General features: G+C 35.6%; 1 protein-coding gene across 1 annotated transcript; it reads left to right on the plus strand.

The window, feature by feature from the left end:
- The first annotated feature begins 24,854 nt into the window (after positions 1-24,854).
- On the plus strand, positions 24,855-52,440 carry LOC131411200 (disintegrin and metalloproteinase domain-containing protein 20-like). The gene is made up of 3 exons (XM_058549824.1): positions 24,855-26,971; positions 27,466-27,625; positions 52,255-52,440. Exons 1-3 carry the CDS (start codon positions 24,855-24,857, stop codon positions 52,438-52,440), a joined length of 2,463 nt encoding a protein of 820 aa, XP_058405807.1.
- The last annotated feature ends 19,649 nt before the right edge of the window (positions 52,441-72,089 follow it).

Genomic DNA, 72,089 nt, shown 5'->3' on the forward strand with positions numbered 1-72,089 from the left:
TCCTTCATTGCTGCTGGAAATGAAAAATGAGGAAAGGCTATGCATTGTGGGGGCAGGGAATATATAGGAAATCTCTGTACCTTCAGCTCATTTGTACAGTGATCCTTGAAATGCTCAAAAAACCAAGTCGATTACAAAAAGTAGTTCATCACCCTAGATGTATTTTTAGAGTTAGAGGGTGGACTGAAGTAGCTTGTGTCCATTATGGGTGTCATTAATATCTTCCTTCTCTCTGCACAAATGCCTTTTTCTCATTAGGAGATGGAATTTATTCTTCCTCCTTCTCACCACCTTCCCATCCCGACTTAGATCTGACCTGGTCTTACACTTCCTTGACTAACAGAATTTGGCAAAAGTGCTGTACTGGCACTTCTGAAGCTAAGTCCTATGAAGCCTTTCAGTTTCTGCCTGGGCCTCCTAGAAAGTTTGCGATCAGAACACTCTAGTGTAAGGATAAGTCCATGCTTCAGAGGTAATATGTAGGCTCTCTAATAAACAGACTCTGCCAAGCTCGGCCTTCTGTCCATCTCTGCGAAGTCTACCAGACATATAAATGAGAGGAACACAGACCCTCATGACCAGCCAAACCATCAGCTGAATGCCACCAGGAGAACTTTGGTTGATATCACACGGAGCAAAAACATTGCCCAACCATGTCCTGCTGAAACCTGACCTACATATTTCTGAAATTATAGGAAATATATTTTGTTTTAAACCACTAAATTAGCATAATTTGTTAAACAGCAATAAGCAACATGAACAAATTGTGTCCAGTTATCTTTTCTGTGGGCAAACTTCTCTTTACTTACCCATCCTGAGACAGAGGAGTCTCCAGATCTATTCTAATAGACAAAACATTTCAAGAAGGGAACCTCACTAGCATAACTCTGAAGAAATCAATGTGAATTGCATGTCTTTAACAGAAGAAAATGCAAAGACCTATGTTGGAAAATGCTTCTGACTAGTAGCTAATCTTGGGATTTTGAACCATCTTACTGCTGCCTAAAAAAAAAATCAAAACAATACAAAAAAACCTCACAGTTAATTTTGGGTTCAGAGAGGAGGTGGGATGTCTCCCTTTATTTTCGGCCAAGAATCTCCCTAAGACTCACTCCACAATATCTACGTCAAACACTTGACTGGATTCTTCTTTCAGTCTTTGATGTATTCCTTGACATACATCTGGAGATTTCACTTAGATACTGATAATAAAATGTACCATTTTCACACGTACCTTGGCATTCCCAGAATACTTGTTCACTATCCTTAATTCCTCCTATTTCTCCTAATTCCTCCAGTGCCAAAAGTTTCTTATCCAAAAGTAATTTTGGTTTTGATTTTGGTTTGAACATTGACAATTTTCTTCATTTGTGACATTGGTGTGGATTCTGATTTTTAATTTTGTGGTACATTCGTTTAGAGATTTCTGTTCAATAGCAGATGATCTATTCTCTTTCAAGTGGCAGATGAGTGTGAATTTGGATTTTTCTTGTTGTTTATTTATATAATTCTTTAGAATTTATATATTTGCTGATATTTGTGACTACATGCTACAGAATTCATTAGTACCTTGGCTTTCCTATCATAGATAGAGTATCTATGTTTGCATTGTGTTGCATGAAAGTGTGATTTCTACTTTTTTTTGGTGAGGAAGACGGGCCCTGAACTAACATCCATTGCCAATCCTCCTCTTTTTGCTGAGGAACTTTTGCCCTGAGCTATCATCTGTGCCCATCTTCCTCTATTTTGTATGTGGGATGCTGCCACAGCATGGCTTGATGAGTGGTGTGTACGTCTGCACCTGGGATCTGAACCTGTGAACCCCAGGCTGCCAAAGCGGAGCACGTGAACTTAATGACTACGCCACCAGGCCAGCCCCAAGTGTGATTTTTTTTTAACCGAAACTTCTGTGTTTTCACACCTCCGAAATCTTCATCCTTTTCTATCTCTACTCATTATGTGCCACATAGTTAACAATATCTACAAAAACAAATTCCTATAACAAAGATGATATTTATACATGGCCATTCATAAAATGGCCCACTGTGGGAAGTTTTGAATCTAGTACAGTGATATTCTTAAGTAGTGCTTTAGAAAAATAGAAAACTGAATCTCTAGCGCAGAATGGTCACCTTTTTGGGGGGGAGAGGGGGAGGTTAGCATGCAAAACAAAAAGCACATAGCATTATTATCCTTTCAAGATTCTTTAAATAAGACTAATGATGGCAGAGAAAGAAAAAGTGCTTCTTCAAAAGTACAACAGTTATTGATTATTGTGTAAGATATTACTCCAAATCTAGTGGCTTAAAACAAGACCATTTTATCATCTCAGAGTTTCAGTGAATTAGGCATCTGTGCACAGCTTAAATAGGTCTTTTACTCAGGGTCTCACAAAGCTGTAATCAAGATGTTGGTCAGGGTGTGTTCTCATCTGGGGGCTCCACTGGGAATGAATCTACTTCCAAGCTCATTCACATTGTTGGCACAATTCATTTATTGGGGCTATATGTCTAAAAGTTCTGGCTTATTACTGTCTGTCAGCTGAGGGTCTTTCTCAGCTCCCTGCCAACTGGAAAAATAACTGTCCTGCTGGACTGACAAGGAAATTCACAGAACATTTTCATTCACCAGTGATGATCCTCTGAAAGATCCAATGATGTTAATTATATTGTTATTTTATTCATTACCTAATTGACATTCTTCATAAAAACCATTATTTCTGTTTCAACTGTAAACCTTGCAGCTTTATGACAATGTGCCCAAGATTTGATAAAAATTGTCAGTTCGGGAAATGTAAACTATTTAAAAAAAAAAATTTGCATAACTTTTCTACTTCTGGAGGGAATTAATATATCCAACTACAGATTTTCTTAAATTTGCATGGAAGTAACTGTTTGACTAGTTTATAAAAACTAATAAGCAGTATATAAGTAAATTATATAAAGGAAACTCAAGTTTTCTAGAAAAGATGTCCAACTTATGCTTTAAATATGCTGCTCCTGTAACTCAGGGGGAGAATTGGCTTAGCTCTCATAATATTCACGGCCTGGATTACTTGATTATACAATAAGAATGAAAAGAATTAATGGGAAATGTACTACTTATAAGCAATATAAGAATTTAATATTTCATATCTAATTGTAGTTGAAAAAATAGAACAATATTCCTAAAGAAGATTATTATTGGCACAATTGGATCTGTTAAGTAATAACACAGTGTTCACTCTCTCATTTTATCAGTAGGTAGAAATAAAGTTAACATAATCTACCTAATGAAAATCTTTTTTCTTAGTTTATTTTCTCTTTAAATTCTAATAAATTTGCTTATTTTTTATTCACATATAGGTTTTTTTTTTTCTGGAAACAACAGTTAATATGAGATCTATCCTCTTAAATTTTTAACTGCGCAATACAATATTGTCAACTACAGGCCCAGTGTTGTATAGCATTCTCTATAACTTATTCATCTTACATAACTATGACCATGTGCCCACGGAACAGCAACTCTCTATTTCCCCCGCCCCTAACCCCTGATAACCACCATTCTGCTCTCTGTTTGTATGAGTTTGACTATTTTAGATATCTCACAAAAGTGGAATCAGGCAGGTTTGTTCTTCTGTGACTGCCTTATTTTACTTAGCACAATGTCCACCAGGTTCATCCATATTGTCATGCAGGGCAGGATTTCCTCTTTTTAAACGTTAAATAATATGCTATTGTATATATATACCACACTTTTTTAATCCATTCATTTGTTGATGGACATTTAAGTTGTTCCCATATCTTAGGTATTGTGGATAATGGTGCAATGAACATGTGAGTGAAGATACGCTTGAGATACTGATTTCAGTTCTTTGGAGATATACCCAGAAGTGGAATTGCTAGAGCATATGGCAGATCTATTTTTAATGTTTTGAGAACATCCATACTCTTTCTCTAGCAGCTGCACTAATTTATAATCCCACCAACAGTGTACTAGGGTTCCCTTTTCTCCACATCCTCACTAACACTTGGTATTTTTTTATGGTAGCCTAACTAACAGGTAGGAGGTGATATCTCACACTGTTTTTGATTCGCATTTCCCTGATGATTAGTGATGTTGAGCATCTTTTCATATATCTTTTGGTCATTTGTAGGTCTTCTCTGGAGAAATGTCTATTCAAGTCTATTGCCCACTTTTTATTCAGATTATTTGTTTCTTTGCTGTTGAGTTGTAAGAATTCCTTATATGCTTTGGATATTATCCCTCATCAGATATACGGTTTGCAAACATTTTCACCCATTCTACATGTTGCCTTTTCATTTTGTTGATTCTTTCCTTTGCTGTGCAGGTTTTTGTTTTTTGGTGTAGTCCCACTTATCTACTTTCTAAGTGTTAATGTCTTCATCTCCTTCAGTAAATTTATTCCTAAGTATGTTATTCTTTTTGACAATATTGTACTTGTGAATGTTTTTTAATTTCTTAATTTCCTTGTCAGGTAGTTCATTGTATATAGAAATGCCATTAAGTTTGCATGCTGATTTCATATCCTACAACTTTATTGACTGTGTTTATTAGTTCTAATAGTATTTTTTATGGAGTCTTTAGGGTTGCTTACATATAAGTTCATGTCATCTGCAAACAGAGATAATTTTATGTCATCTTTTCAGACGTGGATGCTTTTCTTTCCTTTTCTTGCATAATTGCTTTAGGTAGGGCTTCCAGTACTATGTTGATTAGAAGTAGTGAGAGTGTGCATTCTTGCCTTGGTCCTAATCCTAGAGGAAAACTTTCATTCTTCACTCTTGAGTGTGGTGTTAGTTGTTGGCTTCTCATACATGGCCTTTATTTGTTGGAGTAAATTCTTTCTCTACCTAGTTTGTTGAGAGTTTTTATCATGAAAGGTTGTTTAATTTTGTCAAAAAATTTTTCTAGGGGTCAGCCCAGTGGCATAATGGTTAAGTTCTGCTCGCTCCACTTCAGCGGCCTGGTGTTGGTGGGTTTGGATCCCAGGAGTGGACCTACACCACTCATCAAGCCATGCTGTGGCAGCAACCCACATACAAAATATAGGAAGATTGCACAGATGTTAGCTCAGGGCCAATATTCCTCACCAAAAAAAAAAAAAAAAAAAAAAAAATTAGTAAATTCTTTCTATACCCAGTTTGTTGAGAGTTTTTATCATGAAAGCCTGTTTAGTTTTGCCAAAAAAAAATTTTCTGCATCTATTAACGACAATCATGTGATTTTTATCTTTCATTCTACTAATTTGGTTTATCACAGTAATTGATTTGCAGATGCTGAACCATCCTTGTAGCCCACAGTCAAATCCCACATGGTCACGGTTTATGATCCCTTTAATGTTCTGTTGGGTTCAGTTTGCTAGTGTTTGAGATTTTTGCATCTATATTCATCAGAGATACTGGCCTGTAGTTTTCTTTTTTTATAGTGTCATTGTCTGGCTTTGGTATCACGTTAATACTGGCCTCATAAAATGAGTTTGGAAGTATCCTTCTTCTCTAAATTTTGAAAAACTTTGAGAAGGATTAGTGTTAATTCCTTAAATGTTTAGTGGAATTCACCAGTGAAGCCATCTGGTCCTACTCTTTTCTTTGTTGGGAGGTTTTTGTTTACTGAATCTATCTTCTTATTTATTATGGTTCTGCTCATATTTTCTATTTCTTCATGATTCAGTTTTGGTAGGTTTATGTTTCTAGGAATCTATCCTTTTCTTCTTGGTTATCCAATTTGCTGGTATAATTATTTTTGGTACTCATTTATGTTCCATTTTTATTTCTGTGTTATCAGTTGTAATGTCTCCTCTTTATTTCTGATTTCATTTATTTGAGTTTCCTCTCTTTTCTTCTTAGTTTGTTCAGCAAAAGATTTGTCAGTTTGGTCATCTTTTAAAGAAAGCAGCTCTAGTTTCATTGATTTTCCTGTTATTTTTCTACCTCTATTACATTTATTTCTACTCTAATCATTATTATTCACTTCCTTCTGGTAACTTTGGGCTTAGTTTGTTCATCTTTCTAGTTCCTTAAGGTGTAAAGTAGTTTGTTTTTTTGAGATCCTTCTTTTTGGAAAAGGTTTTGTGGCCATTTAAGAAGAAAGTATATTCAACTACTGTTGGATAGAATGTTCTTTATATGTCTCTTAAGTTCATTTGGTCTATAGTGTTGTTCAACATGTTTTTTTTTAAATTCATATTCTTTACATTATTGAAAATGGGATATTGAAGCCTCTTGCCATTATTATATTGCTGTCTATTCTCTTTCTTCAGATCTGTGAATATTTGCATTATATATTTAGGTGCTCTGATGTTGAGTGTGTATACAATTATAATTATTATATCTTCCTGATGAATTGACACTTTTATCATTATATAATGACTTTCTTTCTCTCTTGTGACAGTTTTTCACTTAAAGACTGCTTTGTCTGATATAAGGATAGCTACCACTGCTCTTTTTTGGTTACCATTTGCATGGAGTACCTTTTCCCACCCCGTCAATTTCAGCTTATGTGTGTCCTTAAATCTAAAGTGAGGCTGTGGTAGACACACTTGGATCTTGTTTTTTGATTCATTCAACCACTTAATGTTTTTTGGCTGGGGGGATTCATCCATTTATATTTTAAGTAATTATTAATAAGTAAGACTTTTTTCCTTTATCTTAGGAAACTTGGGATACAAAAAAATTATATGTTTGGTATTCTCCATATTTTATGTACTCAAAACTCTTCTCTTGATAGGACAGTATCAAGATGGCGGTGTAGGCAGACTCTGAACTCACCTCCTCCCATGGACACAACAAATTTAAAACTACTCTTGGAACAATTACCCCTAAGAGAGAACTGAAAACTGGATAAAAAGAACCCCTACAACAAGGGACAGTGCTGACTGAGGTGAAAGAGGCAGAAATTCCTTTCTGGAGAGAAAAAAGCCACCTTCTAGCCATGAAGCTTCACAGCCAACTGGGAGCAAACTTAAGGTATGAAGCCTTCCCTGGAGGAGTGGAGGATCTGAATGGGGGAGTGTTACCACAATAAAAAGCTTTTGGACTCAGCACAACTGAGACAAGTGTCATAATACCTGGCTTTGATGGCTATTAACTACAATGGGGAATACCCCCAGAAAAGCTATCAGACATAAGAGGAACAAAAAAAAAAAAAGCCTGCTCTTAAAGGGCCCAGGCACAAATTCACCCATTTCAGAAAGCAACCCAAAATCAGCTGAAAGAAAGGTGCACAGTCCTTTAGTGAAAACAGACTCACCTGATAGGCTCTGAGTGCATCTCAGTGAGAGGTGAGACCTCTCCAGAGACTGAGACATTTGCGGCAGCCATTATTGTGACCTAGTACAGGTGTGCTGACACAGACTCTGGCAAACACCATTGGAGTCCTTCTCCTGGCCTGTTTGCCAAGGGGTCTGCCCTATCCACTAGAGCACTGATTTAATCCAGCTCAGCTAGGGCAGGCAGCCGTTCCTAGGGACTGGCCCCACCCAACAGCAAGCCTTTGGGCAACCTGTGGGCCCTCATCAGTGGGGTGCCTGGAAACTCTGAAACCAAGCAATGGGGTCCACCTCTGCAGCACAGGGCATACACGAGGCGTGGGCCTGCATTGGTGGAGTGTGTGGGGCCCCTGCAGTGGGGTGACTGAGTCCACTTCAGTGGGTCGGGGCACACACATGGGGCGGGACTGTGTTGACAGGGTGTGTCAACACCGTGCAGGCAGTGGGGCCTGTCAGCTACAGCAGACTTCTGCTTCTCAAACAGCCACATAGGGGATTGGCCCCACCTTCAGAAGCCTGAAACAATTGGGAGCTCCCATGCCTGGGGCTGGCCCCATTCAGCTGCAATGACAGAGCCAACAACAGCCTTGCAGGCCAGAGGCCTGCAGCAATTATAAGCCCCTGAGCCTAGCAACCAGCCACGCTGGGGACCTACTCACTTCAAAGAAAAACTGCAACAGACATGTGCTATTAGACCTTGCAGCCAACTATGCTGGGGCTCCCCCCACTCAATAAAGTGACTGAAATGATGAAAGCAGCACATGCAGCTGAGCATTGCAACCAGCCAGTCAGGGGGAGAGCATAGCCCTCTCGGGCACCTGCAGCAAGAGCCAACCTCCCATAACATAAGGACACATGTAGCCCACACAGGAGACATTCCTGGAACTTCTGGAACTGGTGATGAGAGGAAAGCACACTGCTGGTCTCATAAGGCATCTTTTACATACAGCGACCTCTCCAAGACCAGAAGACATAGCTGACCTACCTAATAGATAGATATAAGCACAGAGAAAGAGGCAAATGAGGAGACAAAGGAATACGTTCCAAGTAAGGGAACAGGACAAAAGCCCCCAAAAAGAACTAAACAAAACAGAAATAAACAATCTACCTGACAAGTTTGTTCAAAGAAAGAGTCATAAGGATGCTCACTGATCTTGGGAGAAGAATGGATGAACTCAGTGAGAACTTCAACAAAGAATTGGAAAATATCAAAAAAAGACCAATCTAGAAATGAGGAATACAACACTGGAAATGAAAAATTCACTAGAGGGACTCAAAAGCAGAGTAGATGAGACAGAAGAATAGATCAGTGAGCTAGATGAAAGACTAGAGGAAATCACCCAAGCCGAACAGAGAGAAGAAAAAAGAATTAAAAAGAACAATGACAGTCTAAGGGACCTCTGGGACAATATTGAGCACACTAACATCCATATTATAGGTGTCCCTGAAGGAGAAGAGAAAGACAAAGGGGCAGAGAATATATCTGGAGAAATAATGGCTGAAAAGTTTCCTAGCCTAAGGAAGGAAACAGACATCCAGGTACAGGAGGCACAGAGAGAACCAAACAAGATAAACCCAAAGAGGCCCACACCAAGACACATTATAATTAAAATGTCAAGAAGTAAGGATGAAGAGAGAATCCTAAAAGCAGCAAGACAAAGGCAACAAGTTACATACAAAGGAAACCCCATAAGGCTATCAGCTGACTTCTCAGCAGAAACTTTACATGCTAGAATGGAGTGACACACTATATTTAAAGTGCTGAGAGGAAAAAACCTACAGCCAAGAATACTCTGGCTGTATAGATTATATCTGTAGATAACCTGGTATGGTTATCATTCAGAATGGAAGGAGAAATAGATAAAGAGTTTCCCAGACAAGCAAAAACTAAAGGAGTTTACCACCAAGAAATCAGCCTTATAAGAAACGATAAAGGGACTTAAGTGGAAAAGACAAGACCACATTTAAGAATAAGAAAATTATCCAAAAAAAAAAGCAATAAAATCACTGGTAAAGTCAAATAAAGAATAAACATACCAGATCAACCACCTATGAGGCTAATATGAAGGTCAAAAGACAAAAATACTAAAATTATATATTTTCATTATAACAGGGTTACGGATACTCACCCTGAAAAAAAGAGGTTTGATATGATATCAGAAACATAAAATGTGGGAGGAGGGGAGTAAAAGAGTAGAACTTTTGGCAAGAGGTCAAACTAAAGAGACAATCAAATTACTATAGGTTGCTGTATATGTAGGTTATTATATATGAAACTCATGGTAATCACAAACCAGAAACCTAGAATAAATACACAAAAAATTAAGAGAAAGGAACCTAAACATAATACTCAAGAAAGCCATCAAACCACAAAGGAAGAGAGCCAGAGAAGAAGAAAGGAACAGAGAAGAACTACTAAAACACCCAGAAAAAAAGTAACAAAATGGCAATAAGTACATTCTTATCAATAGCTACTTTAAATATCAATGGACTAAATGCTTCAATCAAAAGGCATAGGATGGCTAACTGGATAAAAAAACAAGACCCATATATATCCTGCATATAAGAGACACACTTCAGACCTAAAGACACTCACAAACTGAAAGTGAGGGGATGGAAAAAGAAACTCCAAGCAAATGGCAATGAAAAGAAAGCTGGGATAGCAATACTTATCTTAGACAAAATAGACTTTAAAACAAAAACTATAACAAGAGACAAAGAAGGGCATTACATAATGATCAAGGGAACAATCCAACAAGAGGATATAACACTTGTAAATATCTATGCACCCAATATAGGAGCACCTAAATATATAAAGCAATTATTAACAGACATAAAAGGAGAAATAGACAGCAACACAAAAATAGTAGGAGACTTTAACACTCCACTTCCACCAACAGATTTATAAACCAAACAGAAGATCAATAAGGAAACATTGGCCTTAAATAACACATTAGACCAGCTGGACTTAGTAGATATATACAGAACACTCCATCCAAAAACTGCAGAATACACATTCTTTTCAAACGCACATGGAACATTCTCCAGGATAGATCACATATTAGGCCACAAAACAAGTCTCAATAAATTTAAGAAGACTGAAATAATACCAAGCATTGTTTCTGACCACAACAATATGAAACTAGAAGTCAACTACAGGAAGAAAATTGGAAAAGCCACAAATATGTGGAGATTAATCAAAATGCTACTGAACAACGATTGGCCCAAAGAAGAAATCAATGGAGAAATCAAAAAATACCTGGAGACAAATGAAAATGAAAATACAACATGCCAAAATTTATGGGATACAGCAAAAGCAGTTCTAAGAGGGAAGTTTGTAGCAATAGAGGCCTATCTCAAGAAACAAGGAATATCCCAAATAAACAATCTAACAATGCATCTAAAGGAACTGGAAAAAGAAGAACAAAGCCCAAAATCAGTAGAAGGAAGGAAATAATAAAAATCAGAGTAGAAATGAATGAAATAGAGACTATATTAAAAAAAATAGAAAAAATAGGTGAAACTAAGAGCTGCTTCTTTGAAAAGATAAACAAAATTGACAAGCCATTAGCTAGACTCATCAAGAAAAAAAGAGAGAAGGCTCAAATAAATAAAATCAGAAATGAAAGAGGAGAAATTACAATGGACACCTCAGAAATACAAATGATTATAAGAGAATACTGTGAAAAGGTATACGCCAACCAATCAGATAATCTAGAAGGAATGGATAAATTCTTAGAATTATACAACCTTCCAAAACTGAATCAAGAAGAAATAGACAATTTGAATAGACTAATCACCAGTAAGGAGATTGAAACAGTAATCAGAACCCCACACCCGCCCAAAAAAAGTCCAGGACCAGACAGCTTCCCTGGTAAATTCTACCAAACGTTCAAAGAAGACTTAATACCTATGCTTCTCAAACTCTTCCAAAAAATTGAAGAGGAGGGGAAGCTTCTTAACTAACATTATCCTGATATCAAAATCAGACAAGGACAACACAAAAACAGACAATTACAGGCCAATATCACTGATGAACTTCGATGTAAAAATCCTCAACAAAATACTGGCAAATTGAGTACAACAATATATTAAAAAGATCATATACCATGATCAAGTGGGGATTTATGCCAGAAATTGTTCAACGTCTGCAAATCAATCAATGTGATAAACCACATTAACAAAATGAAGAATAAAAAACCCATGATCATCTCAATAGATGCAGAGAAAGCATTTGACAAGATACGGCATCCATTTATGATAAAAACTCTGAATAAAATGGGTATAGAAGGAAAGTACCTCAACATAATAAAAGCCATATATGACAAACCCACAGCTAATACCATTCTCAAAGGAGAAAAACTGAAAGCTATCCATCTAAGAACAGCAACCAGACAAGGATGCCGACTTTCACCACTCTTATTTCACATAGTATTGGAAGTCCTAGTCAGAGCAATCAAGCAAGAAAAGGAAACAAAAGGGATCCAAACTGGAAAGGAAGAAGTGAAACTGTCATTATTGGAAGATGACATGATTTTATATATAGAAAACCCTAAAGAATCCTCCAAAAAACTTTTAGAAATAATAAATGAATATGGTAAAGTTGCGGGATACAAAATCAACATACGAAAATCAGTGGCACTTCTATACACTAACAATGAAGTAGCAGAAAGAGAAATTAAGAATACAATCCCATTTAGAATCACACCAAAAAGGATAAAATACTGAGGAATAAACTTTACAAAAGAGGTGAAAGATCTGTACACTGAAAACTATAAAACATTGTTGAAAGAAATAGAAGACACAAAGAAATGGAAAGATAGTCCGTGCACTTCAACTGGAAGAATTAACATAGTTAAGATGTCCATGGTTCCTAAAGCAATCTACAGATTCAATGCAATCCCTATCTAAGTTCCAGCAACATTTTTCACAGAAATAGAACAAAGAATCCTGAAATTTATATGGACAACAGAAGACCCCAAATAGCCAAAGGAGTCCTGAAAAGAAAGAACAAAGCTGGAGGTATCACACTCCCTGACTTCAAAATATACTACAAAGCTATAGTAATCAAAACAGCATGGTACTCGCACAAAAACAGACACAGATCAATGGAACAGAATCAAGAGCCCAGAAATAAACCCACACATCTATGGACAGCTAATTTTCGAAAAGGGAGCCAAGAACATACAATGGAGAAAGGAAAGTCTCTTTAATAAATGGTTTTGGGAAAACTGGACAACCACATGCAAAAGAATGAAAGTAGACCATTTTCTTACACCATACACAAAAATTAACTCAAAATGGATTAAAGACTTGAATGTAAGACCTGAAACCATCAAACTTCTAGAAGAAAACATAGTCAGTAGACTCTTCAATATCGGTATTAAGCAGCATATTTTCATGTACTGTGTCTCACCTGGCAAGGAAAACAACATAAAAAATAAACAAATGGGTCTGCATCAAACTAAAAAGCTTCTGCACAGCAAAGGAAACCATTGACAAAATGAAAAGACAACCTAACAACTGGGAGAAGATATCTGCAAACCATATATCTGATAAGGGGTTAATATCAAAATATATAAAGAACACATACATCTCAACAACAAAAACACTAACAATCCAATTAAAAAACGGGCAAAACACCTGAACAGACATTTCTCCAAAGAAGATATACAGATGGCCAACAGGCACATGAAAATGTGTTCAACATCACTAATTATCAGGGAAATGCAAATCAAAACCACAATGAGATATCACCTCATGCCCATCAGGCTATAATTAACAAGATAGGAAATAATAAGTACTGGAGAGGATGTGGAGAAAAAGTAACTCTCATACACCCCTGGTGGGAATGCAAACTGGTGTAGCCACTATGCAAAACAGTAGAGAGATTCCTCAAAAAATTAAGAATTGAGCTACCATATGATTCAGCTTTTCCACTGCTGAGTATTTATCCAAAGAATGTGAAAACATGAACGCATAAAGATATATGCACCCTTATGTTCACTGCAGCATTATTCACAATATCCAAGACTTGGAAGCAACCTAGGTGCCCATCAAGGGAAGAACGGATAAGAAAGATGTAGTATATATACACAATGGAATACTACTCAGCCATAAAAAGGATGAAATCTGGCCATTTTGTGATGATATGGATGGACATTAAGGGTATTATGCTAAGCAAAATAAGTCAGAGAGAGAAAGTCAAATACCATATGATCTCACTCATGTGTAGAAGATAAAAACAAAAACAAACACACTCGTAGAGACAGAGATTGGATTGGTGGTTACCAGAGGGTAAGGGGGGAGGGAGGAGAGTGAAAGGCGTAATTGGGCACGTGTGTATGGTGATGGGTTGTAATTAGTCTTTGGGTGGTGAACATGATGTGATCTATATAGAAATCGAAATATAATGATGTACACCTGAAATTTATATAATGTTATACACCAATGTTATCACAATAAAATAAAAAGCAAAACAAAACTCTTCTCTTGGTCTCTGGATGCTGAATGAGCTTTTTACTTTCCTAAGCAAATATTACCCCTGACTTTGGACATTTATAACATGCTGGTCTCTTTTAACTATTTGTGCCTAAAATACAATGTTAAGTTTTAAAGAGGTTTATTCAAAATTAAGGAATCATTATAAGATCATTGCCTTTCTGACACTACTCTTGACCTAATAGTTAAATTTAAACATCTTTTTCTTTTTGCCAATTATAACTGAGTGATGAATAGCAGCCAATCCTTTTCAGCTTGCCACTTAACTCTCTAAAGAATTCTGCTTTCTACATAACTGTTAAATTGTGTAACATTTAATAGCATAGCACGTCACTTTTACTGTACTTTTTAATAAAGGTAAATCTCACGATTGTCTGGTAGTACTAAAATACAATGCATGCCTTTCTTCTAATCTGGCTGATATTCAACACTGAAGATAACTCTGTCAAGATAGTATTTGATTTATGACTAGTATCACAAACATAATCAAGGTATACTTTTTAAGGAGAGGCAGTATCTCCTAGACACTTTGTTATAAAATATTCTGTTAATCACAATTGATTGATTCTACTCATCTTTGAAACAGTTATCCAAAGCAACTCAATTATTTAGATTAAAGTCTATACTAAAGAATATGCCCTATCTGACTATTATAAAAACTAAAAAGTTCTTACTAACTTAAACAGAATTAATGTTATAAGGACAGTTGTTCACTACAATTTCCTAATAGAAAGGATTTACCTTTAAAATACATCAAGCTGACCTCACAAATTAAAATGATATCAGCTCTCTCAATCTCTCTCATATACTCATTATTCTTCCAACAATCTTATGACCTCTCTTTATGCAACAAAGAAAAACACAAGTGACTGAATAAACCACCTCAAACATTACAAGCATAATGTGGGGAAATTTCTGCCCCAAAGTGTTTGGATACCCAATATTGTCTTGTGTACACTTTTGAAACCCAGGTGAAATCAGGTAGAACAAGCTTCTGAATCTCTACTACAATAGACATTTTCACAATAACAAATGAACTTTAATCAGTTGCTTCAAGGATTTAAAAATGCTTTAATTTTTATTTTGTTGCCACTTTAATTAAGACTTTCCATTGTCAAAGGCTAAAGTTTTAAATCTTAGTCATTGTGTTTTTTCCACCTGGAGAATGTATTTAATACTCTCCGGAGATTAAAAAAAAAAACAAACCTCATTATATAGTCAAAATATTTAAGGGAGCATGTAAAATACTCTCATTAAATAGACACTTAAGGTCTTCTTTACTTCACATAGTTCTAGGAGGAGCAAAAAAGAACCTAGCAGTGTTTTAAACTCAACACCATCCAAGATTTCAAAAATTCTAACTCATTCTCGGCCTAGAGGTCTATTTTTATCTCTAATAAAAAATAATCCAATACTTCAAAATATCCATAATGCTTGCTGTATGAAATTCTTACAGAGACCCAAATTCTTGGCTTGACACCTCCTATGACAGATGCTATCTTGGTACATTATGATCATGTCAGATAATTTCAGAAAATTAGTACATTATTTCTAGCCATACATCCAAGGGAAGAAGTTTCATGCCCAAAAGGGACATACATTACTGGATACAACTCTATACTATATGTAAGTATGAAACAGTTAAATATATTGGAAATGATGCTGAAAAATGTCAGGCATAGAACTAGGTCAAAAATTATTATTCCAAATATTCTTAATCATGAATATTGTTTTAAACTCCAGGACATACACTAATTGATTCATGCTTCTTCATGTAATTATACTTTCAATCATAAAACAGGGACATCCTGTCCCACTGGAGAGCTGATGCAGTAGCACACTAAAATGTGTCCAGCACCAGATGACTTTGAGTAGACTGCTTCATCCTAAAACTACAGATCAAAGAAAATGCTGCCTGATGTAGACCAGCTGCAAGCAAAATCTTGCTCTTTTATTTCATCTTGCCTCTTTGTTGACCATTCTCTTCTCAGTAAAACCTGTTATGGACTGGATGTCTATTTTCTCCCCCAAATTCATAGGTTGAAGCTCCAACCCCCAATATAACAGTATTAGCAGGTGGAGCTTTGGGAGGTAATTACATTTAGATAAGGTCATGACGGAGGAGCTCCCACCTTGTGATTAGTGACTTTATAAGATGAGAAAGAGATATCAGAGCTTTCTCTCTCCACCACGTAAGGCTACAACCAGAAGGTGGCCTTCCTCCTGCAAGCCAGGAAGAGGTTCCTCACCAAGAATCAAATCAACTGGCAACTTGATCTTCGACTTCCCAGGCTCCAGAATTATGAGAAGTAAATGTTGTTTGTTGAACTGACTCCTTCTATGTAATATGTTATAGCAGCCCAAGCTGACTAAGACAAAATGCTTTTTATTTCCTAACTTGCCATCCTCTAATAATTGCAATGTTTGTAATTTTATTCTATGTGTTGAGTTTATTATCTAGCCTCAAAACATTCTAAAGTATCATTAATTTGAAACCTCTACATGCTTAAGTAGACACTAAGCCCCAGAAATTACTGGATGACAAGTATTTCCCAGCACCTCAAAGAAACCCCAAAGACATCAGAAATAAAGGGTCAATAATGGGACCAATAATAGAAATCAGGGCTCAATTATGTTCTCATGACACTGTATACAACCATTTAATAATTGTTTAACCTCTCCCTCAATTTTCTTCTCCACAATCAGACCAATTAAATGCATATAATTGATTTCTACTGATAACCACATCCAAACATTTTTATCTTCTCAATGCAAACATTTCACTTCTTAAATAATCAAATGGCCTTCCTGGCTTTATCAAACGTAAAGGTATTTTGTAAATGGATAAGAATTTTTTCCAAGAACTTAAAATATCCCCATCAGTTGCCCATATTTCATGCAAGTGAAACATATTAACTTTGATTTTACCTCTGTATTTGAGCATCTTACCTTGGCCCAAAGTTCCTAAACTATGATGTATGATGATAATTTCTGTGACTAAAGTCCAAATAAATGGAACAATTTCAAATGTATAGAGACTCAACAAACAAATATAATCTCGGTGGCTAAAACAGTCCTAAATGACAGAACAGTTCTCAACTATTTACTCGTCACTCACGAAAAAATCCATACATTAACTGTCTTTGTCTGTTCTAGTTGCTATAACAAAATACAACAGACTAGGTGGCTTATAAACAGCAGAATTTATTGGTCCCAGTTCTGGAGGCTGTCATTCAGAGATCAGCAAGCCAGCATGAGAGAGAGAGGGCCCTCTTCCGTGTCAAATATTTCTCTTGTATCCTGGCATGGCAGAAGGGGCTAGGGAGCTCATTGGATCTCCTTTACTAGAGCACTAAGCCTATTCACGAGGGCTACACCCTCCTGACTGAATCACCTCCCAAGGCCCCACTTACTAATACCAGTGCCTTGGGGGTTAGGATTTCAACATATGCATTTCGGGGGACACAAACATTCAGACAATAGCAATAAATAGTACATCTTTTATGCCTGAGTAAAACTTGAATAAAGATGAAATAATCGATTATGAAAAGAAAGATACAGTTAATTGAAGTTGACCAAACAAATCTTTTGGTCTTATTATTCTAGTTAAGACTGGAGCAAATAGAAAATTTGATGATCCAAAATTTTCTCATAATACATATTAACATTCTCTTACATTTATCTGTCCTTCCTTGTCTAATATCTAGGTAATTAAAAGACACTATCCAGCCATTAAATTAAACCTAAGAGAGTGTGATAAGTTGAATTGTATCCCCTAAATTTCATATGTTGAAGTCATAACTTCCAGTAACCTCAGAAAGTGATCGAATTTGGAAATAGGATTGTTGCAGATGTAATTAGTTAAGGTAAGGTTTACTGGAGCAAGGTGAGCTTCTAATCCAATATGACTGGTGTCTTAATAAGTAGACATATTTTGGACGTGGGGAGAACACCATGTGACGACTGGAATTATGCTGCCACAAGCCAAGGAACTACTCACTGCTAGGAGAGAAGCCTGGAAGAGATCCTTCCTTAGTGCCCTCAGAGGGAGTATGGCCCTGCGGATCTATGATATTGGACTTGCACCCTCCAGAATTTTCAGACAAAAATTTCTAAGTGATTCATTTTGTGGTACTTGATTACAGCATCCCTAGAAAATTAATAGAGAGATTGAAAACCGTCATGGTCAAATTTGGTCCTTTAAGAACCAGTTGTGATGAAAGTTGGAGAGAAAGTGAAAAAGTCCCATGAAGGAAGAGGTGCAGATCTGGAATGGACTTCCTAAGGTGGAGGGGCATTAGAAAGACACTGGCAGATGTCAAACCAGCAGACATTACCAACCTATTCTCTGTCCCACAGGATAATCTCTCAAAGATTATATCAAACTATACTTGCTTCCGTGGTTCACCCCATTCAACTTGCAAATGCAGTCTTCCCAGGTTGGCGTTTGTGAACCGCCAGGTAGTCAATTTACTTATTAAATTTATGCCAGCGCTATTTTTTTTTTTTTTGATGCTAAAGTTATTCAATTTGGAGAACTGTCCTTGATTCTGACAGCATGTCTTTTAAGGTTAAAATTCTTTCTTTTTTGAAAGGAAGATGATTGTACATCTTAAATTGTTTTCTAGGGCTCTGTTTGGCACAATAAAAATGCCATATAAATTTCCAACTTCGTTGAACTTTTGTTAGCATATGAAATTTAAAAGCCTGAAGTAATCTAAAACAAGCTGTTACTGACAACGGGCCAGTAACCAAGTAAGAACCAATAAGTGGTGTCAGATATCTGCTATGGCCAAGCAGGGAAGCTTCCAAACTAGCCTTCAGATAGGAATCCCTTGAATTGAGAACACTCAATTCAGCATTATATGCTAATTAGCTTTCCTATCTTAAAACTTGTTACCTCAAGTAGCTCAAAATAAACACATTAATTTTGTCTCCAAAATCTTGCATTTACTATTAGTTGGCTCAACAAAAGTGATGTTGAGTATCTTTCCATGAATCTGTTGGTCATTTGGATGTGTTTTTTTGAAAAAAAGTCTCTTTTGTTTCTCTGCCCATTTTTTAATTAGATTTTCTTGTTTTTTTCTTATTGAGTTCCATAAGTTCTTTATAAAGTTTGGAAGTAACCCCTTATCTGATATATCATTTGCAAAAATGTTCTCCCATTGTGTAGGTTGTCTTTTCATTTTGTTGATTGTTGCTTTTGCTGTGCAGATGCTTTTAAATTTGACATAATCCCTATTGTTAATTTTGGTGTGTGTTGTTTGTGCTTTCACTGTCATAGCCAAAAAAATTATTGCCAATACAAACGTCGATGAGCTTCTTCTTTGTTTTCTTCTAGGAGGTTTATGGTATCAGGTATTAAGTTTAAGTTAAAGTTAAGTCTTTGATCCATTTTGGTTAACTTTTGTGAGTGGGTATAAGATAGGGGTTCAATTGTATTTTTCTGAATTTGTTTATCCAGTTTTCCCAGCACTATTCATTAAAGAGAATATCTTTTCCCCATTTGTTGTTCCTGGTTCCCTTGTTGAATATTAGTTGACCATATAGGTGGGGGTTTAATCTTGGGCTCGTTATCCTGTTTCTTTGGTCTATGTGTTATTTTTATGCCAGTACTATACTGTTTTAATTACAGTAGCTTTGTAATATATTTTGAAATCAAGAAGTGTGAGGCCTCCAGCTTTGTTGTTCTTGCTCAGGATTGCTTTAGTTATTCTGGGTCTTTTGTGGTTCCATAAAAATTTTAGCTCTATTTTTTCTATTTCTGGCAAGAATGTCATTGGAATTTTGATAGTGATTACATTAAATCTATAGAGGGCTTTGAATAGTTTGGACAAGTTAACAAAATTAATTCTTCTGATTCATGAACATAGGATGTCTTTCCATTTGTTTATGTCTTCTCTGATTTCAACTTGTAGTTTTTGTTGTGCAGATCTTTCACTTCCTTGGTTAAATTTATTATAGGTTTTTTATTGTTTTTGATGATATTGTGGATGGGATAGTTTTCCTTAACTCTTTTTCAATTAATTTATTATAGCGTATATAAATGACATTGATTCTGTAATTTGATTTTATATCCTGCAAATTTATGGATTGTTGATTAGTTCCACCAGTTCTTTTGGTTGAGCGTTTGAGATTTCCTATATACGAAAATCATATCCTCTGCAAATAACAACAAATTTACTTCTCTCTTTCTAAAATGGATGTCTTTTATTTCTTTGTCTTGCCTAATTGCTCTAGCTAGGACTTCCAGTACTATACTGAATAAGAGTGGTGAGTAGGCATTCTTGTCTTCTTCCTGATCTTAGAGGAAAAGCTTTCAATTTTTCACCAATCAGAATGCTAGCTGTGGGGCTGTCGTATATGGCCTTTATTATGTGAGGTATGTTCCTTCTATAGCCAATCTGTTGAGGGTTTCCATCATAAAAAGATACTGTATTTTGTAAAATGCTTTTTCTCCATGTTTGAAGATGATCATGTAACTTTTCTCTTTCATTCTATCAATGTGGTGTATCACATTTATTGATTTGCTTATGCTGAATCATACTTGTATCGCAGGAATAAATCCCACTTGGTCCTGGTGTATAATCCTTTCAACGAGTTCCTGAATTTGGTTTGCTGATATTTTAAGAATTTTTTCATCTATATTCATCAAAGATGTTGGTCTAGAGTTTTCTTTTCTCATAGTGTCCTTTCTTATCTGGCCTTGGTATTAGTGTAATGCTGGCCATGTAGTATGAGTTTAAAGTGTTCCCTCCTCTTCGGCTTTTTCAAAAATTTTGAGTAGGATTGGGGTTAAACCTTCTTTAAATGTTTGGTAGAATTTGCCACTGAAGCCATCTGGTTCTGGGGTTTTCTGTGTTGGAAGGTTTTCGATAACTTATTCAATCTCTTTACTCTTTATTGGTCTGTTCAGATTTTCTATTTCTTCCTGATTGAGTCTTGGTAGATTGTGTGTAGCTTGTAATTTATCCATTTCCTCTAACGGTTATATAATTTGTCGGCATATAATTGTTCATAGTATTCTTTTATGATCCCATGTATTTCTATAGTATCTGTTATAATGTCTCCTCTATCATTCTAATTTTATCTATTTGTCTTCTTTTTTTCTTAGTCTAGCTAAGGATTTGTCAATTTTTCTTATCTTTATGAAAAACCAGCTCTTAGTTTTGTTGATCCTTTCTGTTGATTTTCTGGTCTCTATTTCACTTATTTCTGCTCTGATCTTTATTATTTACTTCCTTCTGTAAATTTTGGTCTTAATTTGCTCTTCTTTTTCTAGTTCTTTGAAGCATAAAATTGGGTTGTTTATTTGAGAGCTATCTAATTTCTTAATGTGTGCATTTATTGCTAAAAACTTCCCTCTTAGAACTGATTTTGAAGCATCCTATAGATTTTGCTCTGTTGTGTTTCCATTTTCACTGTTTTGAGATTTTTTAAAATTTCTCTTTTGGTTTCTTCTTTGATTCATTGGTTGTTCTGAAGTGTGTTGTTCAGTTTCCACATATTTGTAGATTTTCCAACTTTCCTCTTGGTGTTAACTTCTAGTTTGACACTGTCATGGTCAGAACAGATAGTTGGTATGACTTCAACCTTCTTGAATTTGCTAAGACTTGTTTTCTGCCCTATCATAGGATCTATCCTGGAGAGTGTTGCGTGTACACTTGAGGCAAATGTTATTCTGCTGCTATTGGATGGAATGTTCTATGTCTGTTAAGTCCATTTGGTCTAAAGAGGGTTCAATTCCAATGTTTCTTTGTAAATTTTCTGTCTAAATGATCTACCCATTTTTGAAAGTGGGGTATTTAAGTCGCCTACTCTTACTGTGTTGTTGTCTATTTCTCCCTTTAGATCTGTTAGTATTTGCTTAATATATTTAGGTACTCTGATATTGGGTTTACTCACATTGAAGAGTAATTAGAGATAAAGTTTGAGGGAGATAGTGGAGCCAGAGTGAGGAGGACCTCTAGCCAGTTTCTATGGTCTTTAGAATTGGGAGTGTCTTGTTGCTAAGCAGTGAAATCTAGAACATAATCAAATGAGAGATGAAAGGGAGGGGATTTTTACTTCTGTCATATAAGGTTTCAAATAAAAATCTTTGTTCATAGACATCAGTGGTATAAACTATCTATAAATATGGCTATAGCTAGAAAGGACCATGGAAACCACTAATTCTACTGCTGGTAAGTCATTTAAGAATTTAGCTATAAAGAAGAGAGGTACTAATATTTGTGCATACATGAATATACACACACAAACATACACACAAACACATGATTCTCTGCCAATTTTTCATATCGTGAGGAGGGTCTATAACCTTTATTATGTCCTAATCTGCTCTATTTTACTTGGTTGAGAGCCATCAAATTGTGTTTTTAATGAGTTGTAACTCATAGTTTGGAAAAAACTAAATAAGGCTATAAATGAGAGTGAAAGGGGGTGGTATTTAGGGTAAGGGGTTGATAATTTGATGAGGCTGTGGGAAGATGAAAAAGAAATTATAAAAGATGATGTAAGACAGTCTACTTTGAAGTTTCTGTACTATTATGGCACTATACCACATTATTCATGAAAATGTTATATTCTTGAGTCAATGCATAAAATAATGTTACCGGAACAAATGTAGTCTGGCTCACATATTCTTGGATTTTGTTTTTATATTACCTGCTTGCAAGCTGAAGTCTTAGGAATAAATTCTGACCAATTTATATTGGTTAAGTTCACTCTCAACAGCACTATATTATTCATAATAATTCTTTTCCATCACAATTCATAAGCCATGATAATTATCCAATATATATCGAGATACATGGAGAATAAATAAGTATGTTTTGATTTTACACAGAATTTAGAGGTGTTCTCTTCTAAGATTGCATTTAGGGAGCTTAAACTTCTTATGTGTGCTTGGCATTTTGTGAAATATCCCTCCCTTTTAGTACTAGAAAAGTACCCAAGTACCCTAGGAACTCGAGTCACTTTAATGATGAGGATCATGTTCAGAGAAATTAGTAAATTAGATGCTCATTACTTTGAGGTTTGTGCAGGATTGACTTGGGAGTTGGTGTACGAGTAAGAAAGAAAGGTAAATAGTGGTTTACTGAGATGGCTACCAGTTTAGTGGTCTGGAAGTGGCTTATGGAGTCAAAGCAAATTGCAATCAGACATCTGGTCTACATGGCATACAGCGATTCTGAGAATGGAAATCTTTCCCTCTGCTGGGCTTCACATTGATGACTAGTAGGTTTAATAGAATAAAGTAGGAATAAGGAGCTTTCCATGAAGAAATGTGAGTAGAGAGGAGCAAAAGCTGTTGCTTTTCATGAAAGGAAGTTTCCATAAATGACAGCAAAATGATTCCGGAGAAAATAGGTCAAGGAACTTAGAATCAAGATAGAAAGGAATTAAGTAGAAATGGGTAGAGGGTCTAGGAGGTAATGCGTCCTTAATCAGGCATCTTTCATTTTTATATTACCAACTATAGGAAGTGGATTTGATCAGTCTGTACTAGATCCCTTAGAGCAGACTTCACTTTTCTATTTTTTCAACTAGGACAAGGCTTCTTGGTGTCATTACTTTAGGCATTCTTGTTACTTTAATGATCTGATGAAGACTGGATATTCTTACTAGAGAAATAAAAATAAGCACTGTACATGTAAAATTCTGAATGCAATTTTACATATTCCTAATGTGTATCTTTGTCCCAACCACTCTGTCCAAATTTGAGCTCCAGACCATTAAATTATCTAGACCTGTATGTTCATTTATGTTTCCCAAGTGTGTAGGGGAGTGTCTGCAAATATGTTTTCATTAATACCTTATTCAAAGAAGAAAGCAGCAAATTAGTATTGGCATTGTGCTAGTACCAAGTTTCATTTTAACAAATATGTGATAATACATTTGTGTTATTGAGATAATTTTTGTTTCTATTTTTCATACAAAATATATACATGCATTTTTAATTATGAAATAAATACACTTTAAGGTTGAACTCAGGAACTGGTTACCTTGCATTTTATAAATGTGGGGATTTGATGCCTTTGCCACTGTAAGACAATATTCCCTTCCCCAAAGCTTTCCTTTCTCCTTTTAGGATTCATTGATTTCCTTTGAATTTCTGAAGAAACTTTATTTTGCATTCAGTATACTCTCATCTCCAACCGTTTCTTTCCCAGTTTGTTTGATTTCCTTCCATTTTATATGGCCAGAAGTTTGAAAAGTATTGTCCTAATTGAGAGTGAAATCAAATATAAACACTTTGGATAACATCCATCTATCAACCCAATATACTTCCCCTTCCAATATCATCATTGTCTATTGTTAGGGAGCTGAGGTGCCATTACAGTAGATACTGACATTTGTGAAAGACAATTGACACGATGACTTTTGCAGTTTCACAGTTTTAGATGAAAAGAGGAATCAGAAAAGAGATAGGACAAGCAATATTTGTTACATGGAAGTATACATTACTGACAATGAGAAAAAAATATACAGAAATAATTTTTATATCTCTCCTGAGTAATGTGACTAAATAATTTATCATTTGAAGGTGAAACGAAGACCCATATATTGATATCTACACCAAGTCCACATGTACAAATCAAGATTCCTTCATTAAAACATGATATATGTTCACATTTCCGTTAAGCCCCCTTTTTTTAAAATATGTGTTGTGGAAATGTTCACACATATTCACATATTTAGAGAACAGTATAATGAATCACTACGTGTCCTTCATCTAGGTTCAATACATGTCATCCTATGGTCAATCACCATTCTTGTGTACACCCACAGTCTCACTCTGCATCACCATTATTTAAGAACAAACGCAATGCAGTATACTGTCATGTCTTGAGCCAAACACTAACCCATTTGAGCCCGTACCCTTCTATTCTTCCTCTATCTTGACCTGCTCATAACCCCCACCTCTGTCCCTGCCCTTCTTTATATGTTTTCCTTTAGTGTTTCTGCTCTGATGGTGTGACTCTGCCAGAGGACAGCACTTTAACAACACTGCATATAGCCATCTCAGAGGGAGGAGACCGAACAGTGATGCTTCCTGCTCTGTCCTCTTTGGCTCTCATCAATGGCTGAATATGGTGGCTCCATGATGGCTGACAGTGAGGCCCTGGTGCATGCGAGGATCACTCTCCTGCTGCTCTGGCTGAGGGTGTTTCTGTTCCTTTCTGCATGGTCCCAGGTTGGGCTCTCCCAACGCCATGGTCCCCCAGAAGTGGTAATCCCCTTGAAGGTAACAGGCACTAGTGTTGGCAGGAATCCTTTAGGCTGGCTCTCTTACAGCCTACATTTTGGGGGCCACAGACACATTGTCCACATGAAGGTCACGAAGCATTTTCTGTCCAGACACCTCCCAGTGTTCACCTATACAGACCAGGGTGCTCTCCTTGAGGACCAGCCTTTTGTCCAGAATGACTGCTACTACCATGGTTATGTGGAGGGGGACCCAGAATCCCTGGTTTCCCTCAATACCTGTTTTGGAGGCTTTCAAGGAATATTACAGACAAATGACATTGTTTATAAAATCAAGCCCCAAAGGCTTTCTACCACATTTGAACATCTAGTATATATGATGGGCAGTGAGGAAACAGAATCCCCACCCATAAGATGTGGATTAACAAATGAAGAAATAGCACGACAACTGAAGTTTCAAGAGAGTGATAATTCCACTTTAATGCAAACAACGTATGAAGGCTGGTGGATCCACAGGCGGTATCTTGAATATGTATCGGTGATAGACAACAGCCAATATACTCATCGCCGAAGGAATGTCTCGCTTGTGCAGCAGGACGTATGTACTATAGTCCATCAGATGGATAGCATTTATGACCAACTGGGAATGGATGTGATCTTAGTTGGAATAGATATCTGGACTAATGAAGACCACATTGCACTAAGTGATGTACGTAGCACTCTGGATACTTTTTGTCCTTGGAAGAGCGAGAACTTGAATACACGCTTGCCCCATGATGCTACACAACTTTTCTCAAGGGCTGCACATGGTGGTACTGGCTTCTCCCACGTGGAAACAATATGCTCTGGTACTCTTGATTGTGGAGTCGTGGCTTTCAAAACTGATGATATACAGTATTTTGCAACGATGGCGGCACATGAGCTCGGTCATCTTTTGGGTATGCACCATGATGATACAACGTGCAAGTGTGGGTTTACAAACTGCCTAATGGCTGATACACAAACAGTGACACCTAAATTCAGCAACTGCAGTTATAATAGATTTTTCGGCGTTGTAGCATATAGAAGATGTATGGAATTTTCACCAAACCCAGATAGGTTCTTTGCCCAGAAACGCTGTGGGAACAGTGTGGTTGAAGCAGGAGAAAAATGTGATTGTGGCTCCTTAGCATTGTGTGCAAAAGATCCATGTTGTGACTCAAACTGCACTCTGAGTCGTGGGGCTGCTTGTGCTTTTGGGCTTTGTTGCAGAGACTGCACGTACATGCCATCAGGCACCATGTGTAGAAAAGAGGAAAATGAATGTGATCTTCCAGAGTGGTGCAATGGGACATCCTCTGAGTGTCCAGAAGATGTGTACGTACAGAACGGGTTGCCATGCAAGGGCGGTGGCCACTGCTATGAAAAGAGATGCAATAATCGTGATGAACAGTGTAGAAAACTTTTTGGCAAACTGTCCAGGAGTGGACCTCAGAGTTGCTACCAGCAAGTGAACACCCGAGGTGACCGTTTTGGTAACTGTGGTATAACGGCCTATTCATATATAAGATGTAACATCTCAGATGCCCTGTGCGGGAGGGTTCAGTGTGAGTATGTGGCAGGTATTCCTACTCTGAAAGACCATTCTACTTTGCTTTCATCTCACATCAATGGCATCACCTGCTGGGGTACAGACTACCATCTTGGAATTACCACACCCGATGTTGGTGAAGTGAAAGATGGTACAGATTGTGGTACAGATCATGTCTGCATCCGAAGGAAGTGTGTCCATATATCACATTTGGACAGTCAGTGTACACCTCGGTTCTGCAATTTGAAAGGAGTCTGCAACAATAGACACCACTGCCATTGCAACGTTGAGTGGGAACCTCCCACCTGCAGGGAGGAAGGCAGTGGAGGTAGTCTTGATAGTGGCCCACCCCCTCAGAGAAAAGTGATTGAAACAGAAGAGGAAAAGAAAGAGCCAGGGAAGAGTTACCTGACACTATTGTGGTTGATTCCTTTTCTTGTTTTATTATGTTCGATAATTTTTCTTTTGAAGAGACTCCAAAAAACAAATGAAAAAGAACAGCAGCAGAAATAGAGCAAAATGTTTTGACTTCACCTTAGAAAGGACAGCAAAAAGTTTAGATTTCAAAAGAGAAACCCAATCCCCAATGAACTTTCTCATGTTTGAAGTTTTAGTCTCCTGGCAGTAGAAATGTTACAGTATGTGTCATAATCATTGACAGAAAATCTCTGAGATTTTCTATCATTCGGGATCATAAACATTAGGCATTAAAAAATTAGCAAAATATACTAATTCCTAGCATATTTCTACTTTCCATTATTTTAAGCAATTTTAGTGGTTAATTTTTCATGGAATTAGTCTCTTTGTATTTCCTGAGTAAAGGCACAGCTCATAGATGGGGTGTGTGTGTGTGTGTTTAATTTGCTGTTTCTCAATATCAAACATCTTCCCCTTTGTACTCTGCTTTGTCACACAGGGAATGGGAACCTACAAATCGCATTGCATCTTTGTCAGTCATCTCCCTACTACTTTCTGCCAACAGGGGGAACTACAAGGAGACTGGAAACCTAGAAAATTTTTGGATTGCTGTTCATGTCACGGTTGCCTCATTAACAGCTCTGACCTTGGCAAAGACAGTACCTTTCAGTATGCATACTATTTATATATTATATATATAGAGAGAGTATACTATACTTAGACACACACACATATATATATATATATTTTTTGTTGTTGTTAACTCCCAGAACCAAAAGTAGTGTCATTCTCAGTGTTACTGGCACAGCTACCAAGCATCTTACCCTAAGAGTTTTGAGACCCAGGTCTTTGAGTCCTCCACCAAATCCTGAGGTTTCAGCACCAGATTGGCTAACCCTCTCCTCAGAGGTCGAAGTCCTAGATGCAAGGGACCTATTCCAGAGGTGTAGGTTCAAATAACCCCACCTCTTCCTTTTGATCTCCAATCCTAGGAATGATAGCTGCATCTTCTTAGTAACTCACGTTTTATCTCAGTGGTGTCATTTCCCTTTTTGTGACTGAACTCTGACTAACATAGTACTTATCTTGGTATAAGGGAGAACGCAGGAAGGAGACTGACAGCAGGTTTGAATTTTTCATACCACTGCCTTTACCATCTTAGGGACATGATTTACACTTTCATAGAATTACTTCAAAATCTGAAAAGATAGGAAAATAATACTTGCCACCCAACTTCTTTGTAACTTTAGTTATAACATAGGATAAAGAAGATAGTTACAATTCTATACGGGATATATAAGTCTTGGCAGACCATGATTCCTCTAGGAAAAAACCTAAAAAATTACAATTTAATTTAAGAACCATTATATTTTGGACACAAGACATAGTAAAAGCAGGCTTATCTCAAGCACATGTAGTGTCTCCTCATAATGCACTTATCTGATTTTGATGTTGCATATTGCAAGAGGTTGGAGAGCTGGGTTGTGAACCTCTAGGCAATAGGGATTAATCCCCCATAATCTTTCAGAGCTGAGAAAATAGAGTCACAGAAACTCACAACTGAAAGCCTAGCAGGCCCATGCCTGAGCAACACCAGAAAAGGAGAATTAGTCCAAGATGTGCCAAACATACCTCTGACCTGGCACAATCCACGATTGGATTTAGGGAACCAGCTCCTTAGTGTATCTTCCTAACAGAGGAAAGAGAAAACTCTCCAGAGGAGCCACCTGGAGCTTCTATGGTTGTTTTACACAGCAATCACCTGCATACAGTAAAACATTATCATATATGCAAAGAGTCAAATCTTCTGACCTATTACTAAGAGAAGGAAAAAAAGAAGGAAATAAAAGAAGGAGAGACTACAGGTAGTGTCAGGATGATCCAGATAGTGGGGCAAGTGTACACACAAAAAAATAACTATGATTAATACGTTTTAAAAGAGAAGATGCGGCTGGCCCCATGGCCTAGTGGTTAAGTTCTGCATGTTCCACTTCGGCAGCTGAGGTTTGGTTCCCAGGCCCAGACCTACACCACTCATCACTGGCCATGCTGTGGCGGCAACCCACGTGCAAAATAGAGGAAGACTGGCATGCATGTTAGCTCAGGGCGAATCTTCCTCAAGCAAAAAGAGGAAGATTGGCAACAGATGTTAGCTCAGGGCGAATCTTCTTCAGCAAAAAAAATAAAAAATAAATAAGATAAAATAGAAGAAAAATATACAAAATACAAGAAAGCATATAGAATATTCTCAGTGAGGTAGAATCTATACAAAAGTATCAAATGGACATTTTAGAACTAAAAATTACTGTGTATGATAAGAATTCAGTGGATAGTTTGAAAAGTGGTTTGGACCTATCAGATTACAGAATTACTCACATGGAAGACAGGTCAACAGAAAAATCTTCACAGTGATGTATACAGAAAAATAAAAACACAAAAATGAGAGCGTAAGAAATATATGGAATATATCAAAAGCTCTAACATCCCTAATATTGGAGACCTAGAGGTAGTGAAAAGAGAGAATGAATAGAAATAATATTCAGCAGATACTTGTTGACAATTTTTTTAAAAGGGAGAAAAGGTATCAACCTATTGCTTCAGAGTAGGTCACTTACGTCTCAGAGACACGGTCAATTTTCCTTTCTTTTCTTTCTTCAGATTGTGAGATTCTTAATAATCTGTCTTCAAGTTTGCTGATTCTTCTGCCTGCTGAAGACTTCTGCTGATCTCCCTTACCAATTTTTTTATTGTGATTATTATACTTTTCAGCTCAAGATTTCCCATTAAATTCTTCTTATTTATTTGTTTGTTTATTTATTTTAGATTTTACATCTTTACTGATATTCAGAATGGCTTATCTACGGCTACTATTTGGTCAGAAGTTGTGCTTAATCCCCTTAAGCCATTGAGGCCTCTATCCTTTGTTGATGAATTTGATTGTGGCCTGAGAATGTTTCAAATCTGCTGTATAGCATACTCTGATTGCTACTGAGTGGATGCACCTTAGCACATGTGCACAGCCTTCTAGACACACAGTGATGAGTGTGTTCCAGGAGGAATCTTGTTGGCTCTCTTTCCCTTGTCTCTTTGTTAAATTTCTGGTGGATTGCCATTTTGCTTGTTGCTATTAGGTTCATGGAGTTGACAGCCCACTCTTAATACTTAGCACCAAAATCCATTCTTTTCAACAATATCCTTATTCATGAACTTCACCATTCTCTGTACCAAATAAAGTCTGTCTCCTCATCAGAGCTCTCCCTATGACCTGCCTCTCTCCCAGCAGCACATCTATGCCACTACACAGGAGCTCTAGGTGTAGACAGTATATCTCTCTATCAGAGTGACATTCCCACTCCACAAGTTGATGCAAGAGGAAGATGGTAGATCATGGTCTTCTTAGCTTGCCCCTCCTGGCTTAGAACAGTTGCTCTACAAATGAGCTGGGTCAAGTAAAATTGGGACTCAGTATTCTAGGCCTGTTGTGCCTGACGCATAACTCTCATCGTTTAGTGAGAGCTGGGGAATTAAATTTGTTCATGTCCACATAATATATAATTTCCAAAACAGGAAGCTATGGCAGGAATAGGTAAGTGTGAGGTCTGCTCTACTCGGGTGAAACTATAGCACCAGACTGGGAGCTTAGGGTTGAACGAACCCCCTTTGTCTTGGCGACATCTGTCCAGAATACAGAAAATAACACAGACCTGGAGGGAGAGATTATGTTATAGGTCAAATGCCACAGTTTCTTTTAGCTATTATCAAGTTTTACAAGATCTGTTTGGACAAATGTTTCTCTATTTCTCGTATGCCTTTAGATCAATTTCCAGAAACATTAATTTTTAAAAAAATTTCCAACAGTTAAATGATTGTGCACTAAGGAGAGGATCTACTTAGCTCTTCACACAAGCACTCTAGAACTCCCATTCACCTTACATTTTTAAGAAAAAAAACAGTACCAGATATCCAGGGCTATTCTAAAGCTATGGAAATTAAGATAGGTACTGACCAGTGAAAAAGAACAGAGAGACCAGATGGACATTTTAATAGCTTGCGCTGGTCAATTGATATCCATGTGAAAACAACATATCTTTACCTTTACCTCACACTGTACACTAAGACCAATTCCAGATGGATTTAGGATCTAAAGTCAAAAGTAAGTCAATAAAGCTATCAAAGGAAAACAGAAAAAGATGACTTGAAGACCATAGAGAAGGCAAAGTTTACTTGAACAAAAACAAAATCTGTAAGTGAAAACATTACTTGCTAAATAGGACAGTAAAAATAAGAGTGTCTGTTGTACAGAAAACACCATTAAAGAAGGAAAATGCAAGCCACTTGGATATTTAGAGAATATATTTGCAAAATGCATATACGAAAAATGATTCATATACAGAATATATGGGACTCTTGCAACAACACTATGATATTAAAGACAGCCTAATGGAAAACTGGCCAAAGAACACAGTCACTTCTCAAAAGAGGATATCCAATAGCCAGTAAACATATAAAAAGGTGATAAACTTTGTAGTTACCAGGGAAATACAAATTTAAACTGCATTTTGATCACATTTTATACATGCCAGAATGGCTAAAATGAAAGTTTGATTGAACATATCATATGTAAGCAAGGTTATGGATAATTAAAACTCTAATACATTGGTGCTGGGTGTGAAAGTTGGTAGACACACATTGGAAAACTGCCTTGAACTACTTCCTATGCCTGAATATATTATATATTGTGAGCAATTCAGTCTGAGTTATAGGCCCAATGGAAATTTCTCCACATGTTCACTGAATGTCATGTACTACAATGTTCATAGAAATACTAACAAGAATGGCCCAAAACCGGAAAACAAACAAATGTCCATCAAAGGTAGCCTGGATAAATAACTTGTGTTATATTCACACGCTAGAGTACTACACAGGAACAGGAAGGAATGCTTTACCAATATATGTTACAAAATGAATGAGTTTACAGAGTATTGAGTGAAATAAATGAGCTACAGTAGAGTCCACTTTATAAGTTATGAAAGTTATGAACTTATAAAAGGTATATGTTCATTTATAGGAAGCACAAAACAGGTGAAACTAATCCAGGCTATTAAAACTCAGGATAGGGCTTTTTCTTGCAGGACACACAAAGTATGCATAGTTTACCTAAATACAAAATTTTAAAATAAATAACATAAAGTACAGAAAAGTTTAGATAATATAAAAATGTAAGTTCTGAAAACAAGACCTTCTGAAAGCTTTTTTGGGGTGCTGCCTGGCCAAGCTTGACTGCTCTCTTTGCCTCATTTTGGTTTAGAAAAAAATAATGCAATCTGATTTCTCTTCAAATAGATGATTCATGCCAAAATATATATTTATTAGAATAGCTGAATATTTTGTCTGTTTTAGTACATAGTAGTTTTTTTTTTTTTTGGTGAGGAAGATTGGCCCTAAGCTAACATCTATTGCCAGTCTTCCTCTTTTTACTCGAAGACTGTCCCTGAGCTAACATCTGTGCCCACCTTCCTCTATTTTGTATGTGTGACAACACCACAGCATGGCTTGATGAGCAGTGTGTAGGTCCACGTCTGGGATTTGAACCCGTAAACCCTGGGCCACTGAAGTGGAGCATGTGAACTTAACCACTATGCAACCAGGCCAGCCTCAACAGTACATTTTTAAACATATAAAATGAGTCCTTTAAGAATCAAAATGGAAAAACTAAATAAAACAGTGAAATCAATTAGGAAAGTCATTTTATGAAATTAAAGTGAATCTATTCATAGACATGTAACAAAAACTGTACTAGTGAGTGTAGAGGGAAGAAACCGGATATTTAAAATTAAAAGCCATGCTCATTCAGTAGAAGCTCTTCATTAATTGATAGCACCAATATTTTGAAATAAAAAAAGAGGTTGTTGACATAGCAGCAGCCTTTATTCTCAAAGGCTCAGCTGTGACTGGTCCAAGACGAGCATGTAATATGTAATACCATTCCTAATGTCAAGTGATTGCTTTAGGTGGGAGCATGAGATTCAGTTCTGGTAAAAAATATGTAAAGGGAAGTTTACTTAGAAGAGCCTCCTGGAAGAGTTTTTTTTTTTCCTGTTAAAAAATAGAGGGGGGGGAGTGATGTCAGGGTCATGGCGGAGTGAGCTTCCCCGTAAACTCTTCCCCCAATAAGATACAACAAAAGGAACAGTCACAGACAACAACGGAATCCTAGACACCGAAAAGCAACATTGGAAATATCCACACTGCCACACCTCTGAGAGTAGAATGTGCTGGGGCCCCCGGAGAAAGTAGGGAGAGGTAAGGAGAACTCCTCTCCCTCCCCATCAGATCAGTGATGCTGGCCCATGGGGCTCCCAGAGAGGGGGGAGGGGCGGCTCTCTGCGGGGAAACCGTAGCTCTTCAGGATCTCTCAGCCAGTGGGAAACTCCCACACAGATGACTCAGAACTGCTACAGGGGTACCATCAACATCTGAGCACCCCAGGAGAGTGGATAATGAGGGGCAAGTGAGAAGCCCCCCACGCCTGGGACCCAGCGGGCAAAAGAGAGAGCCACCCCCCTCGCCGCATGCCAGACACTGCAGCTCAGCCGACCAGACCAGAACAAGCAGCTGGCCGATTGCAGCAAGCAGCCGGGGCAGAGTGCAGGGGGCTCAGAATACATAGCCCTTAGCCCCGACACAGTGGCAGAGGGTGGAAATTGCAACCAGATATTTCCAGGATGAGGAAAAACAAAGCAAATACAGGAAACACAATGCAAAGGTACATAAAATCACCAGACCAGAAGGAAAATGACAAGCACCCAGAAACCAACTCTGAAGACACAGAAATCCATAACCTAAAAGACAGAGATTTCAAAATAGCTATCATAAAAAAACTCAATGAAATATGAGATAACACAAACAATTCAATGAGATTAGGAGTTTCTTCACAAAAGAGATTGAAATCATAAAGAAAAACCAATCAATACTGATGGAGATGAAGAACACAATGGAGGAGATAAAGGAGAATCTGGAAACTTTAAAGAACAGAGCTGACAATATGGAGGAAAGAATTAGCATTATAGAAGATAGGAATACAGATATGCTCCAGATGGAAGAGGAGAGAGAATTAAGACTAAAAAGAAATGAAGAAAGTCTCTGAGAAATATCTGACTCTATTAGGAAATGTAACATAAGAATTATAGGTATTCCTGAGGGAGAAGGGAGGGAAAGAGGAACAGAGAGCCTATTCAAGGAAATAATAGCTGAGAACTTCCCAAATCTGGGGAAGGAGCAAGAAATATCAGTAAGTGAAGCCAATAGGTCGCCTAAATATGTCAACAGGCACAGGCCTACTCCACGACATATAGTGGTAAGGTTAGCTAAAGTCAATGACAAAGAAACAATATTAAGGGCAGCTAGACAAAAACAAAAAATAATGTACAAAGGAATTCCCATCAGGGTCTCAGTGGATTTCTCAACAGAAAATTTACTGGCTAGGAGAGACTGGAATGATATATTCAAAATACTGAAAGACAAAAACTTTCAGCCAAGAATACTCTATCCAGCAAAAATATCCTTCAAATATGATGGAGAAATAGTAACTTTCTAGATAAACAAAAGCTAGGAGAGTTCATGGCCATGAGACCCCCACTACAAGAAATACTCAAGAAGGCCCTCAGGCCTGAAGAAAAGAAGAGAAAGGGAATACAAAGCTTGGAGCAAGGAGAAAAATAGGCAGACAAAATCAGAAAAATAGTAGATCTTTACAGGACTAGGTTAGCAACCACTTAAATACCAAAATCAAAGATCAATGGAAGGAATTCACCAAAAACAAATATAACCTCATCACTGTAAACACACAGCCACAACACAAGATAGAATAAGGTATAACAAGAACGACTTAGAAGGGGAAGAGGAAACTGATTGAATTGAGTTAGTATAAGGAAATAAGAGGCCATCAGATAATGGACTATCTCATACACAAGATTTTTTATACAAACCTCAAGGTAACCACTAAACAAATAATCAAAACAAAATCACATATGATAAACAAAGAGAAAACTAGAAGAGTCATAAGACAGAACAACCAAACTGAATTGGCAGTTGGAAACAAATGGGACAAGAAACAAAGGAAATGCAAGAGAACCGGAAAATAAATGACAAAACAGCAACATTAAGCCCTCATATATCAAGAATTACCCTAAATGTAAATGGATTGAACTCTCCAATCAAAAGATACAGAGTGGCAGGATGGATTAAAAAGCAAGACCCAACAATATGCTGCCTCCAGGAAATGCATCTCAGCTCTAAAGGCAAGCACTGGCTCAGAGTGAAAGGATGGGAGACAAGACTCCAAGCTAATGGCAAACAAAAGAAAGCAGGTGTTGCCATACTCATATCAGACAAAGTAGACTTCAAGATAAAACAGGTTAAGAGAGACAAAGAAGGGAAATATATAATGATAAAAAGGACACTCCACCAAGAAGACATATCAATTATAAATATATATGCACCCAACATAAGAGCACCAAAGTACATAAAGCAACTATTAACAAACCTAAAAGGAGATATTAACAACAACACAATAATAAAGGGGATCTTAATACCCCACTCACATCGATGGATAGATCATCCAGACAAAAAGTCAATAAAGAAACAGTAGACTTAAATGAGAAACTGGATGAGATGGACCTAGTAGACATATACAGAGCACTTCATCCAAAAATAGCTGACTACACATTCTTCTCAAGTGCGCATGGAACATTCTCAAGGATAGACCATATGTTGGGAAACAAAGCAAGCCTCAATAAATTTAAGAAGATTGAAATCATAACAAGCATCTTTTCAGACCATAATGCTATGAAACTGGAAATCAACCATAAAAAAAAAACTGGGAAAGTGACAAAAATGTGGAGATTAAACAACATGCTACTGAACAACCAATGGATCATTGATGAAATTAAAGGAGAAATCAAAAACTATCTGGAAACAAACGAAAATGAAAATATGCCATACAAAATCATATGGGATGCAGCAAAAGTGGTCCTGAGAGGGAAACTCATAGCGATACAATCCCACCTTAACAAACAAGAAAAAGCCCAAATAAGCAACCTTAAATTACACCTAACAGAACTAGAAGAAGAAGAACAAAGCCCAAAGTCAGCAGAAGGAGAGAAATAATAAAAATCAGAGCAGAAATAAATGAAATCAAGACCAAAAAAACAGTAGAAAGGATTAATGAAACCAAGAGTCAGTTCTTTGAGAAGATAAACAAAACTGACAAACCCTTAGCCAGACTTACTAAGAAAAAAAGAGAAAAGGCTCAAGTAAATAAAATTAGAAATGAAAGAGGAGAAATTACACTGGATACCATGGAAATACAAAAGATTATAAGAGAATATGATGAGAAACTATATGCCAACAAATTGGAAAGTCTAGAAGAAATGGATAAATTCTTAGACTCATACAACCTCCCAAAACTGAACCAAGAAGAAATGGAGAATTTGAACAGACCAATCACAAGTAAAGAGATTGAAATAGTAATCAAAAACCTCCCAAAAAATAAAAGTCCAGGACCAGATGGCTTGTCCAGTGAATTCTACCAAACATTCAAAGAAGATTTAATACCCATCCTTCTCAAACTATTCCAAAAAATAGAGGAAGATGGAACACTTCCTAACTCATTCTACGAGGCCAACATCACCCTGATACCAAAGCCAGACAAAGACAATACAAAGAAGGAAAATTACAGGCCAATATCACTGATGAACATAGATGCAAAAATCCTCAACAAAATATTGGCAAACTGAATACAGCAATACACTAAAAACATCATACACCATGATCAAGTGGGATTTATACCAGGGACGCAGGGATGGTTCAACATCTGCAAATCAATCAATGTGATACACCACATCAACAAAACAAAGAATAAAAACCACATGGTCATCTCAATAGATGCAGAGAAGGCATTTGACCAGATACAACATCCATTTACAATAAAAACTCTCAATAAAATGGGTATAGAAGGAAAGTACCTCAACATAATAAAGGCTATTTATGACAAACCCACAGCCAACATCATACTCAATGGGGAAAGACTGAAAGCCATTCCTCTGAGAACAGGAACGAGGCAGGGCTGCCCACTCTCACCACTCTTATTCAACATAGTACTGGAGGTTTTGGCAAGAGCAATAAGGCAAGCAAAAGGAATAAAAGGAATCCAAATAGGCAACAAAGATGTGAAACTCTCACTATTTGCAGATGACATGATTTTATATATATAAACCTAAAGAATCCATTGGAAAACTATTAGAAAAAATCAACAACTACAGCAAAGTCACAGGGTACAAAATCAATCTACAAAAATCAGTTGCATTTCTGTATGCTAATAACGAACTATCAGAAAGAGAGCTCAAAAAGATAATACCATTTACAATTGCATCAAAAAGAATAAAATATCTAGGAATAAATCTTACCAAGGAGGTGAAAGACCTATGCAATGAAAACTACAAGACATTATTGAAAGAAATCAATGATGACATAAAGAAATGGAAAGACATCCCATGCACATGGATTGGAAGAATAAACATAGTTAAAATGTCTATATTATCTAAAGTAATCTACAGATTCAATGCAATCCCAATCAGAATCTCAATTACATTCTTCATGGAAATAGAAAAAAGAATACTAAAATTCATATGGGGCAACAAAAGACCCTGAATAGCTAAAGCAACCCTAAGAAAAAAGAACAAAGTTGGAGGCATCACAATCTCTGACTTCAAAACATACTACAAAGCAACAGTAATCAAAACAGCATGGTACTGGTACAAAAACAGACACCCAGATCAATGAAACAGAACTGAAAGCCCAGAAATAAAACCACACATATGCGGACAGCTAATTTTCGACAAAGGAGCTAAGAACATACAATGGAGAAAGGAAAGTCTCTTCAATAAATGGTGCTGGGAAAACTGGACAGCCACAAGCAAAAGAATGAAAGTGGGCCATCTGCTATCACCATTCACAAAAATTAACTCAAAATGGATCAAAGACCTGAAGGTGAGACCTGAAACTATAAAACTCATAGAAGAAAATATAGGCAACACACTATTTGACATTGGTCTTAAAGGAGTCTTTTTGGATGACATGCCTACCCGGACTAGTGAAACTAAAGAAAAAATAAGCAAGTGGGACTTTATCAGATTAAAGAGCTTCTACAAGACAAATGAAACCAGAATCAAGATGAACAGACAGGCCACCAGCTGGGAGAAAATATTTGCAAAACATTTATCTGACAAGGGGTTAATCTCCATAATATATAAAGAACTCACACAACTGAACAACAAAAAAACAAACAATCCAATCAAAAAATGGGCAGAGGAAATGAACAGACACTTCTCCAAGGAAGATATACAGATGGCCAATAGGCACATGAAAAGATGTTCAACATCACTAACCATCAGGGAAATGCAAATCAAAACAACACTAAGATATCACCTCACGCCCATTAGACTATCTATAATCACCAAGACAAAAAACAACAAAAGTTGGAGAGGATGTGGAGAAACAGGAACCCTCATACACAGCTGGTGGGAATGCAAACTGGTACAGCCTCTATGGAAAACGGTATGGAGAGTCCTCAAAGAATTAAAAATAGAAATACCCTATGATCCAGCTATCCCACTACTGGGAATGTATCCAACGAACCTGAAATCAACAATCCAAAGAGGCTTATGCACCCCTATGTTCATTGCAGCATTACTCACTAGAGCCAAGAAGTGGAAGCAACCTAAGTGTCCCTCAACTTATGATTGGATTAAGAAAATGTGGTATGTATGTACAATGGAATACTACTCAGCCATAAAAAAAAGACAAAATTGTCCCATTTGCAACAACGGGGATGGGCCTGGAGGGTATTGTGTTAAGTGAAATAAGCCAGAAAGAGAAAGACAAACACAGTATGATCTCACTCATATGTGGAATATAAACCAACACATGGACAGAGAAAACTGTATTGTGGTTACCAGGGTCAAGCAGGGTAGGGGGCGGGCAGAAGGAATGAAGGGAGACATATATATGGTGACGGACAAACAAAAATGTACAACCCAAAATTTCACAGTTATAAACTATTAAAACATCAATAAAAAAAAAGAAGTTGACTTGGAAAAGAAATTTAGTATGAAATGTAATTTCTCTAGTGATTTTTATATCATTTAAATTTTGTGGAAGTACAGGCAACATTGTCTACTCCTCCAGCAATTAAAAAATCATGTTTACTCTAAATTCAATAATATTAACAGAAGTCATTCTTTGTAACACTAGTCAGCACGATGAACTTCAGATAACTTAGCAACATAGTCATGTAATGGAAACTTTTTCAGAAAACACTGAGATAAAAGAAGAAAGTATAGTATGTGGAATAATTATTATGGTCATGTGTGCAACTGCTAAGAAAAATCTGAAATGGAGATTAAATAATAATCTCACTATTTGAATCATAAAGATGGTTACCTCAAATCACAGCTGCCTGACCAATATTTTGATCTGACCTTTTTCACTGGTTGGTTATACTAATCAAATTAAAGGAAAAAGAAGAATTGTGAATCTCCATTTTTTTTTTTGACATGTAGACTCAATGTTTGCAAAGGTGGTGCATATATTTCCTTAATAATGTAACTTTGGTATGTGACTTAGTAACCTCTTTAATGAAATTTATTTATTTTTACATGTATTAATCTTGTGACTCTCATGTCTCTATGTCAGAATTCTTTACTCAGCATACTACTTAGTTTACAAAGCATAGGAACACTGATTTCTTAGGATGAATTGGCACATCCATATTAAAGTAAAGTCCATATTTTCATGATCATTTTAGAATTACTTTAATACGTAAATCTTAAAACATATAAATTTGTATGTCAACGGGTACACATAATAAAATGACAAGTAAGAAATGATAGAGGTTAGGTTAGAACACGGTTATATTACATAAGAAAAAGCAGCTAATAAAAAAGACAAGTATATAAGGAAGAAATTAGAAAATAAATCACTGAAGATACACAAACTTAGAAAAGGAAACAAATATAGGTACTATTAAGAATTAATGGTTTTTACATAGGAAATGCTGAAATCCAGCCATCTGTGACAACATGGATGGACACTGAGGGTATTATGCTAAGTGTCACTAAGTCAGAGGGAGAAGGTCAAATACCGTATGATCTCATTCATTAAGTAGTAGACAAAAACAACAACAAACCAACACATAGAGACAGAGATTGGATTGTGGGTTACCAGAGGGGACGAGGGGAGGGAGGAGGGTGAAAGGGATAATTAGGCACATGTGTGTGGTGATGGATTGTAATTAGTATTTGGGTGGTGAACATGAGAACATGCTGTAATCTATGCAGAAATAGAGGCATAATAATGTACACCTGAAATTTATACAATGTTATAAACCAATGTTACCTCTATTAAAAAAAATGAAAAAAAAATTAATGGCTTTTATAAAACTTTGGGGATATCAAGTAAAAAAAAAAGACAAAGATGAAAAACGGTAGGGCAAAATACAAAGACCAGACAACAGATCCGAAGGATACTAATAAAATGTTGAGAGAATAATATGAAAACTTAATATGAATTTATTTAAAAACTTAAGAGAACTTTTTTGAAAAATGTGACAAACACAAAAATAAATTTTAAACCCCAAACAAAGTGTAAAAAAAAAAGGGAATTGGATTATTAGTTTGAAATGTGCCCACAACAAAAACAGCTGTCTCAGGAGTGTTTACAGACAAGTCTCCAAATATTCAAGGATCAAAAAATTCCAAATTGTATGCAAATTCTCCAAGATAATATAATATAATAGGGATACAATATAACTCATTTTACAAAACTAGCAAAATGAAATAAAACAATCATATAAGGATAGTATGAAAAAGCAAGCTTAAAGGGCCAACTAATTTCTGAACACACACAGTATTAAGGGATAACTAAAGGTTAACAGTTATTTCCCCTAAGGCAGTCATGAGCTCAAAAATTAGAAAACATGAAATAGTGTTCCGACTTCCTATGTTTATGCTAGCTTAATCAGGTAAGTTTTATTTTTATGTATTTATTCATTTGTCTGTTTATTTATGAATTAGATAAACTTTTTCTATTAAAATAGTTTTAGATATACAAAAATGCTGCAAAAATACTTCAGAGAATTCCTGTAAACCAAATCCTGCACCCAGTTTCTGCTGTTAAATCTTACATTGCTATCAAACATTTGCCACAACTAATGAGACAATATTTACACATTATTATTAACTAACATCCATATTTTTACAGATTTCTTTAGTTTGTATCCTATGTTCCTTTTTTGGCCCAGGATCCCGTACTAGCCTTGATCACCGAGAAGGCAGTCTTGGTCAGGTTTCTCTATGTAACGCTACTCCTCCTTGCCCACTTCCATACTGTATTCTTTGGAAAGCAGTCACTAAGCACAGCCCCATAAAGGATGGGAGTTGAGGAAGAGTATGGACATAAAGTATGTGGAATTCTGCATGGCAGAGTGGTCTCTTCTCCCCCACTTACTTCTCTCTTCAGTCGTTTATTCATATCAGTATGGGCTGATATTTATTTCACGACATGTTGTAAATGCACAAGGTGTTCCAACTTTGACCATTGAGAGGACTTTCAGTCAGTTCTCGTGTCCCTCTGACATAGCACCATGTTGGGTTTTGAGCCCTTCCTTATTTTCTGGTATTAGAAGAAGCTCCAGGTTCATATTGTACATTTAAAGCAAAAAATAAAACTTTCTCAAATAACAAATGACGTGGTTGTTTTCACAGGAAATTTGAGGAATCCTTAAAATATACTTACTTGAAGTCAAAAGTATATTTAGCTAGTGAGTAGGGCACTATGTAAATTTAAAAAATGAATTGTATTTTTATACCAACATCAAATTGTTAGAAAATAAATTACATGTACAATTTAAAATACAACATAAAAACGCCATAGGTATTGTATGCATGACCTCTCTCTTGAGAACAATAAGGCACTGCTGAGATATCTTGAAAATGATCTAAATAAATGAACATATATATCAGTTCATAGATATAAAGACTCAATCTTTTTAAGATAACGTTCTTCCCCAATTGATATACAGATTCAGCACAAGCCTAATCAAAATTCTATCAGGCTGTGTGTGTGTGTGTGTGTGTGTGTGTGTGTCTGTGGTAAGTGATAGGCTAATTTTAAAATTTATATAGAAATTCAAAGTACCTAGAATATCTTCAGCAATCTTTGTAAAGAAGTACAATGTTGGCATACTTACACTACCTGTTTCTGTCTTGCTAATCAAGACAGTGTAGTACTGGCATAATGTTCACCAAATAGATCAATGAACACAATGGAGACTCTGAAAATAGGACTATACACATACATATATATTCATTCATTTTTCAATTACTATAAAAATGGAAGAAACAAAACTCTTTTAAAAAATGATATGGGAATACATATATATTCATATGGAATAAAATAGACCTTAACTTCTACCTTACAACACATCAAAAACAATTGAGATGGGGTGTAGACCTGAATAAAACCCAAAACCCATAAAAATTTTACAGAAAACCTAGGAAAATATCTTCATGATGGGGGCATGCAAAGATTTCCTAGACAACAGAAAACAAAAACTATTAAAAAGTGATAAATAAGGTTCATCCAAAATAAAAATTTCTCACCATCCAAAGTTACTACTAAGAAAATGAACCACAACAGCTAAAATTTACAAATATTGGCAAAAATGTGGAAGCACCAGAATTTTCAACTATTATTAGTAGGAGAGTGAAAACTGTATAATTACTATAGAAAACATTCTGGCTATTTCTTTTTAAAACTATAATCCAGCAATTCCACTCTTTTTATCATTCACAGCAATTGAGTTGAACAAGTTTGACAATAACATACTTATGATGTTTCGAGAATAGATAAGAAAGATACATTAGTAGTGTAAAGTCCTGTTCAAATATCAGAGATATGCTTCTAATTAAAAATAAATTCAAATGTTTGAAAGGTCTTTTAATTATTTATTTATTTATTTATTTCTTCATGAGGAAGATTGGCCCTGAGCTAACATCTGTGCCAATCTTCCTCTACTTTGTACATGGGTCGCCACCACAGCATGGCTTGATGAGCGGTATAGGTCCGTGCCTGGAATCCACACCCATGAATGAAGCAGAGCATACCAGACTTAATCACTATGCTACTGAGCTGGCACCGAAAGATCTTTGACTATTTAAAATCGTTTTAGAGCTGAACCTAAATTTTGATATTTAATAAGGAGGTACTTGAAAACTGATGCAGATAAGGATAGCACAATTAAATTTCCTGTCAAACTCACGCCAGCAGTATTCAGATAAGCAATATTTATAATAGTAAACATACTAAGGCTAAAACATATTTATTAAAACTTGAGTTATTCCTCTCATTCTTTCTCACTTAAAATTAGGCAATGTCTTTAAAAAGTGTAAAATTTATTAAATCAAATATAAAACTCTAAATATTTATAAAAATCAAAGTAAAATCACTAGAGTAACTAATCAAAACTATTCATATCTGAATCACAAGTCCTTTTCCAGAAGTTGTTATAAAGATGTTTATTATTTGGAAGTACACAGAGAAAGATAAGTGACAGCAAAATTAAACGTTTGATTCTCGTAAGCGGCTAATTTTCTGCTGGTGGTGTTGCTGCATAATATGAGGTCATAAATCCTACTAATCTTTATAGAGTTTTTACATTTAACAGGATATTGACCTACTTAGAACTAACCTGAATCCCATTACCTATTTTAGTATAACATTTTAATCCTTGGATAATATTGCTAAATAAAGACATATTATAAACTATACCATGATTTGAATAGAAAGATTTTAAGAAATAACTGAATTTTCATCCATGTTTCAATACATTTAAACAAGTCACCATCAAATACACGTTATTAAGAACATATTTAAGATTTAAGAACAATCTCATTTTTTAAAAAAAGTTTTAACTGGATCATCAATAGTAGTGAGTTAATATAAGGATATTTTTCTTCATTTGGTCATTTCATTAATAAAGATTATAGCTTAAAGTTTCAGGATTTTTTTTTTTTTTTATTTTTTTATTTTTTCCCCCAAAGCCCCAGTAGATAGCTGTATGTCATAGCTGCACATCCTTCTAGTTGCTGTATGTGGGACACGGCCCCAGCATGGCTGGAGAAGCGGTGCATCGGTGCGCGCCCGGGATCCAAACCCGGGCCGCCAGCAGCGGAGTGCACGCATTTAACTGCTAAGCCATGGGGCCGGCCCAAAGTTTCAGGATTTATACTTTAAGACAAAATCCCAGTGTGTTAAATGATGGTATATCCTTTTCCTATATTTACTAATTACTTACTTCCTTTTCCTTTTTTATGTCTTGCACAGCAACTAAACATTTCTAGATGGTAAATATACAAGACCTAGAAAGTTAATGGACTCAAAACATTGTAATTAAATTAGTTTTTCTTCAGCCTTAAAAAATTGGTCAGTTTAAGTTGGATTATCCAAAATCCAGAAAACTGAAAATTAGTTAAATATAATGGGAAAATCATGTTTGTGTGTGTGCCTTATTTTATAACATTTTCAAGTATTCTGTTTTCACTTTTAAACTACAACAGGAAATTAAACAAAATTTATGCTAGAAAAAATACACATTAAATTCATTTGCTCAAAGCATTCAAGTAGTTTCAAAAGTTGATGGGTCATCTGCTTCTTCCTATTTAAATGACACAAGAGAGCACCATCCAAACTTCAGACACCCATGAATATAAATCCTGGCTAAATAAGTGCACATTTTAAAACTGAGCTTCTAAGTCAGATACACTGAAACAACTGCCAGTAAAATAGTTAGACAAATGCTGGAACACTTTGTACCTTCTCACCAATTCTCAAAAGTACCATCTAACAAGGAACTATTGATGCACTTCTGCCACTTACCACAGAAGTCCACTAGGGACTAAGAAAAAAACACCAACAGGGTATTTGCCTTCATCAAAAGAAAACTCTCCCTTGCCTCCTCCATTAGCATTAACACTGTGAATAAGCAGGATGTACTTGAAAATGAAGACTGAGAGCCAGAACTTAAAAAAATAAATAAAATAAAAAACAACTGAGAACTATCACTCTAAATTTACATTAGACACCCCATTGCAGTACTCCAGACACTGTTGGAATACTCATTTTTATTGAAGCGTTTTTTTTTTTCTTTTTTGAGGAAGATAGGCCCTGCGCTAACATCTGTTGCCAGTCTTCCTCTTTATTTTTTTTCTTCTTTTCTCCCCAAAGCCCAGTACATGGTTGGGTATCATAGTTGGAGAGCTGTAGCTCTTCTATATGGGACGTGGCCTCCGCATAGCTTGATGAGTGGAGAGCAGGTACACGCCCAGGATCCAAACCCACAAACCCCAGGCCACCGAAGCAGAAAGCATGAACTTAACCACTACTTTGCTGGGCCAGCCCCTTATTGAAGTATTTTTAATTTAACTTCTTATTGAGTAAAATTTACATACCATAAAATTCCCTCATTGTAAGTACAGTATTTTTTAATTTTTAGTAAATTTATGGAGTTGTGCTATCACGACCAGGATCCAGTTTTAGAATATTCCCATCATCTCAAAGTTTCTCTCACACCTGTGTGAAGTTTATTCTGCACTCACCTCCCACCCTAGACAACCACTGACTCCATGACTTCGCCTTTGCCTGTCAGTTCATATTGTGGAATCACATTATATATAGTCACTTGTTTCTGATTTCCTTCATTTAGAATAAGTTTTTGAGGCCCATATTATAAAATGTATTAGAAGTTTATTCATTTCTTCATTAATGAATCATATTCCATCGTATGGATGTACCTTATTTTGGTTATCTATTCACCAGTTCATAAACAATACATTGTTTCCAGGTTTTGGCTAGTGTGTATAATTTCTCCATGATTATCAAGTACACGTCTTTGTGTGGACATATGTTTTTATTTCTCTTAGGTCACATGGTAAGTTTATGTGTAACTCTTAAAGAAATTATCACACTATTCCCCAAAATGTCTGCAACACATTAAATCCCATAAGTAATGCATGGTAGTTCCAGGTTCTTCACATCTTCACTCAAACTCAATATTGTCTTTTTTATTACAGCCTTAGTAGTGGATACAGTGGTATTTCTTTGTGGTTTTTACTTGCATTCCCCCAATGAATAATGATGTTGAAAACCTTTTCAATTGCCTGTGAGCCATTCACATACCTTCTTTAGTACATTGTCTATAAAAATGTTTTTTCTATTTATTAGTTGGATTTTTGTCTCATTAACAAGTCATAAGAATTCTCTATATATTCTGAATACAAGTCTTCTACGGAGATGTGATTGGCAAATATTCTCTCCCAGTCTGTAGGTCTTTTCTTTTTATTGGTTTCTTTTAAAACACAAAGTTTTTAATTTTGATGACCCCTAATTTTTTTCTTTTTTTCTCCTATGAATCATGCTCTTGGTTTCATACCTAAAACTGTTTGCCCAATTGAAGGTCACAAAGACGTTTTCTCCTGTTTTCTAAGTTAAAGTAGATTGTTTTTCTTAGTCATGTCTGTAATTCCATTTGAGTTAATTTTGTTTTATGGCACGAGGTAAGGATTTAAGTTGTTTTATTTCCTTGCTTATGGATATCTAGCTGTCCAAACGAAAAATGTAGAAAAGACATATCTATTCTTTTGACCTCCACCCCCCCCAGAATTAGTTGGGCATATTTTTGGAAAATCAATAAGATATTTGTGTAAGGACGTATTACTTTACCCTCAAGTTTGTATTGGTTTCTACATCCATCTTCCCTCTTTTACTCTGATCATCTAGCTAAAGTTTGTCATTTTTGTTAATCTTTTCAAATAATCTTTTAATTTTGAGAGTTTTCTCTATTGTTTTGTCTGCTATGTCATTGATATATGCTGACATCTTTATAATTTTCTCTCCAGTTTACTTTATGCTTAGTTTGCTCTTCTTTATGTATATTTATAATTTTACAATTATAAATATTCTTTATATATGTATATATATATATATAAAATTGATACAATCTATTTTCCACTAAGCACTGCTTTAGGTGCATTCCATAAATCTTGTACTTTGTTTTTTTTTTTTATTACACTCAGTTCAAAATCTTTCCTGATACCCCTTGTGATTTCTTCTTTGAGTTGTGAGGTTATTTAGAAGTGTGTGGTTTGTTGCCGAATATTGGGATGATCATCTACCTTGAGTAGATTACACATTTAAATATATGAAAGAGTGGGCTTGGTTAGAATGTTATTATTCAGTTCCTTTTTACAAGTGTTCATTAAAGAACACTATATTCCTGATGTATATTTAAGTTATTCTTTTTATTTGCAAATTTGTCATTTTATAATCACTCAATATATGACAGTAGATACTTTGTACTTTCTATTTCATTTATATATATCAGATTTCTATCATAAAACATTACTAAAATTTATTAACATAGATTAGCTATTGAAAAAAGATTAAAAAGAAAAAATGAAAGAAAATAAAGCTAATAAAATATATGTTAACGGCAGATTTGAGGGTATCTTTCTCAAAATATGATATCTGAAATGTCTAATATAATGGAGAGAAGTTATCTTTCTATCAGGCGTATCACTGCTATGCTTTGTGAACCGTGAATTTGAGAACGAGGTACGAAGTGGTACGACATGATGGTTCCTTTGAGCTAGATGTTTCAAATACCTGGCTCATCAAACCATGAATTGTCTGATCAGAATAAGAGGAAAAACCACCCCTACTCCTGAGCTAGAATAACTCATATTCTGTGTTGTTAGGAGATGAGGGAAGAAGAAAGCATGAATATAAAAAAAAAAAACTGGACACTGTTTATTGTTTTAGTACAATAAGATGTTATGTTTCATGGTTACTATATAAATGGAAAAATGATTTTATTTTTCCTTTATGCCTCTTTGGAGAAAGATTCATGCTTACATCTGGGAGAAATCAGCATTGCAGTCATTGCCAATTTATTGCACATGTCAACAAACAGTTGTTTATTTTATGCAAATATCTTTATTTTTAAATTAGGAGAAATATATAAACATAAGCAAAACAACGCTAAATTGAGAAATGAACCAATACTAAGAGTTTCAGCTGCATAAGACCGCAAAACTTGATATGCAATGTATATTGTCCTATTTTATAACTGCAATCATTTAGAGATCTCAGATCAGTTTGTCTCCATATGTTTCATGATGAAAGTGAAGATCTAATGCGTATATTAAGTGTGCAGATTCGAAATCTAAATGTCAAAATTTATTCACCCTAAGCCTTTACTAGGTATTACTTTTCTGCCTTTCCATATACAATTTCCTTGGAAAACATCCAAAGAAGCAAGATTTTGTCTCACGCATTGATCATTCTACTACCAATTTTATTGGTCACTTCTCTCCATTTTCAACACTCAGCAATGAAAATTAGATGTTTCTGTGTAATAGCTTTTTTTTTTTGTGAGGAAGATCAGCCCTGAGCTAACATCCGATGCCAATCTTCCTCTTTTTTGCTGAAGAAGATTGACCCTGAGCTAACATCCATGCCCACCTTCCTCTACTTTATATGGGACGCCGCCACAGCATGGCTTGACAAGCAGTGCATTGGTGTGCGCCCGGGATCCGAACCCGCAAACCCCAGGCCACCGCAATGGAGTGCGTGCACTTAACTGCTTGCGCCACAGGTCCAGCCCCATAATAGCTTTGTTTAAGGCCTTTTCTTTATGACGTTTCCTATTTAGAAACCTTAGGTTCTTAACTTTTTTTGGTTAGGACAAGGTAAACATGCTTATGATCACATCTTAAAACTCATCATAATCTAGCCTCACAATGTATAGCTAATAATCTCTCAAATAGCCTTCAGAATTCTCCTCAGCATCCCCTTAGGACTTTAAATCATTCCTCTCACGCAGAAGCTTTCTTCAATCCTCCTTGATCCAATCCTCCTTGATCTTCGATGAGTACTCATTCTTCAAAGATCCTTTACTCATTCAAAGTTAAGCACACACCTTTCCCACTCCATGAAGTTCCCTGCAACTACATTAACTGTTGCTTCCTCAACATCTGTACATATTGCATTCGGTAAACAATTTGATCTTGCTAATGTATATTTATTTGTGTTTTTGTTTAATATTGTTCAAAAATATTTATTCCAAATCTCTAAACAGATATTTTATTTTTTGTGGCATATAAGCACCAATAAGGAAAATATGTCCATATATAAATCTCTTGAAATCTATATTCAAATAATGCGGGAGGTTGGGATGTAAAAATGAGTCAGGGCTGTAGAATCACTCCATTTATAATACCACGGCTTTGTGCTTTGTGCTCAGTATACTCAGTGCTGTGCATATGGTGGTCATGGTAGTGGCAGTAGTAATGACAATAGAAAACACTTATTGGCGCTAATCACTGTGCTGAGCGTGACTCTTCCTTCTCACAAGAGCTCTATTATAGGGATGAAAACACTGTTGCATACAGATCTTAGGTTATTAGCTCAGGAAATCTGGCACCAGATTACATTCTTATCACCTTGTGGAATCTCCTTAAAAGGTGGGTTTTGTGGAATTAATTGCTTCGTTAAAATTATACACGTAATTTTTTTAGAAACTCAATTGCACACTTCTGAAAATGCATTATTCCATATATTTAACATAATGCTTTACAAATCAATGCAGCCAAATATGAAAAACTGATATATCTTTCCATCTGAGGTAAAGCTATTTTTCCTTTCTTCACATACACACACATTTATGCCGCTTTCTCTTTTCATTGGTAATAATGAAAAACATTATAAATACAAGGTCTTCATATATAACAATTGACTTAGCACATATATGAATTACTGCACTATTATGACAGGGAGGACTACCTTTCCCAAATCTTAACAAACAGTTCAACAGAAATTACTTTCCTCACAATTTTCTTTCATCTGTCTTGTGTATTCTTAAAAGATAGGTTGCTAATCAACATTTATTGAGTATCCACTCTGTAATGAGCATAATGCTACGCAATATTTTAATACAAGTGACAGTTTATTATTTTACAGCTTTGTGTTACTTTTACCTGGGTATCTTATCCTGTTATTTATATTTATTCACTCACTGACATGCACTCAATTGAAAAAAATGCCCCACAGATTTTCATGCCCAATGTGTGTGATTCCTCCTTCTGCTTGAGATATTTGGCACTAAGAGAATATAAAGCCTAACACTTTAAGGACATTCACCTCTTAAACACCCAGCTGTTGCACCAATTTCTGTCTATCTAGGAGTAAAATATAAAGCAGTAGCAATCAGACCCTTCTCTGCTCTCTGCTCCATCTGAAGAGAAAAGGAAACAGCCGCACTGAAGAATCAGGCAGACCATTACTTTTTAATAGCTAGAGGGCTATTTTGGGTATCCACAGACATCTTTATTTACAATTATTAAGAATTATTTTTGGATTTTTCCAACCGTTTGTACTGTATTTACAGATCTTGAATGAAATGTAAATATAGCCAGAACAACATGAGTTTCAATTGAAATGATTTAAAATGGAAGATGTTTAGTTCCATATAAATTTGTTTAAAAAGCATGTGGTGATGATTTCTGGAAGTGAATTTATGAGCTTTTGACTCTAACTGTCCACTGCTTGTAGATCACAGCTCTTCCACTGTGAGTTCTACCTGCTAATTAGTATGGGAGTTTATAACTGCAGCAGTTCTTTGGAATCTTTTCACCAAAGAAGGTCGTTGCCAGAAACTTCAAATACATCACAAACCATATATCTGAAAACCTGAATATAAATTTATTTTCTGCCTCAATTGAAGTTGAGTTCAGATGCCTAATGTCCTTTGACTCAGCTGTGAAGAGATAAGCCCTCTACCATCCGCACAAAATGACAAGGCATCCTTTCTAAATTCTATTTCTGCTTAGCTAAATATTTACATCTCAGGAGGATTAATTTATACTGAGGTGCTTTCTTTCTTTTTCTTTTAACTTGAGAATTTTTTTGTTTTTGGTGGTATTGGTGGGTTTTGTTTCTTTGTACTATTATTTATTTTATGATAAGCAGATTTTATTTATTTTTCTCTCAATAATAACAGTGATTTAACTGGCTGAATCATTAGAATTCTTGTTCAAAACATTTTAATTGATCTTGCCAGGTTTTGACAATGTCTCGTTTAGGGCGAGAGTCCTGGTATATGTAACTAGAAAGCTCAGGAGAAGGATAAGTCCTGTAGAGGGTGACAGCACTATAACTAAGGTTTTCATGGACACCTCCTCCAGCTACTTCATTGCAAATCCTAAACTTCTGATTCCAACTAGAAGACAAATCATCTTAAGTGGGTAACAGAAACTTCTTACAGGATGTCATTCACTTCTCCAAATATAGAGGGACTTTTATAGGAAATACTATTATACCACATTTCTGGTCCTCTAATACCTTAGATCAAGTTCCCTAGACTCATGCCTTGTGATGAGGATTCTCCTTCAGGTGCTTTACAAAGATGATGCTCTGAGAGAAAAGTGATAAGAAAGAAAGAAAGTGGGATACAGAAGGAAAAGAGCTAAGGAAGAATATGTTTTTTCTAGAATGTAATGTGAGCCCATCCACACAGGTGTTTCTGGAACATGAATTTTACCGTTGAGTAAATTTTATGTTGAAGCAAGAGAAACGCCCTTTTGTTAGCCCTGCTTGGTACCCTCAGGATCAGTCAGTCATTGGCTGTACGCTGCTTGGGTGAGCAATTGTTGGAGGAAGGGAGAACGATTATAACACCATCCAGCCTCGGACCCTTACTCAGGTTGATCCAAGGACAATTCTCAAGAGAAGAGTGCAGCTGTGAGCCAGTAGCAGCCTACCATCATGTCAGTTTAAATGAAGAGGGGTATAGCCAGCTGGAGGGATGGGCACACCAGCCCACTAAAGGAAATCCATGGCAGGGCACCAATACTAAAAGAACATGGCAGGATATTCCTGTTATGCTTAGGCATTTTTAAAGAGGAAAGAAAAATAAGAAATGAAGGGAAAGAGCATATGAGTCCTGAATGTGATAACAGCCCAATTAAAGCTTGCAAGTATTTAAATAATTGGGCCCATTTTCTCAGGATTATTTCAAATTACCCTGCCATGTTCTTTTAGTATGAAACCATGGCATGGTTATCGAACTATTGACTCAAGGTCGAACACTACACTTTTATATTCTTTGTGTTGCCAGTACAAGTACTCTGCAAACGACACGTCTCCTCTGCCAGATGGCTTTCTGCCAACAGGGGGTGCTCAAGAGCTACTGGAAGGTGGTAGTGGGAGGAGGCACCTGTTTCTTCCTGTGCTTGCTGCTCCTGTGACCATCATTCTAACAACGGCCCTCAGTCCTGTGAGTGGTAATTGGTTCCAGCAGTAGTTGGCCTCATCCTCCCATTCTGTTTCCTCCTAGAAGCAGGTCTAAAGTACCAACCTTAATCATCTCTGCCAAATCCTTCTTTTGTGTAAAGTAACACACATACAGGTTTGGGGATTAGGATGTGGACATCTGTGAAGGGGCATTATTCAGTCTATCACAGCAACTAATGTTCATTCACTGATATAGCAAATATCTGTTGAGCACCAAACATGTGCCAGGCATTATTCTAGGCACTGGGAATAGCAGTGAACAAAAGGACCAAATTCCGTACGCTCCTGGAGTTTGCAGTCTAGTGAGGAAGGCAGAAAGTAAGCAAAACTAAGTAAGGAATATATAATAGGTGAGATGGTGATAATGCTATGAAGAAAAATTAAGCAGGAAAGTGGAATACAGAGAGTTGAGGGTATTACATTGTAAATACTGTGGGTAGAGAAGGCTGCTCTCAGAAGCAAAAATCTCAAGGTGGCAAGGGCTTCAGGCATGTTTGAGCAACCACATATTGAACATGGTGAGAGTAGTGGGATAGGAGGTCTGTGAAGAAAAGGGAGCCATACTTTGCAGGGCCTGATAGTACACTTATGTAAATTTGGCTAGTTAGTGGTTATTCTCAGTAAGATGACACCATTGGTAATAAGTAGAGTTGTAATCAAGTTGACTTGGATTTTGACAAGTTCAATATGGCTGTTATGAAAATACAGGGAGTAAGAGGATAAAAGAGAAAAGATTAATTAGGACACTATTGAAATAATCCAAGAAAGGGGCACCATAAACTGAAAATGAGAAGAGAGGAAGAGGGGTGGATTGTGTGTGGGTGTGTGTGTGTGTGTGTGTGTGTGTGTGTGTGTGTGTGTTGGTGGTGTGGGCAGGGATTGCGGTGTTTGGATCAAGAGCTCCATTGGGACATGTCATATGAGACATCTGTTGGCTATACAAGTGGTGATGTCTATTACAGATGGATATAGGAAGCTGGAATTCAGCGGAAGAGTCTTGGAACAAGTTGCAAGTTATCCACCTATCAGATGATAAATGAAGCCAGGAGACAGAATGAGATCACCATGGGCATGAGTGTAGACACAGAATGAGCAGATTCAAACATTGTGCCCAGGAGCACCCTGGATTCCAGGGGTTCAGTAATAAAGGTTTAGACTTTGCTGAACTTGTTGCAAAAACATCCAAAGATTTTTGGATGCTTAAAAACTATCTGATATTGTTATATACTCAATATTTTTACAATCAATTTAGGCATGTGAATTGTTTATTGGTATAGCATATTAAATTATTTAAATAAATTTCATTTTTTCAACCTATAGAGCTAAACAACATTTGGCCAAATATTAAAACTAATAAATTGAAAGGATTTCACTCTGTTTTTTCACTTCATTCATCAAACACGTTTTCAAATTATTAGGCCATTTAATTTTTTACTTGAGTCTATATTACGATATGATTTATTTCAACAGTATATCATTTCCTAATTTCTATGAAACTATCTACATCTTTTTTGTATTTCATTTATTTAGTTTATTTGCTCTCCCATTCCTATGGTTTGTCAAATTGTCAGTATTAATAACTAAAATATTTTTTCTTGTAAGGCTAAGAAAATATTGACAACTGTGTTAAAATATTTATTATTAACTTCAAATCTCTTTTTTAAAGTAGTTTTATTTTGTTCTTACTTTAAATGGCATTAGGGATGTTCTGAGATGCTCTGATTTTGCTTGGGAAAGAAGGTTGCCTGAGGTCTGCTTTAATATTAATTCTGTCTCTTCTTTGTGCTTCTGCAGATTCAGGTATTTGTGTTTATTATGTTTAAGAGAAATACAAAAAGACTTATTCTTCAATTGTTCTCTCTTAAATCTGCATATTCATTTTTAATATTTTACTATAAATCCTTGAATTTATGAATACCAATATACAACAAGTTAAATACATAGAATTACAATAAGCTAATAAAGGAAAAACTCTGTAAATAGTAGCAATTTCATAATTCAAGGAATTTATAATTTATATCACTTATTTTCACTATCACAATTATTATAGTATTTATCAACTAATATAGAAATTTTTAATATTTTAAAAACAAATAAGTGTGGCTTAAATATAAACCACGTAGAGAATGGCTTTTTTAGATACGATGGTTTTGAAAGCCTTTCGGAAGGGCTTTCCATGAAGGAAGCAGAAAGTCCTAAACTGATGAAAATTGTTTCAAAAAGTAGAGAGAAAGACCACCGTTGTCAAATGCTGTCAAGATATCAAGTAAAATGAGAACAGAGACTTTACTCTGGAATTGGGCAAGACGAAAACTATAGGGATGCCATATGCAAAGGTAATAAATATAATAAAGGAACGAGTGAAGTCGTTTCATATGTCTAGGGAATGTTGCAGATGTGGATGAGTATTGGAAAATTAAGCTGGAGAGAACACTAAAACTCAAACTAACAAAGAACTTTGTTAGCCATACTAAGGATTTTGAGGTTAATCATGAAATGGGGAGGAAATATACAGAAAGTTCCATAATTAGATTCTTATTTCTTAGAATTACTTCTGACAAGAATATGTAGAATTTATTGAAAGGATAAGAGACTTATAAGTGATTATTATCATAGTTTAGATAATGAGTTATAAAGCCCTGAGCAAAACATTTGAGAAACACTTATAAAGCATAACTAATTGGAAGTTTTTTGGAAATATGATTATGAGGATGAGTAGAAAGCCCAATTTTCTAGCTCAGGTGATACTATTCACTGAAATATGGACCACACAAGGAAGAGTAGACCTTCTTTAGTGCACTGGTATAAGCTATCTGCTGACCTAGCCTTTGCATTTTCCAGGGATGAGACAGAAGACAACATAGCCATAACCATTTTTTATTTATTCTTCCATGAGATCTTCGCCTTTCAAGTCTTTACCCTACTCAAATGAGGTTTGCACTTCCTGACCCAGCGGAGGGTTGAGTTTATATATGTGTCAATGCTCTTTCTCCTTCTTCTATGCACGGCTCTCCCCTTTCTGCACTCCTTTTCTCCTTTTTCTTTGCCTCTGGCCCATCGCTTTTTAGCTGTCATTCTCTTTTCTGTTATGTTCATTTGTTTTTCTCGGTCCAGGTGCACACAGGCATGTGCACACACACGTGTGTGTGTGTTTCTATATGTGTAAGGTGTATTTTACTTCTATCTTATAAGAGAGTGGCATCCACCTTCAATCAACAGAAATTTCATGTTAGAAGGTTGCAGACATTTCTTTGAGACATCCATTGACTTACTGTTTTCCAAAAAACTATAAACTTCTTACTTTCCTGCAATTAGGTCTGAACATCTCTGAAATCCAGACTCAGGTATCTCATTATTAACTTGCAATTTCTATTTAATCAATATTAAATAAACATCACAAACTCATTAAGTTCAAAAACAATCTCCTGAAATTCCTCCTCAACATTCTCCATTATCAATCTTCCTCATCTCAGGTAATAACTATATTTCTGTTGTTCATGCCCCAAAACCAAGAGCTACTTTGACCTACCTCTGACACACAATGTCTAGTGAGCAAATCTGTGGCTTCTACCTTCAAAATATATCCAAATTTGACCACATCTTTTCATTTACACTACTAGCACCTTGGTCAGAGCCACCATCATATTTCAGTTGGACTCCTGCATTAGTCTCTTAACTAATTTCTCAACTTTTGTTCTTGCTCCTCTTCAGTCTATAAATAACAGGATAGCCTGAGTAATGTGATTACATTGTAAACTAAATTATGTTACCATTCTAGTAAAATCTCTCTAGTATCTCTTCATCTCACTAAAAATAAAACACAAAATCTCTACACCAGTCCTCAGAACTCCACACAATTGGGTTCATCTTTACCTCTGCTGTTATGTCCTTTTATTCCACCCTCACTCACTCCACCCCAGCCACACTATTCTCCTTGTTGTTCTTTAAACATGCCAGGCATGCTCTTGTCTTAGAGTTTTTACATTTGAAGCTCCTTTTACCTGCAATCTCTTTCAGAGATGCAATCTTCTCAGTGAGGCTACCCATGATCACCCTTTCTAAAAATGAAAAATGCAGGAAAATATTGGCTCTCTGTAGTCACTTTTCATGCTTTATTTTTCCCTAGAACTTATCAATACCTATCTATCTATCATCTATTTTTTATTTATTTTATTTTTTTCTCTCCCCACTAAGTTGTAGGCCTCATGAAAGAGCAAATTTTGTCCCTTTTTCTCAGTGCTCTATCCCCAATCTTAGATCAGTGCCATACACATAGTAGGCATTTAATAGTTGTTGAATGAATATACAAATGAATGGTGAATATGAAGACATACAAATGAATAGTAAATCTGAAGACAATAATACAGCATAAAAAATTCAAGCATATGGTTTTAAGTTTGTTTTCCTGAAATAACTGAATTTCTGATATTGTTAGGGTACCCTGCATTGCTGCTGGGCAGGAAGGCAGTCAGCGGGATATAATACAGAAAAATCTCAACAATGTCCTATTAAGTTTTTAGACTAAAAATAAATACCAAAGCCAAGGCATTTCCAAGCAAAAAATGAATTCACTTCTATAAGACAAAGAACTCTGATGGCTTCAGACTTCTCCAAAATTATCTTCAATAAATAAATAAATGATAAGTGATTATAATGAATTCAGAGTAGAATGGTTAACTCCCAAATTTTGTATCTTTAAAATTATGTCTCTATTTTTTCACTGCAATAGAAAGAAATGTACATATAGTTATATACATATGAACACAACATTTATTTTTGTCCACTTTCCTGAGTATTTTGATGATTGTGCCTCTCTGTCCACCATCTTGCTATCACCCTCACCCTGCAGAATATCATCTTTCAACGAACATAGACTGTCCAACTCTTTATAGAGGTATTACCATTAATAAGTCAGGTCTCGCTTTAGACAAAGAAATATTACAAATTTAGGAGTATATCAAGAAGACCAATAGCTGAGTTTGGCAAATGTGGCACACAGATGGAAAATGAATGTTCTCCAAATTTTAATATAATGTTTTATAACATCACTTCTAGAGAGGACATTTTACATAGAGGAAAGAATAAAAGTTTTGGAGAGAAATCCACCTAAGCTCAATTCCCTATTGTACTGATAGCTAGTTACATGACATGGAACTGATCAACTTGTGAATCTTAAGCTCAGCATCTCTCGGCCACAGATTCCTTGGATTTACTTCTCTTACTTTGTCACTTCCTCTACATTTGTTCTTGAGCTTTATTGAGACATCCGCTTCCTTGTAACCTAAAACTAATTATTCCCTAATTATCATCTCACTCCCGACTTTTCATTTTATTCATTCAGCCTGATTACATGGATAAAGATTTTATCTACAATTTATATATATCTTTATGATATCTAGTATCCCAATCCATAAACATATGACATCTCTCCACTTATTTCTTTAATATCTTTCGGTAAACTGTAAATTTTTCCATAAGGATCTTAGACACATTTTATTAGTTTTTTTTTCAAGTAATGCTCATTCCTTTATATTTATTAGCCATTGCACAACTTGCTGGGAATTTACCAATCCTGAACCAAAACTATTCTCCAGATTCTTTGTTTCTATATCATATTGCTGAGATAAGCCCCACACAATCACAAAAGTTTGTGCGAATGGAAGTGTTCAATTTCTAACTAAGTAACCAAGAAATTGTCTTCTTTCCTTGATCAAATCTCCCTCTTTTCCTTGAGCAGTGACCTCTGTTTTCATATTCTATTGCTTACCATATTTCCTCTCATATTCATCAGATAATTTAGCTCAAATTTAAATAATAGGTGACTCTCATTCCTCTTCTTTCCATGCTACTCCATGAATACATCTATATGCAATGATGTATTTGATAATGCTCATTAATTTCTTCTCCTCTTGTTATAATATTCCATTTATTTTACCACGCATTTCCTGAGTTTTCAACTTTCATATATGCTATCTCTTTTCCATCATCAATTTTAACACATTCAAGACTCTCCCATCTCGGGCCTGGCCCTGTGGCCAAATGGTTAAAGTTCCTCACGTTCTGCTACAGCAGCCCGTGTTCGTGGGTTCAGATCCTGGGAGCAGACCTCTTCCACTCACCAGCCATGCTGTGGCAGTGTCCCACATACAAAATAGAGGAAGACTGACACAGATGTTAGCCCAGGGCTAATCTTCCTTCAGCAAAAAAAAAAAGAAGAGGATTGGTAATGGATGTTAGCTCAGGGTGAATCTTCCTCAGCAAAAAAAAAACAAAAAGAAAAACAGGAAAAAAAAGAATCACCTATCTTAAAAACAAAATAAAAATGTCTTTCAATGATAACTCCCATATAGCTACTGCCTATATCCCTTCTCCTCTTTTCAGTCATTCATCTTGAAAAGTGTATATACCCTTACAGTTCCCACTCCTTTACCTCCCAATTATTCCTCTTTCTAATGAGCTATGGCTTCATAGCTCCATAGCTCCATAGTTCCATAGCTTCACTAGAACTTCTCTTACACAAATGATGCATGCCTAGAGTAACTATATGTCCCTGTTTGTCTGGCATGGTCTGAGTTTACAGCCTGTTATCCCAAAGTTATTACTAATAGCACCACCTTTCATTATCATAACTGTTTCAATTTAGACAACAAATTATAGGTTCCATCTACCAATTACCTCTTTTAGTAAATAAAATGGAGAGTATCCTTTAGTCCCTGTGTCTCTTAACATTTTTAAAGCATTTAGTATAATTCAACTTCCTCTTTCTTGAACCACGTCTGTCTTTTGAGCTATATGACAAAAAGTTCTCCTAGGTGTTTGTTTTCCATACTCATTCTTTTCCTAATTTCATGTTCTTCAGCTTATATTTTGCATTTTCGCCAGGATTTCATATTCTACTCTTTTCTCTCTTCAAACTACACATTCGCTGGCAAGTGTATTTACCTTCACATCTTCAGTTATCATCTATATTTTGATGACTACAACTCATAATTGTGTTCAAGACTGCAGATCATAAGCTTCCTACTGAGATCTCTACTTCAATGTTCTGATGCTACTCAAATTCAACATGTCAAACACTAAATGAAGTATCTCCCAACCCCCTTCTCCCAATACCTCACCTTCTTTCCGCATTTCCTACTTCATGGTATGGCACTCCTCTTCACTCAGTTGTAAAATATAGAAACTTATGCCTCAGCATCACTCTTCCCTTTCACTACTCCTGTATCCAATCAAATTCTGTCATGAATTTTGGGGAGATTTATATTTTCACAGTTACTCTGGCTCTAATCTTTTTTTTGGTACTGAATTAGTTTTATTTTTTTCAGTTCACTTTATACATGATGCTTTTCCTCTTCTGCACAGATCAGAACCAGACTTCCAAATTCAACAAATTTTCCTATATTTTTATTGAAAGCAAATATTAGCCCTTAAAGAAATACTAAAAAGAAATTAAAAATTAAAAATAAAGTATAGCTTTGAACAGTTTTGATGCTTCTAATCATCTTCAAAAATAAAGAGTTTTTAAAATATATTCCTAAACTTTAAACACATCAGAGAAGTAAGGGGCCTTATAAATCTACTCTAATTCTTTCACTTTGCAGATAAGAAAAATGAGACGCAAAGATCTTCAGTGAAATATTACTTTACGTAATTTTAGATTTATTGTTTTGTGTAGAGTTTGACCTAGCTACATGCATTATTATTTTTTTTTAATTATAGATTGCTAATTCTCTAACAAAATAAATGATCTTGTTATCAAGATGAGTATTAGAAATTTATTTTTAAGAAAAATGTTGGGGCCGGCCCAGTGGCATAGTGGCTAAGTTCGTGTGCTCTGCTCTGGCGTCCCGGGGTTCACAGGTTCGGATCCCGGGCACGGACCTATGTACCACTAATCAAGCCATGCTATGGCAGGCATCTCACATATAAAGTAGAGGAAGATGGACACGGATGTTAGCCCAGGGCCAATCTTTCTCAGCTGTTAAGCTCAGGGCTAATCTTCCTCACAAAAAAAGAAAAAAGAAAAATGTTGATTTTAGATATCAATTCCAGAAAATTTGTGACCTACTTTTCGTTAAATATTAACAGATAAAAGTTTGGTCACTTTTGTACCCAGTAGCAACATTTCTTGTAATGGAAGAAAAAGTGGGGCTATTCTTGAGACTTTATTATAATAAGTTCTAATGCTAATAATTATTAATCAAGAAAAGATGAGTTTGCACTTATTTGGAGATTTCAAACCAGTGAACATCCCAGATTCTGTGCTGTTGCAACTCACTTTCTAGGTTAAGCCAAAAGGTCTGGGCTACCATTTCAGGCCTTACTTAATACACCTCAAGATCCCATGGAGTCCCACTCTCTCTCTCTAAGGTCCATTTAACCATGAACTGTCCTTAAAGAACATTTACTTGCTGCAATAAAAACTTTAATATGACTCTAGGGAAATAAATTTTATAACAGTAAGCCTGTATCTCAACTGCATTTTAATTCTGTATATTCCTACGTTACTTGTGCTATGTTCTTTCATTATATCTTAAGTACATATTGCTCTCTTCTCCCTTAATGAATATACTTTTGCTATTTTGTCTCATAGAGTAAATGTTATTTTGTATCTATAACTTCTTCAGCAAGAAATACATGAGTTGGGACTGTATACTTGATTTCTAAGCAATTGACACTTGACATTTAAATTTTGTTTGATTATATTTTGGAGGATGTGGAAAATGGATTTGGTTGATAAAATTCCAGCCATAAACCTCCTCTTGTCCTTGCTAAGATCACATGCAAGCTGATGTTCAGGAATATCTCATTCATTTCATTACACACACAAGAAAATACCATTCTTAAATTACTTGATTTAAAAATATCTCTTATACATGAATTATATTTAACAGAACTTAGTCTTCTCGGTGCAGATTTCTTTAGACTTTTTTTTTTTTTTTGTGAGGAAGATCAGCCCTGAGCTAACATCCATGCTAATCCTCCTCTTTTTGCTGAGGAAGACTGGCTCTGAGCTGATATCTATTGCCAATCCTCTTCATTTTTTTCCCCCCCAAAGCCCCAGTGGATAGTTGTATGTCATAGTTGCACATCCTTCTAGTTGCTGTATGTGGGATGCGGCCTCAACATGGCCAGAGAAGCGGTGCGTCGGTGCCCGCCCAGGATCTGAACCAGGGCCGCCAGTAGCAGAGCACATGCACTTAACCGCTAAGCCACAGGGCTGGCCCAGACTTACTTTGTCTGTATGCACATCCTATATTTAGGTTGATTTTAATTTTAAAAAAACAGCAAATATTTGAGTCATTAAAAATGTGATCACTGAAAATAGGAAAACAGACAAGAGCGCATTGTGAACCATTTAAAATCTTTTAAAAATAAGGATTTTTAAAATTAGTGATTTTAATAATTAATATATTATTCTCATTGGAATTGTAGACACTTTTCCATTCTTAATATTCCTCTTTAGTCTAGGTTCCCATTGTCTCATCCCAGGACTAGAGTAATAGATTCTGTATTCATTGCAGTTTCTGATTCTTCTCTGCTCAGTTTGCCCTAAACAACACTATAGGAGTAGTTATTCTCAATTACTATTTATTTATTTATTTATTTGTGAGGAGATCAGCCCTGTGCTAACATCTGCCAATCTTCCTCTTTTTTTTTTTTTGGCTGAGGAAGACTGGCCCTGGGCTAACATCTGTGCCCATCTTCCTCCACTTTATATGGGACGCCGCCACAGCACGGCTTGCCAAGCAGTGCGTTGGTGCGCACCCGGGATCCGAACCGGCAAACCCTGGGCTGCCGCAGCCGAGTGCACACACTTAACCACTTGCGCCACTGGGCCGGCCCCTATTTATTTTTAATGTATTGGATTTTATTTAAGAACATACATGATTCCCCTTTACCTACTTGAAAAGTAGAGTTTCTGTATCTGGCATTAAAAAAATCCTACACTAATTCCCCATTATTTGCCTAAATATTATGATATGACTCTTTTAAACTGTACTATACTAATTCTTGAAAACTCCCTGAATATTCCAAAAGGCCTCTTTTTATTTGTACTTTTGCCTCTGCCTGTGGAGATGCCCAGTTCGACATTCTACTTATTCATTACACCCAGCTCAATATGATCAGTCATGGAGGATGTGACTTCTTCCCATTTGAACTCCTTTGCATTACATTTGATACCGGCTCAATACAGGGTTGACATAAGGGAAGCCATACTGTAGAGGGGAAACCATGTTGTTACTTGGAATGACCTCTGACTAACTCTGGACTTTATGGCCCCTCCCAGCTGCTATAAGTTGATAACTTTGTTCTTTTGAGTTCGTTAGGAATGTGATGTGATGACCCCTGGGCAGAGAGTCTATGCTGACAGCCATCATCAATGACAACTGAAAGATCAGGGTATAGGGCGTGGCTCCAGTCTCTGATGCATATCAAGTAAAACAAAAGACTGCCAGGAATTAAGATCAGATGGATGCCCCCACCCTGAGACCAGATGCCTCCACCCAGTAATCAGATGGATGCCCCCACTCTGAGACCAGATGCCTCCCCTACTTGGAGACCAGCCCTCTATATAACTGGCCTGTAGTCTTTGTTCGTAAGATGGTTTTTTGAGACGTTAATCGGCCATCTTCCCCCTTGCTAGCAAGCTGTAATAAATTTCTCTTTCTTTTCCACCATCTTGCCTCTTGACGATTGGCTTTTGTCTCATGGCAAGCAGATAGTGCCTTTTGTGTGGTCACGCATTTGTGCCCCTTATTGCATGTTTACTGCCAAAAATTAAATATATTAATGCAAAGATTATCTCACCTAGTAAATTCTAGGCTCTTTTAGTAAGGGCCAAATTTTATTTACTTTTGTTTCTCACTGTGCTAAATGAAGTAACTTCATTTTTGAATGTTATCAGAAAGTACCTACTGAATAAATTTGAATAGATCACTCGGTTTAATACTACTATCTATGGCAATGTGATTATGTTCTTGAATTTATTATTTCTTGAATTTATCTGAAAATGTATTAAAGGAGTTGTAGTTCTTCCTTTATCATGCTAATGCTGACCTACACTTCCTTGCCTTCCAGGCATTTTGCTTTCTGACAATGAAAAGAAGGAAGAAGAAAAAGTATGAGAAGACAAAAGGGGGAATCTAGATAAACAGATTGAGTGAATGGAAAAGGGATCAAAATAGTTCATTACAGGTGTAAAAGCTAAGAGGAAATTATCAAAAGAAGTTAAGCACTATCTTGCCCTCTTGTTTGTATCTTCCAACTCTATTACTTAAGCTTTAGTGGCTACTACTCTATTTGAAGTAACAATGCCTAAAGCTATAGAACTTGGATTATGAATGATTCTCGCTGTTAGCACATGAAATTGCATAAATTATGTTTTGTATTTTCTCTTTCTTAACTACTTGAACTTCAAGCTTATTTCTTAATTTCTTCCTTAATAAAACCTGTGAAGTTTCTATTTTTAGAGAGAGCCATGTGCATATTTATCCAAGGTAAATCTAGTTGTTTTGATATTATAAACCAACTCTGATATTTTAGGCCCTTCTAGAATAAAAATCTTCTTTATTTGTCTAGCAAGCAATTAGTAGATTACTAGTAGATTATTCCTTATTGGATATTAAAAATATATACATAGTGCTTTTCGGAATTATGGTAACTGAATTGATTAGGGAATATCAAGGCAGAAAAAGTATACTTGTGAAATCTGCCTTATTACTGGACATTAATATAAATTTAATCATGAAAGATATTGTCATCTGGATGGAAACCATTCTTGAGAAGTTCATCAGGAAAAAGATTAGGCTATAATTTTATAGGGTGCCATTTTATTGTATTCTCCACAACAATTAATATATTGCCTTTTTTGTTGCATAAATTATATTACTTTAGTCTGTCAAATTTAGGAGAGCAATGCCTATAGCAAGGTATAATTTTTGATAGTTAAAGAAAAAACACATTTTTTAATGTAGCATCACTAAAACTCTCTAGGAGCTCTCTTATAGCAAAAAAAGTAAAACTGCATTATGTCAGTATATATTACACAACAGTTTGACTACTGGATTTTCCATATTTGAAATAGCAGTGTAGGAATAGATTGAAGGTATCTTTCTGAAAGGTTTTTTATTTAAAAAGACCATAATGGGCAAATATTTTCTGGAAATATGTAGTCAACTTTCCAGATGTTCACATGTCTCTCTAAATTTGATGAGCTGCTAACAGCTGCTGTTTCTAGCTTTTCTTGCCCTTTTCAATTAGGATGTTTAAAGCAGTAAATAGCACTTTTTTTCCCCTACTTATTGTCCTAATTTTCTAAGCGATTGATGGTCTGACCTTTTGTCCTTCCTGCAGTCTACTGAGTAAATTATAGTGTTTATCTTAGTTCTATCACAGATACTCACAGTGAGAAATAAAAGGAAATAAAGCTTGTGGTCATCTGTTACATTGTTGGCCTTCAAGCAACAATGTAATTATTAACTTTTAATTACCATAAAAGTAATTATGAACACAAGTGACACAAATGAAAAAACAGAAAGTCTTAACAAAAAATGGAAGATATAAAGGACAATCAGTGGAAATTTCAGACCTGAAAAATACAATAACTGAAATAAAATGCTTAGTAGATGGATTCGACAGAATGGAGAGGGCAGAGGAAAGAATAAGTACACTTGAAGACAGAAAAATAGAAATTACCCAACTTAGAGAGAAAAACAGACTAAAATAAATAAATTAATTAAAAACCCTGAGCTTCATGCACCTGTGGGTCAAAAACTAACAATCTAACATTTGTATCATCAAAGTCCCAGAAAGAGAAAGAGGGTAGAGCAGAAACTACTATAAAATATAATGACCGAAAAAGTTTCAAATTTGGCAAAAGATTCAAACCTACAGAATCAAGAAGCTATGAAAATACAAAATAGAATAAACCCAAAGAAATCCACACTAAGACACATAGTCAAACTTCTGAAAAATAAAGACAAAAAAAATTCTTAAAAGCACCAAGAGAAATACCTTACACATAGGGGAAAATAATTCAAATGAAGGTGTATTTCTTTAAATCAGAAACAGTGGGGCCCAGAAGGAAGTCATACAACAGTTTTCAAGTGCTGAAAGAAAAGTAGTGTTTATAAAGAATTCTCTGTCCAGTGAAAATATTCTTCAAGAATGATGGGAAAATATTCTTAGATGAAGTGAAGCTAAAAAAATTGTCACCAGCAAGCCTAACCTAAAAGAATGACTAAAGAAAGTTCTCTATGGAGAAAATAAATTATAAAAGCAAGAGCGTTGGAACATCACGGAAGAAAAAAAGAATAATTGAAAAAGTACAAACATGGGTAAAGACAACACATTTTTCTCCTCCTCTTGAAATTTCTAAATTATTTTTTACAATTAAAGCAAAAATGATAACATTGATGTGGTTCTAATTGCACGTAGAGAAAATATTTAAGACATTATATTATAAAGGGAAGAGGGTAAAGGGAAGTAATGTTTCTAGACTTCAATTGAACTAGTAAAATCTCGACATCAGTAGACTGTGAAATGTTATGTGCATTTAATGTAATTCACATAAAAATCAAGGAAAACCTATACAAAGAAATACAATCAAAAACATTATAAATAAATCAAAATGGAATTTTAAAAAATGTTTAAGTAAAGCAAACAAAAAAAAGAGAACATAGAAACAAAGAAATAGAAAAAACAAAAGAAAATAAAGAGAAAAATTGAAGATTTAAGGCCTAACATTAATAATGACATTAAATGTAAATGGTCTAAATATACCATTTCAAAGACAGAGATTGTCAGAGTAGATTAAAAAATATGACCCAATTATATGCTGTGTGTAAAAAACTCACTTCAAATATAATAATATTGGTAAGTTAAAGGGTGGAAAAAGATACAGCATGCAAATATTAAACAACAGAAAGAATGAAAAGCTATGTTAATGTCAGATAGACTAGCCCTCAGAGGAAAGAAAATTACGAGATAAAAAATGACATTACATAATGATAAAAAGTCAATCCACCAAAAGCACGCAGCAATCTTAAATGTATACACACCAACAAAAATACATTTGCAAATGTATATGCAAAATTTGTAAAGCAAAAACTGATAGAATTGAAAGAAGAAAGAGATAAATCCACATTTATTAATATAGACTTAAATATTCCTCTCATAGTAATTGACAGACTAACTAGACAAATTCAGGAGGATAGAGCAGAACTCAGCAATACCATCAACCAACATAATCTGATTAACATTAATAGAATACTCAACAAAACAGCAACAGAATACACATTCTTTTAAAATGCATTTGGAATATATGTCAAGATAGACCATATCCAGGGCTATAAAACAAACCTCAACAAATTTAAAAGAACTGAGATAATACACACTGTATTATCTGATCAAAATGAAATGAAACAAGAAATCAAGAGCAGAAAAAGAAACAGGAAAATCTCCAAATACTTAGAAATTAAACCACACATTTCTAAGTAATTCATGGGTAGAAGAGGAAATAAAAAATGCATTGTGGGACATAGCTTAAGAAGTGCTGAAAAGAAAATTTATTCCACTAAATGAGGACATTAGAAAAGAAGAAAAGTCTAAAGTCAATAATCTAAGCTTCAGTTTCAAGAACTTAGGGAAAAAAAGAGTACAATAAGACCCAAGTAAAGGAAAGATAGCTTTCTCAACAAATGGTAATGGAGCAATTGGATATCCATAGGCAAAAAAGTGAACCTCAACTTAAGTCTCACATCTTAAACAAATATTTACTCAAAATTGATTATGGCACTCCTGGGCATTTATCTCAGAGAAATGAAGACCTATGTTCACACAAAGACCTGTACATGAATATTCATAGCATCTTTCTTCTTAATAGCCAGATATTGGAAGAAAAAAAAAAGGTATCCTTTAATGAGTAAATGGTTAAACAAACTGTGGTACATCCATAACATGAAATATTACTCAGCAATAAAAAGGAGGAAAATACTGCTACATGCAACAACTTGAATGACTCTCCAGAGAGTTGTCCTGGGTGAACAGCCAATCCCAAAATGTTAAAAATCGTATGATTTCATTTACCATAACATTATTTAAATGACAAAATTATAACAAAGGGGAATACATTAGTGGTTGTCATGGGTTAAAGAAGAAGGGAAATGAGCAGGAGGGAACTGGCTATGGCTATAAAACAGCGACATGAGGGCCTTTTTTGGTGATGGAATTGAGTTTGTATCTCAACTGTATCAATATCAATATCCTGGTTGTGATATTGTAATATAGTTTTGCAAGATGTTACCCTTGAGGAAACTGGGTAAATGGTTCAAAAGATCTTTCTATATTATAAGTTTCAACTACCTGTGAAGCTGAAATTATCTCAAGTAAAAAGTTTAATTAAAAAAATGACAAGCCACAGAATAATAGAGAATATTTGCATTATGTAACATAAAATAACAAAATACTGATTTTAGTAAGTCTCTATCTCTCCCTATATATATACACTTAGTTTTAGATACATATTTAAAATACAATATATAGGGGGCCGGCCTGATGGCGCAAGCGGTTAAGTGCACGCGCTCTGCTGTGGCGGCCCGGGGTTTGCTGGTTCGGATCCCGGGCGTGCACTGATGCACTGCTTGGCAAGCCATGCTGTGGCGGCATCCCATATAAAGTGGAGGAAGATGGGCACAGATGTTAGCCCAGGGCCAGTCTTCCTCAGCAAAAAAAAGAGGAGGATTGGCAGATGTTAGCACAGGGCTGATCTCCTCCCCCCTCCAAAAAAAAATAAATAAAATAAAATACAATATATAATATATTTTCTACATAAATTATATATTTTTATATATTTATTATATATGTTTTATATATTTGTATAACCAAGTATTATTCAAGGCAAGGTATACTCATTATTACCATATACTTTTGGCTTGAGCGTAAACATTCATTTGGGGGAATATCATTTGATAGTATCTATTAAATGAAACTATGTATCCTATTAAGCTAGCAATTCTAATTCATTAATTTTATGGAGAAACACTTGCATATATATACATCCAATCAGATACCATATCATCATTTGCAACAATGTGTGTAATATTTTAAGAAACAAATATAGGGGCCAGCCCGGTGGCGCAAGTGGTTAAGTGTGCGTACTCCGCTGCGGCAGCCCGGGGTTCGCCAGTTCGGATCCTGGGCACACACCAACACACCGCTTGTTAAACCATGCTGTGGGGACGTCCCATATAAAGTAGAGGAAGATGGGCATGGATGTTAGCCCAGTGCCAGTCTTTCTTGGCAAAAAAGAGGAGGATTGGCATCAGATGTTAGCTCAGGGCTGGTCTTCCTCACAAAAAAAAAAAAGAAATAAATATAAAAATTTTGATACTCATTCTTAATACCATCATCAAATTGAAATAATACCTCTGATATATCATGAAGTAGTTTAAGAGAATGAAAATAAATCTCTATGCTCTGACATCAAAGAAATCAATAAACCTCCAAGGATAATGTTGTAAGAATTTAAGGTTAAAGAAACAGGTTTGCTAGAATCAGACTGTAGATTCGTAATTACATATCATAGCTGGATATCATATCAAGGATTGTCAGTGGTCTAGAAGAGCACTGTGTATAATGGTAGCCACTAACCACATGTAGTTAACACATAAAATGTGGCTACTGCAACTGAGAAACTGCATTTTACATTACTTAATTTAAATTATTTAAATTTAAATTTAACACCTTAATAATTCAGTTATTAGAAAACTCTTAAGTATGTTTGGAACAATATGAGTATGTGAATCTACTTTTCTTAACTATGGATTTTATAATATCTAAGGACAGATCAAGTATTTTGAATAAAAATTTAGTGCTAATTGAGAAGTTCTATAAGTACAAAATGCACCCTGATATTGAAGACTAATATGACAAAAGGAAGAGATAGCACATTAATATTTTTTAAGTTGATTATATGCTGAAATGATAATATTCTTAATATATGTGGCTAAATCCAAAATATTTTAAAAATTACTTTCATCTGTTTATTTTTACTTTGCGGGGGGTGTGTGTGTGTGTGTGTGTGTGTGAGGAAGACCAGCCCTGAGCTAACAACTGATGCCAATCCTCCTCTTTTTGCTGAGGAAGATTGGCCCTGGGCTAACATCTGTGCCCATCTTCCTCTACTTTATACGGGACACCACCACAGCATGGCTTGACAAGTGGTGCGTTGGTACGTGCCTGGGATCCGAACCTGCAAAACCCGGGCCGCAGAAGCAGAGCGTGCGTACTTAACCACTGAGCCACTGGGCCAGCCCCTATTTTTACTTTTTAAAAATTATGGCTCCTAGAAAATTTTAATTTACACATGTGACTCAAATTATATTTCTATTGATGATGCTCCTTTAGATCTTCTTTCTATTTAGGATAACTTCTCCCATTCCACCTAAAACAAGTTGATAAAACTCTGCCTGCTTTTTAATACTTAGAGCAAACATAGCCTTCTCTATAAAAGATTCTGGTGAACACAAAAGCAATAATAGGTACTGTATTTTCTAGTTTCTAATGGTATCTTGGACATACCACTCCACTGTAGTATTTATAACACGATATTCTTATTGTTTATTTACTTCTTTCTTCAGGAAGTATATTGTGAATTCCCAAAAAAGCAGTGATAAAAGTTTTATTAATGATATATTCTCCACAATGCCCAGCCAGTGCAGTGCTGAATTCATGGTATAGATGTAGTCAGTAAATATTCAATATAGGAAGAAATAAAGGAGGAAGAAAGGCAGTAAAGAGGCAAAATGGAATGTAAAAAAGTTAGTGAGGGAAAAAGAAAGGAAGGGGGAACATTTTCATTTTTTAAAACAGCTTTACTGAGCTATAATCCACCTACCATAAAATTCACTCATTTTAACTCTATAATTCAATGTTTTTAGTAAATTGACAAAGTTGTGCAAACATCACCAAAACACAATTTCAGAACATTTTTATCACTCCAAAAATATCCCTCATATCAGTTTTCAGAAACCCATGCTTCCTGCCCTAAGCAACATTAATCTGCTTTCTGACTCTATAAATTTGATTTTTATGAACACTTCATATAAATAGAATCATAGAATAGTCTCTTGTGTTTGGTTTCTTTCATTTACCATAATGCTTTTGAAGTTTGTCCATAGTGTAGCATATATTAGTATATTTTTCCTATTTATTGCTGAATAGTATTCCATTGTATGAATATATCTCAGTTTGCTTATACATTCATTACTTGATAGGAATTTAAAATATTTCCTCTTTTTGGCTAGGAAATAAATATAGTGTATTATGTTAACTGATTCTCAGATATTAAACCTACCTTGCATTCTTTGGACAAATCCCAGTTGGTGATGGTTTATAATCCTTTTTACATGTGGTTGGATTTGGGCTTCTAGAATTCTGTTGAGATTTGTGTATATGTTCCTGAGGGATATTAACATATAGTTTTCTTTCTTGAAATGACTTTGTCTAGCTTGATATTAGGGTAATACTCTCCGCATAGAATAAATTGGACTGTGTTCCTGGCTCTATTTTCTGGCAGAGTTTATGAAGTTTTGACATTATTTTTTCCTTAAATGTTTGATGTAATCCAACAGTTAAGCCATCTGGGCCTGAGATTTTCTTTATTAAAATATTTTTAAGTAATTTTAACTAATTTAATCCCTTTACTTGTAAGTCTATACAGACTTTTAATTTCTTTTTAATCTGTTTCAGTAATTTGTGTCTCTGTTGGCATTTCATGTAAGTTGTCTAATTTGTTGACATAAAGTTGTTCACAATATTCCCTTAAAATCCTTTTGATTTCTGCAAGATTGTAGTTGATGGTCTCATTTTATTTATTTTGGTAATCAGTGTCCTTTCTTCATTTTTCTTGGTTAGTCTAGCTAAAAGTTTTCAATGCAGTAGATCTTTTCAAAGAATCAGATTTTGATGTAATGGCTTTTCTGTTTTTGTTTTTTTCTTTTTCATTTTTTTTATGCTGTACCCTATCATCTCCTTCCTTCTAGTCACTTTGGGTTTAGTTTGTTCTTCTTTTTCTAGTATATTAAAGTGGAAGGTTAGCTTATTCCTTTGAGATTCTTTTGTCCTAGTAGGCACTTAAAGCTATAAATTTCCCTTTAAAGAATATATTTGATGGATATAGAATTATTGATTAATACTTTTTTTGTTTTGTTTTGTTTCAGCAATTTGAATAGGTCATCTCACTGCCTTCAAGACTTGTTTGTTTCTGATGATGAATCAGCTATTAACCTTATTGTGGTTCCCTTGTTTCCAATGAGTCATTTTCTCTCTTGCTGCATTCAAGAGTTTCTCTTTGGCTTTGTCTTTAGTTGACTCACTATAATGTGTCTGGGTATAGATATCTTTGTGTTTGTCCTATAATTGAGCACATTAGATGTGTAGATAGCTATTTTTCATTAAATTTCAGAAATTCTGTCCATTTTTACTTCAAATATTTCTTCTTTTTTCCTCCTCTCCTCTGTCTCTAATTGACCTGCCTGATGTTATCCCACCTGTCACTGTGTCTCTGTCATTTTTCATCATTCTTTTTTCTCTCTGTTCTTCAGATTAGTCTCTTCATGTGTCTTCAAGCTTATTGATTCTTTCTCTGTCTACTCA

This window comes from Diceros bicornis, chromosome 11, assembly GCF_020826845.1.
Source record: "Diceros bicornis minor isolate mBicDic1 chromosome 11, mDicBic1.mat.cur, whole genome shotgun sequence".
NCBI lineage: Eukaryota > Metazoa > Chordata > Mammalia > Perissodactyla > Rhinocerotidae > Diceros > Diceros bicornis.

Excerpts from the sequence above, each read along its gene's own strand:
- LOC131411200 (XM_058549824.1), top strand. The coding sequence starts at position 24,855 with ATGGCTGAATATGGTGGCTCCATGATGGCTGACAGTGAGGCCCTGGTG. Across the intron at positions 26,972-27,465 it reads AGTTACCTGACACTATTGTG|GGAATGGGAACCTACAAATC; the intron begins GTTGATTCCTTT and ends TTTGTCACACAG. Across the intron at positions 27,626-52,254 it reads CTCTGACCTTGGCAAAGACA|TACAAGTACTCTGCAAACGA; the intron begins GTACCTTTCAGT and ends TTGTGTTGCCAG.